Here is a 60,948-nt window from a genome sequence, read left to right on the forward strand (position 1 = left end):
AGCCCCACTTCCCTGCTGCCAGAGCAAGGATGAGAGATTTGCAGCCCAACACACTTCTCTGCCCAGGAATTAGAAGAAGAAACACAAAATCCAGGCTTCAGGGGAGCGATGGCTCCTGGGGTACAGCCAAGCTGTAATTACCAGTGTTAGGGAAAACATTACCCACTGCTGGTTTTCTCTGACCTCTTGTTCTGGTCCAGGGCGAGCACATGTGGTGCCTCAAGCCCAGTGTGGGAGATCTGCCACGAGTAGGATGTTCAGAGCTGCAGCCCTGGGCAAGTCATGTCATACCTGCTGCTCAGCACATTACTGCTTCTCCGGGAATGGATAAGTCCTGCTTATGAGGACACTAGTTCTCTTTTATTTAATTTCCTGGGAATGCTTCTCGAGCATGCAAGTCTTATCAGGAGATGAGAACCTTAAGAACCTGGTAAAGGAGTTTTATTGTCAGTATCCACCTCTTTATTCCCCTCTTCCCTTTAACACTGGATGGTGGTGTGCTTTCTTTTTCTTTTGTCTGTTTAAGCTGCAAAGATTTCTGTACTATGCTTTTCTGATGGTAATTCAGCAGCATGAGAGGCTGCTGTTCCTGGGTGGTTATCAGAGGGTTGTCGCTTGGCCATAGACTCATGGAGAGGTGCAGGGGTGAGACCCACTCCCAAATTGCATACAAAAGGACAGATCTGGGGGTCACAACAGCATTAACTGCACAACTGTAGTCCAGGACTTGTCATCCATTTGGCTGTGACTTGGTGAGCAAACCCCTGCCTCAGTTTCCCTGGAGCAATTGTGCTGAGCTCAATCACATCTCTGAAGCATCCCAGGGCTTTGGGCCATGTAGTTCGTCCTCACGTTCATGTGCTGCAGGGGCTTGTTGGATAGAGGGACTGGACTTGCTGTGGGCAGCAAGGAGGGCGGGCAAAAAGTGGGGAAGGTCTCCCCTGGGAAGCCAGCAGCTCAGTGGCTCTGCTGTCTCTTGGCAGCCAGCTCCATCTCTGCAAACAGTAGGCGTTCTCCCCAGGCACACCAGGCATGTAGAGACACAGCGCTACATTCAGTCCCCTTTTCAGCCACAGGCAATGGCTGTGGATAATGTTCATTTGAGAAAATTGGGTTGAATTGTGTGATTTTTTTTTTTTTGTTGCTGTTGTTCTTTTAAATGCTCATGGGAGTAGCAGAGCAGCTAATGAGGTGGCGTGTAGCCAGTCGCAGGGGAGACGGTCTCGCCTGCGCTTCCCTGCAGCTGCGCTCTCCTGGCGATGGAGCCAGCCCTGCACCCCGTGGGTGCTGCACCCCACCAGGACTGCTGACATGTGTGGGACCCCCGTGTCCACCAGGGGATGCCTTCTCAGCAGTTCCCTTCCCTGGGTCTTGTTGTTTTGCTTCTCCAGCCATGTGCTGCTAAATGAGGGAGGGGAAAGCCATGGGTGGCCATGGGGATAGGGCAGGGTGGACCTGGCAGTGGTGGCATCCCATCCTAACAGAGCGCAGGTCACCCACAGCCAGCCCTGCGTCCCTGGTGCTGGACGGAGGCATCCAGTGCTCAGAGCCCTCCTGATTCCTGTAGGAGACAAGGCAGCGAGGACAGGGCCAGACCCTGCGCCCTTGGAGGATGTCAGGTCACCTGGGGATCAGGCTGGCTTTCCTGGTAGCAATGTGTTCAAGCCCAAAGTTGCACATGTGCTGGTGAGGAGCTGCAAGAAGCTCCCATCCTCTTTCAGCCCCGTGTGCCGTCCCTCTTCACTCTGCAGCGGTGCCAACGTGCGGCACGGGCAGCGAGCAGGGGGTGTCAGAAATGCAGACAGAGCGCATTAGGTGGATGATGCGTCAAATCCTTAACTGATAAGAGATGGGGCAATTGATGTGTTGCCAAAAGGTTGGGAAGGATCTTTTTTAAGCAGGCTAAATAGTCTGGACAGGAACAGGCAATGAGCAGCACAGAAACAACAGCATGTTCATTTCTTTGGGTTTTTTTCTGGTTGTGGCCATGCACGTTGCCATCTGTCCGTGCTGCACTCTGACACCATCCCAATGGTGCTGGGCCTGCTCCCCAGCTGGCAGCCCTGCCGAGCAGCACACAGCCACAGCTGGTGTCGCTCTGGGGTGCCCAGGGCAGGTTTGACATGACCTTGCCCTGGGGTGGGACTTCCCACTTTTGGCTGTCACTGCTTTGAAGAGTCCCATGGCCAGCAGGGGAGACTCAGCTGTAGTGCCAGCAGCCATGGCCGAGCCTGCCTTAATCTCAGGTTTTAGACCGGCTGAACTTGTTTCTACTTATCTCTGATATTGTGCAATGTGTTACATGGCATGAAAAAGCCAGCCCTTGAGTTTCCTTTTGAACCTCTGCAGAGAGATGGCTCTCCAGCCATGCCAGGGCTGCCATCTCCTCTGAACCTTGTGGCAGTGGCATCCCTCGGGTAATGGCCAGAGACACACTACCTGGACTTTATCTCGCCCAGGTCTCCCATCTAACTGAGGTGCTGGGACAGTGAGATGCTGGGAGATAATGGCATGATTTACCTATGGGGGGTATCTCCATGAATGTCCCCCTGCCTGAGCTTCTGGAGCTCTGGCAAGGATGGGCGCTGAGCAGCACCACTCTGCAAGGGAGGATGGTTTGGGGCTGTGGATGTCTCAGCAGCGATGCAGGTGGAGTGGGGCTGCCCTCCAGTTCACAGAATTACAGAATAGTTGGGGTTGGAAGGGACTTCTAGAGATCATCCAGTCCAACCCACCTACAGGCTCACCCAGAGCAGATCACACAGGAAGGTGTCCAGCTGGGTTTTGGATATCTCCAGAGAAGGAGACTCCACCACCTCCCTGAGCAGCCTATTCCAGTGCTCTGGCAGCCTCAAAGTGAAGACATTTCTCATATTCAGATGGAACCTCCTGTGTTTCAGTCTGTGCCCATTGCCCCTCATCCTATCATTGGGCACCACTGAAAAGAGTCTGGTCCATCCTCTTGGCACCCACCCTTGAGATATTTATAAGCACAACTAAAATCCCTGCGGAAGGCATGAGGTGACACAGGGCTTGGGGCGAGCGGGGAGGGCTGCCATGGTGGGTGCATCACAGCCTGCCCCTCCGCTCCGCAGCGCAGCCATGTGATGCCGGAGGAGCGCAGTGGCGATGATATGGAATGTGGGCAGCTGCCTTCGGACACGCTCCGACAGGTGACGGTCCAGCGCCACCCCTGCTACGGATTCGGCTTCGTGGCCGGCAGTGAGAGGCCAGTGGTGGTGCGCTCGGTGGCAGCAGGTAGGGCGGGTGGTGGGGGGTCCCTGGACACGACCGCAGGGTGCCAGGAAGCATAGCGGCACCTTCCCCTGGTGGGACCCATCCCTGGGCTCCTGTCCTCTCCTGTCCCCTCCGGTGGGTCTGCAGGGTGCCCTCCACAGCCACATACACAGGCAAGCACTTTGGGGGTGCTCGGGACCCTCCTGCTTCCCCTCCATTCCACAGACCTGAGGTGCCTGAGCTGGCCCTGACCCTCTGTCCTGGCAGGTGGCCCCTCTGAGGATAAACTCCTGCCAGGAGACCAGATCTTGGCCATCAATGATGAGGATGTGAGTGAAGCCCCCAGAGAGAGATTCATCGAGCTCATCAGGTGAGGACAACACTCATCCCTCATCACCTCTGCGAGGTGGGGGTCATGCCAGGCCCCCCTATGCCCCAATGATAGCCTTTCAGTGTTGATGAATATCCCCCAGGCTCCACTGTCACCAGTGGTCACTGGTGGCATGGTGAAGCCTCAGCCTGAGCAGGAGTGCCTTGGAGCAAGTGCCATACCCATTCCTGGCTGGCCAAGGGTTGGGCAGCACTTGGAGAGCACCCACAGCTATATTATCAACCACCCCAAGGAGGCCACCAAGGTCCCAGCCACCATCGGGCTGGGGAAGGTGGGGTGTGCTCTCTCAATAGCCAAACGCACGTGTTGAGGTGCACCACCATGCAGTCCTGTCCATCTGAATTTCTCCTTTCTGTCACAGGAAGGCCAAGGACTTCATCATCCTCACGGTCCTACACACCCACCAGGTAAGACCAGTGGGGCCACAACCACCTCTGCGGGAGCCAGGATGGGGTTAAGAGCACTTTGAGAGACTGAGGTGTGGCCTTTGGGGACCCCTCAGGCAGCTCAACTGAGGTGGTGTACTGGTGTCCCACCACCCCAAGGCTCTTCCAAGCTGTTGAGTCTGAGAGCTGCCACAGCCCTGCAGGGTCAGTGTGGGCACACAGCCATCTCCATGTCCTTGTCACAACCTCCTCACAGGAGGGAGGGAAGAAAAATATCCCCAAACCCTGCAGTTTGCTGAGGGTGTGTCTGATTAAAGGCCCCATCATGCCAGAGAGGGATGTGCCATTGCTGTCCTGGGACACTTGGCTAGGGAGTCCTTGGGTGGATGGAGTGCCAGGCTGCGGACCCCAAGTGCACTGGGGCTTGGTGACGGTGCACTAAGTCTCGGCACCTGTGGCACTGGAGCAGACTGAACTGTCAATGCCAGACACAGCATCATTTCTCCTTTACTGAACCTTTTGATGTTGGTGAAGGAGATAAGTGTGAGAGCTCCCCTGTGCTCCCCTCTTCTCTGGGAAGGAGGTGCCACCACGTAGTACTGCTCTATCACACTTAGGGTGTTGCTGTGACTTCAGGAGCTGCTGCTCATTGTTCTGGCCCTGCCTTCAACACTGTATAACCACAACAAAGTGGACTCACTTTCCACCGCCACATTTCATGGTTTGCTGCCCACTCCCCATCATCCTGCTGGCTTTGGAGAAGCTTTCTCTGGGCCCTGTGTCTGGCTTTCCCCACACCATGGCTCCGGGGTCAGGCAGGTGATTTACCCAGTGCTCTCTTTCCAGTCTCCCAAATCTGCTTTCATCAGCGCAGCCAAGAAGGCGAAGCTCAGGTCCAACCCAGTGAAGGTCCGATTTTCAGAGCAGGTGACAGTCGGCGAGACGGACCCAGTAAGTCCTGCCCTGCCTTCCTCTGTGATTCACCCCCTTCAGGCATCCCCAGCGCTGTGGGGTGGGAGGTGGCTGGGGGTTGAAGGGCTCCTCTGCCCTGATTTGGGGTCCACAGTGGTGAGCAGCCCCCGGCCCAAGGAGCCCCATAAGGCAGATGCCCCTGGGTCAGTGCTGGGGGGACATGCCATGGTCCTCCCATGTCCCTCTGTCTGGATGGGGCCCCAGAAACTGTCCTTGGAGACTGATCCTACCCGAGTCCCATGGGTACCCAAGGTTGACACCCAGGCGGTGCCAGTGCCTGCCCTAAGGAAGGGCTGTGGGTTCCAAGCCGGTGCCAGAGACTTTGCCGGAGCACCTGTGCATGGGGCAAGTGACCAGGGCACTGCTGCGTGGCAGTGGAAGCTGTTTTGCCACAGTAACTTTCCAGTACTGTTATCTCTTAATTCCAGAAAGGTTTTATTAAGCCTTCAAAAAAAAAAAAAAAAGTAAAATAAGGCCTATAAAGTGCTTTTAGCAAATTCTATTTTTAAGCAAAATCAATTAAGTAATTATCTGGTCAAAATGTGTCTTGCTAAATAAAATCAGCCTTCACCCAACTTTTTGCATGGGGCATGTGAAGGTTGAGGTGAGCTTGGGTTCCGGGTTAGGAAAGGGGCATCGGCTCTGAGCCACCCTGGCCATCGCGTCCCCTCTGGAACACCCGCTGGGCAGCGGGACAGGCTGCCAGACACGGGTACAGCTCTGGGACGTGCTGGATGGAGTGGGATGTTCCGCTCCAGCTGCTGGGAGCCGGGGAGGTGAATCTGTCAGGACCTCCGAACCGCTCCATCTCTGCGCTTCTCGATGGCTCAGCAGAAACGCTGGATTTTCAGGGGAGATATTCCTCTTAGCGCGTAAGCCCTGAGAAGGGGACGATACCGTAACTGCTCCATCACTGACACTGATTCTCTCTCTCCACCCTCCCTCTGTCTCTCTGTGCCCCTCATCCTCCTCACTTCCCCTGTTGCTGGCCCCATGTGCCAGGACATGTTGAAGAAAGAAGCTCTCCTCCTCATTCCCAATGTGTTGAAGGTTTTCCTGGAGAACGGGCAGATCAAATCCTTCACGTTCGACGGCCGAACCACTGTGAAGGTGGGCCCCTCCGCAACCCCCCACGGCACCATCGCACTTCTCGCCTCCCATCTACCCGCTCCATTTTTCCTTGTCTCCTGCTTCCTTGCACAAACGCCGCAGCAGCGCTGGCTGGCTGCGAACTGCCACCGCATGATGGATGTCCCCTTCGCCTCCCCAGCAACACGCTTTGCAGCTGGCAGGGGTGGGTTTTTGCTGTCTTTCTCCCACTCCGAACTTTTCTCCTTGCCGTGAGCCTGCCCTCCAGGCAGAGTGGATGCTTCTGCTGGTCACCTCCTGCTGGGAGGTCACTTCACCCAGCAATGGCTGGGTACAAACCTGGCCTCATCCTGTGCTGATGCCAGAGGAGTGGGGTCTCAGGGGGTGCCAGCTCCCACCCCAGCAGGGAGCCAGTGCCTCTCACCCAAGCCTGTCCGTGGCATTTGCAGGACGTGATGGTGACGTTGCAGGACCGCCTGTCTCTGAGGCACATTGAGCACTTTGCCCTCGTCCTGGAGTATTCCAGCCCGGAGCAGAGCCACCGGTTCCTGCTGCTCCAGGACAAGCAGCCGCTGGCCCATGTAAGCTGCTGGGTGCGGGAGGGCGCTGGGATGGCCATCGCCAGTGGCTGGGGCACAGGGATGCTCTTCTGCCACCCGTGTGGGGCTTGGCTGGGGTTGTGCCGTGGTGTGGCATGGCCTCTCCTTGCTTCTGGCATGGTCTCCATGCTCAGGGGTGCAAAGGGCGGCCAAAGAGGGAGATGAGCAGGGTTGTACCCATCCCTCCCTGACAGCACTGTGAAGGTGCTCTGTGCTGCAGGCAGTGTTTCCGAACATCCTTGGCCTGTCCTGGAGAGCCAGGGAGCTGGCACTGTGTGGCAACAGGGACAAAACAGGGATCGTATAGGAAGCATTAGCCTTGGTGGCATAAACCCCTGCAGCACCAGGCAAAGCTGTCACGCTGAGTAGGGCTGGACTGTTCCCAGGATGAAAGGATTGGGTGGTGCATGGAGGAGAGAAATCAAATCCCAGCCCAGGGAGAACAGAGGGGGTCCCCTGCCCTGCAGGCAATCATACACAGCTCCTGGGCTCACTGCTCCCCTCTGGTCCTACCACAGGTTGTGCAGAGGACACACTACCATGGCATGAGATGCCTCTTTCGTGTGAGCTTCTTCCCCAAGGACCCAGTGGAGCTGCTGCGCCGGGATCCCGCGGCGTTCGAGTACCTGTACATCCAGGTAGGGGACTCACCCCTAGGAACTGGGAGCTGATGGTGTTCATGGCCCACAATGGGCCCCCCATGCTGGGCCCTGTGGACGCACACCTCGGCGGGGGCCCTGGCCCTGTGGCTGCCTGAGGGCACCTCTCCTCCCTTCTGCAGAGCCGCAACGATGTGATCAGAGAGCGCTTTGGCACGGACCCCAAGCCAGAGATGCTGCTGGGACTGGCCGCCCTCCACATCTACATCACTGTCTCAGCCACCCGCCCCAGCCAGAAGGTCTCTCTCAAGAATGTGGAGTGAGTCATCCCTCTCCCTGTGCTGCTGCGCTGTCCTCCTCTGTGTCCCCTCCCTGTGCTCCTGCTCGCAGCCCCTGCATAACTGGGCTGCTCCCAGTAGCGTTTTGGGATGCTGAGCATGAGATGCCCTGGGACCTCCCTTGGAGCTGTCTGGTGGCTCATGGGTTTGGCAGCAGTGACACGCAGCCCCTGGTCCTGCTACAGGGCTGTGCAAGACCCCTGCACGCAACATCCAGACACTTGTGGGAGCCTTGCCAGGGCTGGCGAGGATATTTGCTACAAGCCCAGGATCATTTCCATGGGAACCCAGGCTGATTTTCCTCCTGGCATCCAAGGCGAGAAGGCGGCACTGTGGCTGCGTAATCTCAGCCCGTCCCCAAGCCGCGTGGCTCTGGGTCAGCCCTTCCGTGGCTCTTAAATCCATACGGAGTCCACCTGTGCAGGCTGGCCTTGCCAGAAGTGGGGAGATGGCACCCCAGGAGGACCCCAAAAGAAGTCTGGGGATTTGCCCAGCATCCTTTAACCTTACACAAAGGCAAGCGGCAGCTGGGCTCAGCTGCAGAGCCAGGCACTGCTTCATTCTCCAGCCTGGTGCTGGTGGCTGTGACACCAACCGGGGATCCCATCCCCTTGGGGACCCAGGCTGGGGGCTGCCACTGCTCTAGCTGTGCCACCAAGGCGGTGCTGGTGCGGCTCTGGCTCCCTCTGATGGCAAGAGGACGCTCCCGGGCAGCATCCCTGCTTTCTGGTCCTCTCCTCCCATCGGCGGGGTCTCTGGCCTGGGGCTCAGACAGGCTTCCCCCCTCCCCATAGGAAGGAATGGGGCCTGGAGCCCTTCCTGCCCCCATCGCTCCTGCAGCTCGTCAAAGAGAAGAGCCTTCGGAAATCCCTCTCGCTGCAGCTCAAAGCCCACCAGAACCAGCCCGGCGGCACCAAGGTGAGCCCAATCTGCACAGCCACAACTCAGGGCTGGTGAGGTGGCAGCGTGCTCCCCGCCCCGGCCATCCTGTTGTCCCCAGCTGCTCAGGGAATCCTGTTACTGATGCTTAAGTTCCCTTGAATGGGAGACAAATCCCAGAGTGACAGCCAGGCAGCTGCTCTCTCTCCTGAATCCACCTCTGAGAGCTGATCTGGATTTTGGGGACTGCAGTGATGATCAGTGGGGTGAGATCAGCCGAGAGCCGGCTCTCGGCTTGGCTGAAGCGGCACACATCAGTTAAGCCTGTGTTTATCATTATCTCTGCTTCTGGGTTTGGAAAGCTCTGGAGGAGGCTGCTGAGCAATCAGAGCTCCCCAAGGCCAGGGGGAGGTTTATATCCCCCGGAGGGTTAAACATCTCTGGGGGGGATTATGCATCCTCTGGTAGGGTTATACATCAAGCAGATGGGTTTCTCCATCTGTACATCTGCTTTGAGTCACCTCCCAGCATCTGCCCAGGACAGCAGAGGAGCAGAGACCCCCTCCATACCATGTCAAGCTCCCGGGCTCACTGCCAGCACAGCCCATGCTCCAGGCTGCTCGCCAACACACTGCATACCCCTGCTTGGGAGCTCCCGAGTTTGTGCCGGCCTCCGGTGTTTATCCCCCGTTGTGCTGGTGGTGATCACCCATATGATGTATTTTGTCAGGTCTCCACGGCCCAGGCAAAGCTGCAATACCTGAGGATCCTGAACGAGCTGCCCACCTTTGCTGGGGTCCTCTTCAACACAGTGGGACTGGTACAGTAATTCAGGGTGGGCTGGGAGGTGCTTGGTGGTGGTCCTGAGCGTGCGCTGGAGCAGGAGAGCCAAGGGAGATGTGGCTTCCACAGAAAGTACTTCCCTCAGTCTCTTGTTCTGCCCTGCTGGGGTCCAAGCCCACCCAAAAAAGCCTTTAGAGCCTCTGCTGACGGTGGGTCAGATCTGCTCTGCGGTGCCAGGGTTGGCTTGGTTCTTGCCAGCCTTTTGGGCAAGGAGGTGATTTGTTCAATGAAGTAGGAGTAGTTTCAGACACATGCTTATAGCTGAGTCCTGCCCTGGCAGCATCCTGCCATCCTTCTCAGAGGAATGTCACCATTGGCAAAGGCCACCGCTTTCCCTGTTTGCCCACACGGAATAGCCCGGCTGGCCTTACCATCTCCATCAGCAGTGTTCCAGCTCAACCACTGCTTGGCAGCTCTCAGGAAGCTGCCACTGCCACAGTCTGCTCCTCCCTCATCTGCATCAGAAGAGGCATCTCTACCCCTCACCCAAGCTACCTCACTTTCTCCATGGCAGGAGGAAAACCACCAAGCCAAACAGGAGAACAGTGAAGCCACTAAGGCTCCCCACTCCCTGGCTCACCTCCCTGTCCCTCTTGCTCTACTCTCCCATCCAGGGGTCTCCATGCAAGTGTCACTTCTCTGCCACCCTTCCCTTTACCCCCGCCCAAGGTCTCAGTGCTCCCCTGGATTCCCTAACTCATTCTGATGTGGGTGCTTTGCCTTTTTTTTCATCTCCAACCCCAAAGCAATGACTCTGAGCCAGCCTAGGAGGTGAGCCATGTGTAAGTGGTGAAAAGTATTCCCTTATTCTCTTCTGCACTGGTCTGCCCAGCTCCTCTTCCCCTCCAAATCTGGCTGGAAGCACTGCTGATGGGCAGACCAGAGCAAGAAAGATCTCGATTTTCAGTCAAGGCTTTAGTGTGTCTTCTTTTCTAAAATGCATTCACTCCCTCTTCTGCTACCTCCTCTCAGAGGCAATGTCAGATCAGACAGATTTGTAACATGCTCTTACTTTTCTGTACTGACACTAACAGGCCTGAATATTTCATGTGGACAGTCAGTTCAGGGCTTTATTTTTAAATAGACTTGGCAGCCTGCACACCGTTCCCAGCTCTGCGGGGAGGCCCAGGGAGGGGGATTCATGGCACCAGCTTCACCTGCTGCTCTGCAAAACTCATCTGGGACCTGGTGGAGACTTGGCTCCATGGAGAGAGCCGGGTACAGCCCCAGGGTGCTTTTATTCACCCCTCTCCATCTGCCTCTCTCCATGTGCTCGTGCTACCAGGATGAGAAGCAGCCGGCCACCACGCTGCTGGTGGGACCCCGGCATGGCATCAGCCACGTCATCGACCTGAAGACCAACCTCACCACGGTGCTGTCAGAGTTCAGCAAGGTCAGCAAGATCCAGCTGTTCAGGGAGAACCAGGGGGTGGCCCGGGTGGAGACGAGCATCCTGGATGCCAAGGTAGGCACTGGGGACAGGGGCTGGTGTGGAAGCTGTGGATGAGGGTTCAGTGCTTGCCTTTAAGGGGTTCAGGACACAAGTTTGCATGTTGGAGCGTCTGCTTGGAGATTTCCAGGAATTCAAAAGCCACTTTCACATTGCGGTCACAGGGCACCTGGTCTGTGGTGTCTCCCCTGCCTGTCTGGGTCCTCATACCATGGAGGCAGGGACTGACACCAAGGGTGCGTGGTGCAGGCGTGGTGGCATTCTGGCCGTGGCCCAAACACCCACCCAACGGTTGGAGCAGGGTCCTTGGGGCAGATGGGGGTGACACAGGAGGCAGGACATTGCCTCTGCTCGGGGCTGGAGAGGAGCAGGCCATGGCCACACCTGGGATGGATGCAGGTACCGGTGGGGTTTTGTGCATTAGCAGCGCTTGTGGAACTTGTCAAGGCATGCAGGATGGTGGAATGAACTCAAAATGACGGGATGAGGAGCGTCAGGCTCAGAGTGAGAGAAGAGATCGCTGGGTGTCTCTGGGCATGAGTGTCACTGGCTCCAGTAACACACCCCCTGGGTGTCTTGCCAGCTGCCTCTGTTATCCTCCCCTTCAGCCCACGGAGCAGTGTTACCACTCCTTGGCGTACGTGCCCTTCTGGGCCCTGTGCTTTTACCATCCTGCCATCCCCTGCTAGTTGTTGCGTGGTACAGTGCTAGTTCTGGCAGTGGATCCCCATGGTCTGGCCCCACCACCCCACCTCACCCTCACAGTCTCCTGTCTCTCTTGTGTCCCAAACCCTTCAGAAGGACTGTCAGCAATACAGTAAGAGGTTTAGCGACTTCTTTAATGTCTGGTCCAGCAGCCACGCGATCCTAAGGAGATCTTCCACTGGGCTTTGCTCAGGTTTTCAATAAGCTAGGACATGTCTCTGTCAGAGTCACTGGCAGAGAGCTGTGTGCCTGCCCCAGGGCATCCTCCGTTTCCCTGCCTCCCCATGCCCAGCTCTTCCCTGCCCCATGGGGAAGGACAGAGCTGAGAGGCCGCAAATCTGACCGATAAATGCCAAGCCTCAACCTCTCCTCCCACCTTGAATTCAACAGGCCAGAGTTAGGATTGAGTTTGGGCTAAATTAGACAGGAGCTGTGCTTGGCACAGGCTGCCTCATGCCATGAGGCACAGTGGATCTGTGACCACTGTGGGCCACAGAAGTGCTGCAGAAGAGACAGGGTGTATCTGCACAAGCCCTCTGAGCCTTTGGCCATAGGTTAGTTTTGCTGACCCTGCATTCATCCTCTTTCCCTTGAGGCTGATGAAGTTGAGCAGCTTTGCAAGCTGCCTCCACATTTCCTCATCTCCTGCGAGGTATCTAAGCCTCAGCCCTCTCTGCAACCCTTTCCTTGTGCTCTCTATTTCAGCTGTAGCTTCGCAGATGTAATCATGGTGGATTTGTTCAGGATTCTCCTGCTGCCTCCTCTCCTGGTGGATTTTAGCACTTCCTCCCACCAGGCTCATTAATCCCCCCACGTCTGTTTTCCTGCTGCCTCTGTGCCTGGTCCAGTAGCTCTGCTGAACTGCAGTTACACCCCAGCAGCCTCTGCCAGAGCCACACTCATCCTCATCCTCTCTGCTTCAGCTGTTGCCTCCAACAGCCTCAGCAGTGAAGCCCTTTTCTTGCATTTGTAATTCAGTGGGTATTAGGTCACCTGTAATATCCGTAATATCCCCTCTTCTTCTCACTGAGGTCAGTTGTTGCCCAGGTGAAGTTCTGCTATCCTGCTGTGCCTGTCCTTACCCTTCCAAACCCTCAAACCTCCCCTCCTGCAGCTGGTGCAGGTGGAAGCCCTCCCTGCCCAGCCTCTCTGGCTGCCTAGAGACCCACCGGGTCTCTTCCTTGCTGCTTACGGCGCCGGTATAACCAAGGGCTGTCGTCTGCACCATGAGCGCATGGTTCTCTTGGTGCCTACGCCCCTTGGGTATGTGTATAAATCACAATATTAATACATTAATAATAGGCTGGTTAGAAGCCCATGACTGACTGCTCATCGCTCACTGCGGGCGCTCAGAGCATGTTCTTGCTGCCACGTTGCTCCGTGGCCATCTCGCTGGCTGCAAGCACCACACAGGGGGATATGCAGCATCAGGTCTGCTCCCCGCGGCCCCACTTGGCCCCGGCAGCACATTGAGCTCACAGTGGGGTGCACGGGCCCCTCTGGTGCTGCGTCCCCCTCCCTGGCACTGGGAGAGCAGCCATCCCCCCCCGGTGCGTGGCTGAGACTGGCCACAGGAGTGGCAGATTGGCTGGAGGCTGAGGGGATCCTGACGTCCAGCTGCTATAAATTAGGTGGCAATTCCCACAAGGCTTCTCCACAGCTCCTGCAGTGCAGCTCCCCTACAGCCCTGCTCTGCAGCAGCAATTAGCTCCCTGACACCACCAGCCCTTTCCTGCTGGAGGAGCAGACTTTCTGCTGCGCTCCCTCTGTCCAGCCTCCCCATTGCTGGAGAAAAGGCAGCTCACATACAATGTTCTGCAAGCACATACGCATGCACGGCAGCTTTATCTCCCTGAGACGTTCCAAGCAGCTGCCTACAGCCACCGAAAGCCCCTCTGCCTGCCTGGAGCGGAGTGAGCATCCCATTTGTGAATCTCAGCAGGCCCAGCAGCACCCTGCCAGCGCAGAGGCTGCTGTTATCTGTCTTCATTTAACCGTTATCTAAAGGGCTGGGCTTTAAAGCCAGAATGTCTGCTCCAAAATGAGGCATATGCTAATCTTTCTCAGGACAGCGATGGATGAGGCAGGCTAAGAAAAGCAGGCAAAAAGATCATTACCTCGCAGTGCTAATCTGCTCCCTGCAATTATTCTATTGCACTGAACGTGTCGCTGGCTACAGCCCTGGGTTGCAAATAAATCTGCTTCCGCTGTTGAGTCATAAACCATTAGAGGGTTGTGCTTGAAGTAGTGTCCTGACTGCTCTGGAGACCTGCGTTCAATCCGTATCTCCCCCAAAGCCTGTTGGAGACCTGCGGATTGCAGAGCAGATGGGGGTGTCCCCCTGCAGCGTGATGCCTGGTGTGGGATGCTGGTGCTGGGGCAGCTCCGGTGCATTCCCCAGGTAACAGCGGGGATGCGGATGAGCCACCCTGAACGGGTGAGGTGTTGCCAGCCCATCGCAGCTGCTCGCTGGGTTACTGTGGAAACGTCAGATGTTCGGTGACGGTTCAGGGATTTGTGCAGAAAAGCCATTTTGAATTTCTAAGCGCCAGGTTTATTGATGTCGTGTAGTTGATCCTAAGGGTTAAAACGAGGGGGTCAGGTCATGGAGCAGCCATCAGCTGGGAGGTCTGCACACCCCAACCACACCAGCCAGTGCCGCCCAAACGTCCTTATCTGCTGTTTGCCTGCAACTGCAGCCCAGAGGTACCTGCCAGGAAGGAGCTGGGGAAGATTTTCAGGTAACAAGCAGACTTGAGGAGATTGTAAACAATTTGCATTTAGTTCAGGAGGAAGAGAAGCAGTGTTTGTCTTATAAATTGTTCACTGGGTATTTAGTTGGTTTGTTTTGGAGCTTTTCCATCCTGGGCTTCAGTTTCTGTGCAAAACGTTTTTGATACAGACCCAGGGCTGGTGCTTCTGCTTTGCTTTCTTTAGCTCTTTGCCACTGTGAGGGTGGCAAGTAGGGGGCGAATTCTGGCAGGACCCCTTGTAGAGGAGATGAGCAACCTCAGCGCAGAGGAGCAAAAACCTCCAGGCCACTGCTCCTGGGTCAAAGGAGGATTTTTATTCCCTGCAGCGTCCAAGTGAGCTGCTGGGAAGAGAGGAGCAGGTTTTGCCTTGACAGCGATGGAGGGAGCGGGGCAGGTTTGCTTGGAAATACTGAGAAAGTTCACAGCACGGAGCTGGGGGCGGGATGGTGCTTCCTCAGCCATGCTGCACCGGTGCAGACATTTTGCAGGACTGTGTGGTCATTCCCACCTGGAAAAGTCCTTTCTTTGCTGAGGCTGTCACTTCTTCACTCTTCCTCCTGCGCTCCAGGCTTCCTGGTGTTTGAGCATTGATTCTGGAGCTCATAGATTTGCTGGGGATGGGGTGGTGGTGCATGGTGTCTCCTGTGATCTTTATGCATTAAATGCAGATTGTCTCGGTGGTCTGGGGGCTGCAGCCTTGCACCTCCTGGGGGCTTCGCCCTCCAGCTGCCCAGTGGTGCTGGGACCAGCATTTGAGTGTGGCCAATGCCCCTGAGCCAGCTCAGATTTGGGCTTCCAGGCATGCATCTCACCTCCTCTCCAGCGCAGGACTGCAGAGTCCTCTTCTACCTCCCAGCATCCTGGGAAAGGCCGTGTCAGCATCTCCTGCCCCACATCCGGGGCTGCTCCCCAGACCAGAGCAGCTGCTGACGTCCAGCTCCGCCAGGTTGCACCCCTGGCTATGCAGCCCCACAGCTACTCCAGAAGGAAAGGGGTTTTTTTTCTTAACCAAAATGCCTTTTCAAATGGAGCATTTCGCCTTTCTGATTTACACAACTACATGCCACTGGACTTTTTATTATTAACAGTGTTGACACTGGCAAAAAAATCTTCCAAAGCCTTCTGAATGGGAATGAAAGAGGAATGCTCGAGGGGCAGCAGGACTGCGTGAGCCTGGGCAAGTGTCTGCAATGTAACAGGATCGGTCCCAGGCTGCGGCTCGTCCCCACGCTGGGCTGCAGGGCAGGAGCCCACGGCAGCTGGCCCCTCACCAAGTACAATTCAATCAAAGGCATCGGAGTAATTGACTTCATGTCTCCCAGCGGGGCCTGCAGCCAGCTGGCACTTTAGCCGAGATCAAGACTCAACAGAGGAAAACAAAGAAGGAAAAATTAATTCAGAAAGGTCCCGGCTGCTGCTGTGCCTGGAATCTGGCTATCGATGGCAGCGTCCCTGGGGCGCCGATGTGCTTCCAGCTTGCCATGGAAATAAAAAGCTGCCATGCACGGCTGGGGTGCAGCCTGCTCCTCTGCCCTGGAAGGAGCCAGGTCCTGCCCGACGGCCGCCTCTCCATCTCGCTGGCTTCCCGAGCCCCATGGGACAGGGACGCGCGGTGGGTGCCGAGGTTGGTGCCGTACGCGTGTTTGCCAAATTTTAAGCTGAAAATGGTGGACAGCCCCGTCAAACTGCGAGGCTGGCATTGCTGCCACTCATGCAAGCAATGACTGAAGCCCGTTGGATTTCTCCTACACAAGGAGCAAGGCTTTGGAGTGATGAGGGACCTGAAGGCTCTAGCTCCCTAAGCTGAAGTCATCTTTATTTGCATTAAGCCATTCTGAAACAGTCATCTCACAGTAGAGAGGGAGGGATCAAGATTTCCCTTGGCTCAGCACCTGGGACACAGTTTCCCCCTTGCAGAGCCTTTGTAGTGGGATGTAAAGCAAAGCGGGTACCAGCATGTGGTGCTAGCTCTGGTGTCACCCATAGCGCTGCCCACGGGCACCCAGGACAGGAGCCAGCCAGAAACATGAGACAGACAACATATGGAGCGGATGAGTTTCCAAGCCTGCAGAGCCAAATTTGTTTTGCTCATTTAAAAAAAAAGAAAGCAAGCAGAACTTAGGCATCCCGCGCTGTGGACCTGAGCGCAGCCGGATGGTGCTGCAACCTTGGGATTCCTAAGAACTTGCTCCAACAAATAGGAAACGTGGAGGATGCCAAAAGCACCAGCAGGCTCTGGTTATTAGAAATCCCCCAGGGAAGAGCACAAGCCATTTGAATAGCTGCGAGGGGGGAGACGGATGTCGGCCAGGGTGGCAGCTGCAGTGTGATGGGAAGGTGTTGGCTGGACCTGTCTGTGCCTTTCCTAGGACACAGCAGCACCACGGTGGTGGAGATGAGGAGACACCTCCATGTCTGCAGCCACCAGAGATGGTTCCTCAGATCCTCAGGACGGAGGTGCCGCTGCAGAAACCTGAAGGGCTGCTGCTAACAAAGGCAGGAGGTTTATCGATCAACAAATGGGAAATAATGATCCTAATCACAAGCAGCCTGGTATTGATAGAGCTGAGTTAATAATGCTTAAAGGGAGGGAAAGAAAGGTCAGTGTACGCGTGAAAAATTGACTGCTGTCTCGTTAGGCCTGGAAGCCTGTATTATTAAATACAAGCTTAGCAGTGCACCTCAAGTAAACCAGGGAACATAAATTATGTAAATTCATTTCCCACCTTTCTACTGTACTACATTAAAGGAAGCAGGGTGAGACTCAAAGTACATGATAAAGGAGGGAGATTAAAAGGAAATGCATATAAGCTTAAGGGTTATAGCATGCATAGATCAGATCATAATTTAAATATAAGGACTCTTAAGATCCTGCAGCATAACCATGGCCATAAAATTCCTTCCAGACTTTCTTCTATGAAGCCTTCACCTTTGTCTGAACAAGAGAATATTCTCCAGAAGGACATCAAGGTTTGATTTAAAGGCAGAGCATAATAGAAAAGGCACTATATCCTTAATAAGCTAATGGAAATCTCTTCTCTTATATTCAGTATAAATGTATTTTGGTTTACTTTCCAGAGAGATTGATTGCCAAGCAGGAAACTCTTAAGTGAAAAAATGTCGTTTTTCTCATTAGGACTAGAAAAATCTAGAAAACCGGTATGAGTGAAAGATCAAAACATCAATAATTTCAGGCTGCTATTATGCATTAGATGTAGAATGAGCATTCTCTTTAAAATTTGCTGCTTTTCATGTTGGCATATTACAGGTCAGAGATGAACCTTTACCTGTGCATCCCTCTGGGAATCTGATGTTTGGCATTTTTAGAGCAGTGGGATTATCCCAGTAAGTTTGTTTCTGTGTAAAACTAGCGAGGTATGAGTCCCTGCAGCTACTGCAGCGAGAACGCGCGGGTGAGGTGGAGGAAGAGGATGGGCTGGTCGGCATGAGTTGTGGTGAGGGGATCACCTGGAAGGTCACTCAATGACTTGTTTTCCATCGGTGATTAACACCACGTCCTGATTAACAGCTGGGAAAGAGGGACCGATGGGGTGGGCAGTAGGTCTTAGAGGAATGACACCAGTTTTGCTCCTGCTGCATCCTTCCGTGCCTTCCAGCTGCTCGCAGAAGTCTCTCTGCTCTATTGCACTGCCAGGTTTAGAAGAATGAAGATTCACACTCTTTCAGGTTGCTGCCTTTTTGTCAACTCTGGCTGAGGTTGAGCAGCGAGTTATAAAAATGGCAGAGAGAGGTAGGGATGTTGCATGAACCCCAGCCCCTTGGGGCCCAGGCCAGTGCTGACCACGGGCACGAGCACTCGCTGCTCCTTGCAGGGGGTTCCCAAAGCAAAGGAGGTCAGTCCTGCTCACTGCAAGACACGGGTATCACAAGGAAGCCCAAAGCACAGATTACGGTCCTGTGTTGTTGTTACTTAGAGCAGCTCCCTGCAATGCTGCCCTGAATTTACTGCCTAAACCCCTTAGCAACATTATTTGACTTTCTTAACCGCTGCATGAAAAACTTCCAATGTTTGCTCAGCTCGCCTGTACCCGGTGGCCTCCATGAAATCTCATTTGCTTTGCCTGCGTGGAACAGGGTGACCAGCACTGCTGATGTCTAAAAATAACATCTCCCTTAGCTGCCATCCCTGACACCTCCTCTTTGTAGCCTGGTTTCCCAAGGAAACAAGGCTGCTGTCATCGTGTTGCCTCATTGCCTCTTGACCCCACAAATCACTTTCAGGTCTGTTGGCCACGTTCAGGGAGATGGGGCAGCAGGGTGGAAGCCTCGAAGCTGCCCCTGAAGTGATTTAATCCCTAGTAACAATATTTGAATGCTCAACAATTAGAGAAGAACTCTCACACCACTTGCTTGCCACAATGTGAGAGTAATTGTTAAGACTCCTCACTAAGCCATGATGCTCTTTTTCAGAGTAAAGTGTTATGGTTAACCCTAGAATGCCACACACTGGCTGCTGGAAGCTATTCTGGATGCTGGGCTTGCTTGGAGACCTGGCAAGGAGCTTGTGGCATCTTGGCATGTTCCATGTGTTTTATTTGTAGGCAAGAAACACCATTTGGGGTGGTTGTGTCTCAGTCCTGTCTGCCTTCAGGAGGATTGATCCAGAGGCTGCTTCTTGCCAGCAAGAACCTACAGTCCCATCTCTGGGAGCATCCTGAAGCAGAGGTATCTGAGCAAAGACAGAAAGAGGGCCAGTGCTGGTACCCAGCTGGGGGCACTGGGGCTGCACCGCAGGCTAAATGACAAGTGCTAACAGGGAGGCAGAGACAGTCCATGACTCTGTGTCACCCAGCCACGGTGTCCCCAGGAGTTAAGTGGTTACACAGTGGAAACTATTCCCCTAGTTTTCTTTTTGAAAGGGGATTCTCAGCCTGCCTTGGCCTCTTCATTTAATCTCCTGCTAATGGACACTCGTCAGCCATTGCCTCCCTCCCCTTGGCGTTTTCTCCCTTTCTTGTTGCTAGCACGCAAACCCTCGCTGCTGCATAGCAGAGCAGGGAAAATGTGCAAATGTCTCTTTATTCAACAGATGGCTTGAAAAACCCAAGAAGGCTTAGCCCTATGTAGAAGGCACTTGTTTTAAGGATGCTTCATATGGCAGAACTGGAACACACTATTTCCTTTCATCACCTTTTCATCATCCTTTCCATCACTTATATCAAGACTGGAGCTGGTCTCACGCCCCTCACCTGAAATGACACGTTCCTGCCTCCTTCGGGCTACGTGGAGAGTCTCTTCTCTCCTTTCTTTCTACATTGATACTTTCCCTTTGATCTCTGTCATCTCGGGTTTATTCTCTATGATGCAAAAAGAGCCTTGTCAAGCAGGCAGGGGCAGGGCCTCTCAGCAAAGCACGTTTGCTTGTCAGGTTATTTCTTTTCCTGCACAGCATCCAAGGAAGGAACTTCTTTACCCTGGCCCTGGGAGGAATCAGCCCCTGCCAGGGGCTGGTGTGTTTTGGGCAGAGCCACACGTGATGCCAAGGGCTGATGGCTTCACACCCAGATCTATTGCGTTGTATGCTCCAGAGTGGGATGTGCTGTAAGGCTGGGTCTTCCTTTGCCAGAGCTGGCTTAAAAAAGCAAGTGCTGAGCAGAGCACAGAACTGGCCAGTGGGTACCAGGAACCTCCTGTGGTTATAAAACAAGAAAACCAAAATAGCTGTAATGCTTTTCACACTGCGTAGGCTTAAAGTGATTTTTAAAACAGGCTTCATTTGCCCTGGATATGGTAAACAAGTTCTTCTGAGTCCTGCAGCGCTGTGAGCGTGCAAGATCCTGAGCATGGCAGCCTGAGCAACAGCAGTGGTTAAACATCCCTCTGTTGCCTCAGATAAGCCCTGTACCTGGGTGCAAAGGTCCTTGAGGTGAGTGTGCTTTGTGCAAGGGGTGGATGAGGGCTAGAGCTGCCATGCAATGACTTTATTGAAGGCACTGTCAATTTTTTCTCCATCTCACGCGTCTCGCCTTGAGTGGTGCTGACACAGGCTCAGAGTGGTGGCTGGGGGAGCCCATGATGGGTTTTTGCCCCTTCTGCATCTTGCTGGAAGCAGATGTCTTAGTTATGGGAGCGCAATGTGATGCCTACAATGAAACAGGGGTTGTGGCAGCAGGAGCTGGTTGCATGGGGGGGCCCCGCCACGCACAGCCTGTGCCCTGCAGGGCTCCCCCTCCTTCACCATCCTTGGAGGACTGGCGAGCAGGAACTGCAGCAAGGCGCTTTCTTGTGCAGAACGAGTTTGTTGGGTGACCTGGAGCAAGGACATGCACCTGGCTGGTTCTTCCTGTGTGGGTGCTAAAAATGCCAGCCAGCTCACCAGTTACACCAGTGCAAGGGCCCAGCACAACCCCTTTGGAGCCCTGGTCCACGTCGGCTGAGCCACGTGGCCCTCATGCGCTTTGCCCCTCTTGCCTTCCAGCCGCTGGTGCTGCTGATGGAGTGGCCTGAAGCCACCAACTTCGCCTGCCTGATTGCAGGCTACTGCCGGCTCCTGGTGGACTCCAAGAAGATGATATTCTCCAGAGCCCCCAGCCAGCCGCCTCCGCCTCAGATTATCAAGGCAGGTACGTTTCAGCCTCTGCTTTCTGTGTGAGACCCTCCTTCTCCTCCCTCCTCCTTCTCCTCCCTCCACCCAGAGCTCTGCAGCATTAGAAAGGAGAAGGGTTTCTCTGGCATCTCCCCTCTGCAGAACCGGCAGCCCTCTTTATAACCAGAAAAGAGGGAGCAGGGAGACAAGTCCTCATTTTGGATAAGCGCTGTCTTGCAGTGTCAGCTTGGGCCCTAAACACTCACTGCAAGCGTTGTCCTGGCAGCTCCTCGAGCAGATCCAGGAGGTGCCATCTGCAAAGACCTGTAATGCTGCCAGCTAAACGCTGGGTCCTCACAGAACAGCCTGTGCATTGCCGCAGGGATGCAGCACATGCCCCTTGGCCGGCATCCTGGCTCCAGAGAGCAACATGAGCGTACGGACTCAGCCAGGGACTGCGCTCCTGCTGCCTACAGACACTGCTGCCTTCATCCACGGGGTGTGGGCTGCATGGGCAGCTCTGCAAGCACAGCTGCCCCGCTGATTTCCTAAATCAGGAGGGAAACTTTGGTGTCCCAGCTGTTCAGGTGCCCAGCCAGATGCAGGGAGCAGATCTGGGCATTCGGGAGACCAGAACAGCTAAACGCGGGTTCTGTCCCACCAGGCACCGGTGCTCTGTGCTTTGAGGATGGATTGCAGGTGTCAGCCACCCTCAAAATGATGGATGATTCTCAAGAGTGATTTCAAACAAGAGCCAGCCATGAGCTACATTGGGTTGTTCCATGTGGGTGTTCACATCGAGTACATTTTGTATGCGGAAATATAGGATCAGTGGCTGGAGATGGGCAAGATACCAACCCAGCTGACTCTGGGAGGTGGCCCCTAGACCTCCCGTGTGACACTGCAGCTCCAGAGAGCTGTGACAAGTTTTCAGTTTAGCTGGCAGTGTCAAAACAGCCTCCTCAAGATGGGACTACCTGGGGGAGGTGGGAGGAGTGCCGAGAACTCATAGGGCCATTGGGAGAGGACTCGGTGCCTCTGAGGTCTAAGGACACGGACTTAGCACATGTGGGAGGACAGATTCACAAGAGGCATCAGGAAAGCATCTGCGGCGACCTCAGTGAATCCAGGGAAAGACCTGGAAGGTGATGTTGGCGTAAGTATAAGTGCATGGTTTCCTTTCGTTTCTTCACCTTACTGACAACTGTCACTGTGCTCTCTGCTCTGGGTGCCCTACAGAAACACGTTTAGTCACATTTGGCTATAAGTGAAGGGTGTTTCTAGCTTAACTGGCTGTCATCAGAGTGGTCCTTCCCTGAGATGGGCTACAGGGACACATGGGGCACAGGGCTGTGGGGAGTGAGAAGAATGAGGTAGGAGGCGGAGAGCATCCCAGAACATCCCCAAGGGCTCAAAGGGATGCTGGCAGTGCCCACAGTTGCTGGTCTTTCAGGGGGTGTCTCAGCATGTGCGAGCGGTGCAACAGTGATAATAGTGAGGATTTTTCCTTGGAGAGATTTTGCTTTGTGGCCACAGTCCAAACCAACGCCAAAAGGGGCAGAAGATCTCACCCTTTTCTTGACAGTCTCTTGAAACCAATGTCACTCTGCAGGGGGCTGGAGGGAGTGTGAGGAGAAGTCATGGTGTGGGCAGGACAGTGATGGAGCAACGGATCCATGGTCTTTGTGCGAAAGAGCGAGCCCCTGTCTCAATGGCCTGGTCTGTCCTTAGTGGTGCAATGAAAATCTGACCAATGTAGCAGAACGGTTTCCCTGCAGACCCAGCACACTCAGCCCAGCTGCTCAGGAGTCCTTCAGAAGCAGTGAATTTAGTGTGCATTGAGAAAACAAAGTCTGCTCACAGTTCTGGTCTTGCTAGGTCTGCAGGCTGAGCTGTCAGGAGCCGAGTGGATCACAGGGAGCAGGGACTGCTGATCGTTAGCACATCTCTGCAGGAACGATAAGAAAGCCTCACTGGGATGAATCAAGTTAGCCCAGGCTTTGACCTTCCGGGCTGCAGGCAGGCTGTGCCAGGATCTTGTAGAATGCAGAATCAAGCCCTGGCCCATGCTTTTTGCCTCGATGAGAAGCACATCCATCTTCCCCAAGGCCCATTAAGACCTCCTGCTGAACAGCAGACAATTTTAGAACTGCACGCTCTGCCCGGGTGCTGTCAGTTAAATCCATCTTTCCACATGTCCCCACAGAGCCATACGCCAGATCCTTGCCCCGCTCCCACCAGCAACCATCACCAGCCAAGGAGCTCCATGCTCTTGGTTGTGCTCTTGGCTCTTTGTCAGGACCTTCTCCCTCAGAGCATCCATCAGCTGGGTTATGGATTTTAGAGTTTTGGCCACATTCAGCAACAGACCCGGCTCAGCACGGGCAGCCAGCGAGGCTGTCTAAGGAGGGCATGACCCATCGGAGCTGCCTGGCTTTGGGAAGCTTCTGCTTTGGTCCATGCTGCCCCACCGCAGCCCAGCACTGAACACACATCCCCAGCCATGGGAGCCTTGTGTTCCCTCACACAGCTGTCATTTCTGAGTACCGCCGTGTCCATAAATGAGAGAGATTGTTTTGATTGGGATTTTAGCATTGCAGGTGATGAACAGTATAACACAAATGTGTGTTTGGGGAGACAAATTGTCCAATTTGTTGAGCTAATGAATTTAATTAGGAATTATTTGATTTAATTTATACTCAGTAAGATGGAGCCTGGATCCCCCTGGCAGCCATTCTCAGCACAGCTGCACAATTCAACCTGTAATGCAGACAGATGCCCCTCCTGAGGGCTGGACCACTGGCCAGAACTTCAAGCAATATTCCAGCCGCTTGCCTGGCACAAGGGAGCAATGGGAGGTTGTTGCAGCGAAGTGCTTAACAGTGCAGGGCTCTTTCAGGGCTGTCAGCCAGGCAGAAAGAAGACATTTTCCCAGGTAACTGAGGTGTATCCAGCCCGGATTGGGGCTGGGGGTTGGACTAGATAACCTTTAAAGATAACTTCCAACCTAAACTATTCTATGAGCTGCATGTGCAGGACATTTCTTCCCACACTCATTACTGGCACACAGGCCAAGCGGGTTGCAGAGGGTGGTTTTTCAAAAGACCATCCACACGGCCTGGCTGTTCCACAGGGAACACGTGTGTCCCGCTGCAGTCTGAGGGCTCGAGGACACAGAGCACACGGATGCTTCTCCAGGGTGAGCAGGAGCCTCCCCGTGCTGTCTTTCCGTCTCCCACGTGCTGCTGCTCATGTGCCTGTTGTGGTTTTGGTTTAGATTACATCAATGCACACAACCTGCACCGGCCTGCCACGGGAAAGAAAGAGAGCGGGTTGGTGGGTGGCTCTGCCGCCGGCGCCAGAGCAGACGGGTCTCCAGCTGCCAGGGCTTCGGACTCGGAGCTCATCAGCTTTTGCTATCTGCACATGCGAGAGCAGAAGAAGGAAAGAGAGAGCAAGACGGATATCAATGAAAACCTGATTTTTTTGGAGGAAAGTCGTCCCAGGACCAAATCTGACCCCACTTCCAAAAGCTCTGGCCAAGGCTACAACGGGGCAGGGAACGAGTACGACCCGGATGGCCTTGACCGAGACAGGCACGCGAGCAGGGCCAGGGCGCACACCATAGACACCCACCTGCGGAGCGACACCTGGCACTTCTACTGCGAGTCCTGCCAAGCCAAGATCAAGAGCCGGCTGGCCTCGTGCAAGGGCGGCAAGCCCGGCAGCACCCGGGACAATATGGTGGACTTGATGTCGCTTCCCCCTCCCGGGAGCGATGAGGAAGAAGACGAGACAACATCCCTGCTCCCCGCCATCGCCGCCCCCCCTCCCGGCTTCCGAGACAACAGCTCGGACGAGGACGACCCCAAGCGCCGGGCGAATGCCCAGAGCCAGGAGCAGGGCCGGCACCTCTGTGGCATCCTCTACGATGAGATCCCTGTCACACTGATAGACAACGTGCAACCGCGGACTGTCCGAGACCATGCCCAAGAGCTGGACGATGCCCTGGTGTCTACCCTGCAGGCACTGGAAGCTCTGGCTGCTTCAGAGGATTGTACACATCCCCCACCACAGCAGACCACAGGTATTTCAGTGGCTGTGACTTTCTTTCTTCCCTGTAGCCTTTCTTTCCTATGGTACATCCTTCCCTTTAGTCTCCTTCTCCCATCCTATATGTGTTTGTGGAGCAGCTGCTGGTTAAAACTAAGCATCAGCTCCTCCCTGCTGTGACCCCACTCAGCTGGCGCTTTTGGCTCTCAGACTCTGCAGCTTTCCACCCAGGTTTTGCAGCGTGTGAGCCCTTTCCAGGGCAAACCTGCTGCCAGATGGGTGTCTCTGGGACCAGCCTGCTGGCAGCACAGTCCTTGGTCCCTCTCCCCGCATTGGTTGCCCTACTCACTATGGCAGAGTAGCTGCTCCCTGATTTTCCTTCTTGCTCCAGACAAGTCCCCATAGCTCTGCTATCACTAACACTGGAAGGCTTCCCAGGACCTTTTCCTGGGCCAAGAGCTCTTGCTGAATTGAACTAGCAAGCCAGCTCAGTGCTGAGAAGTGATCTCTCTTAAAACATTAACTCTTAGTTGCAGGAAGACACTAAAGCTTCTCTGATGGGACAACGTGTCCTGCATTCCTGGGACCATCTTGCCGCGTGGTTTCCCCTCTCCTCCATGTAGCAGTGTGGTGTGAGTGTTGTCGTGGGGTTTTCTTTGTGTCCCTCCTCAGGTCTTATTGTCCTGGCTGCCATCACCCCTGAGTCATCCTTGGATTCTGGCCATGAAACCAACTCTTCAGAGCTAACTGATGTCTCGGAGATGGTCTCTGCTATGAAGCAGCATCAGAACGCAGCCTACTTCCTCGCTCAACATATCAACAAAGAAAATCTCCTGGCCAGAAAGGACTTGCCTTTCCGAATCCAGAGCTGTGCTGCCCAGGCTGTGCTCACCTCCCCCTGCCCCCTTGGCCGCCAGGAGCCGAGCCCTTCACTGAAGCCGGCTTTCCCTCACCAAAGCCGCAACCTTACCAACTGCAAGAGCAAACAGGAGCAGCAGCAGCACGCTGAGCGGAGCTACACCTTGGCTGTCCAGCCAGTGCTGACCCCCCAGCTTCCTGAGCAGAACAGGGGGGCTCCCACGCCAGGCTCTGAATGCAAAGGCCACACAAAAGCTGCCTTTGAGGTGTCTTTGCACGCCACTGCAGCCCTGAGCAGGGAGCACGCACAGGATCTACAAGAGAAGATCCCCAAAGAGGTCCAACCAAGCTCCAAGCTTGTCCTGGATCAAAAAAGTGGTGAAACTCCAGCTATCATTTCAGCTGCTCTGCAGCAAGTGGCAAATGCAAAATGCTCAGCTCCCCAAGTGGTCACGGCCTCAAAAGAAGACAAGAACACGAATGGTACCAGCAGCTGTACAACAGCCAGCAGCAAGCCTTTGAAACTTAAAGGAGGTCCACAGACTGGAGAGACATTATGCAACTGTCAGCAGCAGCAACTCTCCCCGCAGCAACACTGTGAAGTTTCTCCAAGTCCTAAGGAAGCTCATGGCAGTAAGGCTGAAGCTTTCCACCTCACCTCAGCAGGTGAGGAAATGACACCTGGTAAGACTTTTGCCTCTAAAAGCTACCAGCAGAAAGTGAGTAAAGATGCTCCAGGAAAAGCCGCAAGCGGAGAGCCAAGTCAGAAGGCAGGTGGGGAAGGCACAACCCTTTTTCAGAAACACGCAGCTCCTTCAAACCAAGGACAGAAAATGCAACAGGAATGTTCATCCAAAAATTTAAAAGCTGAGAGCAGCAATCCGCACTCTCCATCACCTGCTAGCACTTTCAGGACCACCAGTGAGGAACCCAAAGGGCCAATCCAGCTGGTGCCCAGATCTGAGAGCTTGCAGATCAGCACTGTGCCTTCCAAAAAAGCAGAAAAAGTCCTGGAGGTGACTCAACAAGATGCTGATGTCCCAGCTAAACCCAAAGCTCCGAAAGCTCCCTTCAGGTTGAGGAACCTGTTCTCCGCAACTTTTCCGACCCGGCTGAAGAAGGAGACAGACGAGCGGCAGGCCCAGCTGCAGAAGGTGAAGCAGTATGAGCTGGAATTCCTTGAAGAGCTGCTCAAGCCAAAAAGCAAAGGTGACCTCCCACCACAGGAGTATCTGCACCCCCCTGCCCCTGGGCGCTGCAGCTGCCAGCTCAGGAGCAGTCCTGTGCAAAAGGTCCCGGGGATGTCCAGGGAGCAACGCCGCAGCTGCGACTGCAAGAGGATTTGCAGGGGGGTGAGGCCACCCCCCAACCAGTTGGCCGTGCCAGAACTGGAGAGGCGAGGGAGGGATAAAGCTACCGATGAGCAGAAGCTGGCAGAAGCCATGAGGTTGACGAGCATGAGCAGCCCTTCCAAAGGGAAGCGGATACGATCCACAAGTTTAGAGTCCAGAGACTACCGGTCAGATCCAGAGAACGGTGTGTCCTGTTTGACAACGTGCACTTCCCAGGGGGAGTGCATGGGTGCTCCGCACTACAGGAAGCTCTTGCGTCGCTACAGTGTCAGTGAAATAGATAAGACTGATAGGACATCCCTGTCCTCTGATTTCTACCAGAACATCTATACAGCCAAGCAGAAAGGCCCCCAGAAAGAGCCTGAGCCCAGCATCCTTTGCCCTGTTCTGAAGAGCAAAATCCAGGAAGCCTCTGGAATGGCTGATCCCTCCTACGTCCAGATAGCACAGGAGAAAAAGAACCAGAAGGGTTCGGCAGTGTTCTCTGTCCAGGAGGAGATGTATCCAAGTCCTGCTGAGCTGCAGGATGAAGACATGGAGGATGAGAAGTGCTGCTCCATCCGGTACTGCTTCTACTACAGGAAATGCGACGTTGCAGATGATGGGAGCGAGAAGGATGAGCTGTCCTACTCCATCCCCATGCAGATACTCCCAGGAATGAAGCTGGACAATCAGATGGTCCCAGTCATGAGCAGGACCCTTCAGGTCCTAGATGCAACAGCCTGCAGCAGTCCCAGTGACAGTCAGACCCAGGAAATAGATTTAAGGACCTCCACTTTTGAGGGGAGCTTGGCAAAGATCAACACCCTTCGAGGCCATGCCTACAGCTTTCCCAATGGGTTCCTGCAAGTGCAGCTGGACACCAATGAGCTCCTGACCATCCTGAGGCAGTGCGTGGTGAGCCCCGACGTCCAGGACGGCAAACCCTACATCTCCCAGCTGGCCGAGTACAAGAAAGAGCTCGCCCTCAAGTTCAAGGAGTTTCGGGCATCCTGCCGCCGCGTGGCAGCTGTCGACAAGAGTCCTACCCACATGCTCTCTGCCATCACAAGCAGCTTCCAGGTGCTAAGCAGTCTCATCGAGACATTTGTGAGGCTGGTGTACGTCGTGCGCTCGGAGTCCCAGCGCCAAGAGCTGCTCACAAAGGTGGAGGAAGTGGTGAGAAACTACACCTTCCTCCTGAAGGCTGCGGAGGAGTCCACAGCCAGAACGCTGAGCCACCAGCAGACGGTGGAGCAGCTCGCCCGCCAGTCAGCCACGGTTGCCACTGTCATGAGCACGCTCACACGCTCCCTCAAGACGCTGATCAATAAGTAAGCCAGCGACGAAAACCAACAAGCCAGTGTGTTCTGGGCCATGTGCTAGTGATAGGTCTGGTGAGGATGCATCTCCACAGGTCCACATCTACGGGGGTCTGCGGTAGCCAAGATGCTCTTTTATCTCTGCAGAATGGATGGTTGTGTTGGTGTGTTTTTGAAGAGTAAATTCATGCCCTGTCGCAAGCTGTGCCACCAGCTTGGCAGGGGTCTCGAGCAGTTGCTCTGCTTGCTCTCCCATGCTGGCTGGTCGGTGATGGCACTTGAGGGGGCACAGTCACCCCGTCCCCACACTTGTTTGGTTTCATGTGGTTCTGAGCCTCACTTGTGCAAAGATCTGTGTCACGGTGTGTGGTGGGCCAGTGAGTTAGCAGGAACAGAGCTGAGATCTCCCAGCTTCACTTGGGAGCTAAACCAGTGTCGTGCCACATAAACAGCAGTTCTGCCTCCAGGGTCTTCCTGGCCCGCAAATGCAATGTGATCAGCAGCACAAGGGATCTCTGGGGTGCAGGTCCCTGCTGCTATGCTGGGGCTTGGGAAATAGTCCTAGTGCGGGCAGGATGCTACAAGCCTGGGGCAGGGCTAGGTTACCCCAGCAAGCTCTACTCTCACAGCTTAGGCAACAGTGCCCTAGTCCTGAGCACAGGTACTGCCCATGCAAAAGGCGAGGGCTTAATGCATATGAGCAGGAAGGATGCAGGGAACGACAGGCCTGTCTGGCCTCAGTGCCAGGGAAGGTTATGGAGCACATCATTTTGAGTGCTATCACACAGCATGTGCAGGACAACCAGGTGATCTGGCCCAGTGAGCATGGGTTTATGAAAGGCAGGTCCTGCTTGACCAACCTGATCTCGTTCTATGACCAAGTGACCCACTTAGTGGATGAGGGAAAGGCTGTGGATATTGTCTACCTGGACTTTAGTAAAGCCTTTGACACCATGTCCCACAGCATTCTCCTGGAGAAGTTGGCAGCTCATGGGTGTACTCTTGGATGGGTGCACTCTTGGATGGGTGTACTCTTCACTGGGTAAAGAACTGGCTGGAGGGCCGGGCCCAAAGAGTTGTGGTGAACAGAGCTAAATTCAGTTGGTGATCAGTCATGGGTGGTGTTCCCCAGGTCTCAGTATTGGGGCCAGTTCTGTTTAATCTCTTTATCAATGATCTGGACAAGGGGATTGAATGCACCCTCAGTAAGTTTGCAGATGACACCAAGTTGGGCAGGAGTGTTGATCTGCTGGCGGGTGGGAAGGCCACACAGAGGGATCTGGACTGGCTGGATCAATGGGCTGAGGTTCCACAAGGCCAAGTGCTGGGTCCTGCCCTTGGGTCACAATAACCCCAGGCAGTGCTACAGGCTTGGGGAAGAGCAGCTGGAAAGCTGCCTAGTGGAAAAAGACCTGGGGGTGCTGTTTGACAGCAGCTGAACATGAGCCAGCATGTACCTAGGTGGCCAAAAAGGTCAATGTCTTCCTGGCTTGTATCAAGAGCAGTGTGGCCAGCAGGACCAGGGCAGTGATTATGTCCCTGTACTGGACACTGGTGAGGCTGCACCTCGAACCCTGCGTTCAGTTTTGGGTCCCTCATGACAAGAAAGACATTGAGGTGCTGGAGAGAATTCAGAGAAGGGCAATGAAGCTGGTGAGGGGCCTGGAGCACAAGTCTGATGAGGAGCAGCTGAGGAGCCTGGGGCTGTTTAGCCTGGAGAACAGGAGATAAGGAGAACCTTATTGCTGTCACAGCTGCCTGAAAGGAGGTTGGAGCTCTTCTGTGTTGGGCTCTCCTCCCAAGTAGCAAGTGATAGGACAAGAGGAAATGGCCTCAAGTTGCGCCAGGGGAGGTTTAGATTGGATATTAGGAAAAAATTCCTCATGGAAAGGGTTGTCAAGCATTGGAACAGGCTGCCCAGGGCAGTGGTGGAGTCACCATCCTGGGAGGGGCTTAAAAGATGTGTACATGTGGTGCTTTGGGACATGGTTTAGAGGTGGAATTGACAGTGCCAAGTTAAGGGTTGGACTTGATGATCTTAAGGGTCTTTTCCAACCTAAATGATTCTTTGATTCTATTATATGATTCTGTGTTCCACTTCCTTTGCTGGATGGCTGTGTCCACGCTAGAGAGCCTGCAAGAATGCAGATTGATCTTTGACCACTGCAAGACAGAAGCAGGGCTAGCAGCTGAGAGGTGGCCTCTTTCACACCATTCTTCAGAGGTCAGGTGCGTGCCTCCAAGGCTCAGCCCAAACCCTCTCCTCTTTCCTTTCACCATGCCCATTAGAGCTGAACCCCAGATCAGCTTTGTCGGTGAGCCATGGCTTGCCCCCGAGCCAGGCAGCCCTCCTCGCCAGGGCATTGGGCTTCTCTTCCTCTCTCCACCACACTGACTGCCATAGAAGCATTATTTAGTACTGTGTGATGGTTATTTATTTGGAGTTGGGGTTTTTGGATTGTGGTTTTTATTCACTTCCAGGAGAAAGGTAAAATGATTCCTAATTGCTTCCCTTTGCACCATGAGGTTCCCCTCCTCCTTCCAGTCTAGCTTCTAGACCTGAGCAATCAGATCACCTTAATTGTTGCTTCACTGCACTCGCCCACCCTCCAAAACAGAGCGCGGAGCTGAATGCAAGGTTGCACATTGCATCGCCCTCACCCTGCCACCCACTGCCCTTCCCACACGCGTGGGGAGCGCGGATCTGGCGGGGGTCCCTGCGCCTGTCCCCATCGCACCCTCCGCCGGCTGGAAAGGGAGATCGTGGCATCGGCCTCACGGTGCCAGGAGTGACACCATTTGGCAAACCCAGCCAGCTTGCCCCAGCGCTTGGGGACGATCAGGGATCTCCATATGATTAATCGCTTCCCACCTCTTCTTATTTTTTTATAAACGCACACATCCAACATCTCTTGTTCTTCCACAGGAGCTATGGAAATGCACAATGTGCTTTTAACACGCGCGTCCTCTGCCGAGTGCAATAACCTCCCCTGGCCCGTGGCTTTGGGCCCCTTTGGCCATTGCTGTCGGCACGGCAGAGGGGATCCCGCTGTGGGGACAGCCTCCTGCTTTCAAGAACCATGTAGCAAATAGACAGTTGATGAGCCAATTTGGATTTCAGTCCAGGGTGGGCAAAGCCTGTTAGAATGCTGAAGGCTGACAGGGAGCCGTGGTTTTCTTTTCCCCGTGAATTATCTATTACAAAACTCTGAGTTTCTTCGAGCTCCCTGTTAAGCCTGGATCATTTCTCCCTAAATCTCTCAGCCTAATACAGAGGAAATTTTTTTTATTGCTTGTATATAGTATATATAAAGAAAAATATATATATAAATTATATATGTACACAAATTTATGTCTTGTTTTACAAACAAGAAAGATTAAATATATTAATCTTACTATCCAATCTAGCATTTGTGTATTTTTTTAAGAACTTTGTGGAAATGTGACTGTTTGTAGCTATACAAAACACTGCTCGTAAGCAAAACCCCCTGTTTTTGTTGCTATAGAAATGCACGCGTCTCCATACTGGAAGGGCACAGCTTAAGGACCCCACAACGTCTCCAGACTCCACAGCAGTTAAGTGCCAGGCTATGAAGGAAGCCATGAAGCAGCAAAAATGCAGGTTTGAAATGAACTGTTTGACTTGGCACGGTTTTGCGGTGTTAATGGGTGTTTCGGCTTAATTCCCCTCTGGGAGGGGGACACAGCACTGACCCCATCACCGCTGGCGCTGGGCACTGCAGCCGTGCTGGGAAGGCTGGTCCTCCTGGTGCCCCAAAGCAGGGGAGAGTCAGGACGTGCTTTAACCCCGCTCTGTTCACCACCTCCTGCCCGATGCCTTTCGGCTGAGCACCCACCGACCTGCTCCAGCGTGTTTTCGGACACATCGCAGCCTCTGCCTGGCGCTGCAAAGAGGTGACAGTGCAGGACCTGCCAGAGGGGGCCTGATGCTTCTGCTGTCCTGCGGGACTGCTCTGGTGTGTCTGCAGGACGACAGCCCAGCAGAACTCTAATGCCAGACCCAGGGAGAAATCTGAGTAAGGCGAACAGTTTCCTAGCTACAGGTGATGTTTCCTGTATCCGTTTCCTCTGGGGACACGTTTTGCCTGGCACGATGAACTGCTCTCTGCTTATCAGGGAGGAAGGCAGCAATCTGTGCCCATTATGTGCCCCAAAGCCTCCAGGAACTATAAAAGCCAAGTCTGATAAAGATCCAACACAAAAAACTTAGCAACTGGGTCATTCTCTGTACGGGGGCTGAATGTGTTGTCTAAAGCAAAGGCGGCAGCAGTGGAGACTCACACACGTTCTCTGTGCCTCCAGGCTCGTTATTTTAATCTGCATCACACCATTTCCCATGCTGAACTAACTAACGGTGCTTGACATCGAACGAGACAAAACACACCTATTTATAAAGCTGGGCATGGATCAAAAAAATAGAAAAGCCAAGAGGAGGAGAGTGTCGCTGCCGCAGCCGCCAACAAGCCCATGCTCCAACTGCTCTGCACTCTTAGGTTTCTTCTTTCCTTCCTTAGGAGGCAAACTATCCAGAAGAAAGAAAATGTTAAATATGGAGTTCACTTAATGCACTATGAACACGCTGCTTCTTACTGACACCACATCTATTGAAATGCTGTAGCTGCTGACTTCAGACCTGGAGTTTTACTGAGCTCCTCCTGCTTGAGTCAGGCTTGCTGGCTCTGGTCCCAACATGGGGAGGCTGGCGGGGGGAAGCTCATCTCTGCAACACTCCAGCTCCACCAGCAACCCTGTGCATTGGGGCTCACCAGTAGCAGTGACTCAGTTTTGCCCATCTGTGAAGAGCGGGACTGATACGGCCACTATTATTTCTGAGGGGGTGGAGGGGAGAGAGTTTGTCTGTGGGTGGGGTTAGAAGATCCAACTTAGGGTGCATGCCCACCCTAAATTGTTTGGGAGGTAGAGCTCCCCAGGCCATGCTGATCTGGATCTACAGCAGTCTGTGGGCACAAGGAGTCTCTAAAGGCCTCCGTCGACTTCCTCACCTTCATCTGGTGGCCTGTAATAGACACCCACAACAGTGTCACCCCTGCCAACCCGCCCCTTAATTCTCACCCATAGACTCTCAACTCACTCCTCGTCCATGCATGAACAGTACTCAATACATTGTAGTTGCTCTCTCACATGAAGAGCAACTCCACCACCTCATCTGGCTGGCCTGTCTTTCCTGAGAAGGACATCGCCATCCATGACCACATTCCAGTCGTGTGCTGTCCCACCATGTCTCCGTAATTACCACTAGGTCATAACCTCCTGCCCTAACACAGGTTTCTAACTCCTCCTGCTTATTCCCCATGCTGCACACATTGGTGTGCAGGCATTTCAGAGAGCGAGCTGAGCACACCCATTTCACCCCAGGGGTATGGGAGGCCTCCCAGTCTTCACCAATACTAGAGTGCTGCCCCACTGGTGCAAGCCCAGGTTCAACCCCATCCCCCTGCAAATCTAGTTTAAAGCTCTCCAAATGAGCCCTGCTAACTCCTGTTGCAGCATCCTTTTGCCCCCGTGAGATAAACCTTTCCCATGTATTACTGTATGCACTGGTGTCTTAGAAAACCAGCCATTATCAAAGAACCCAAAGCCCTGCCTGTAGCCATGTCCCTTTAGAACAAGAGATGCCAGCTGCTGCTTGTATGGCTTTTTATTTCTTAAAACCAAAAGTTGCTCAGTTTGTTGTAAAGTTCAGTAGAAGACTCTGCTTGTTCCAGTGCAGCTCTCCACAGCTCCTCCTGCTTGAGTCAGGCTTGCTGGCTCTGGTCCCAACACGGGGAGGCTGGAAGCTCATCTCTGTAACACTCCAGCTCCACCAGCAACCCTGTGCATTGGGGCTCACCAGTAGCAGTGACTCAGTTTTGCCCATCTGTGAAGAGCGGGACTGATATGGCCACTATTATTTCTGAGGGGGTGGAGGGGAGAGAGTTTGTCTGTGGGTGGGGTTAGAAGATCCAACTTAGGGTGCATGCCCACCCTGAATTGTTTGGGAAGTAGAGCTCCCTAGGCCATGTTGATCTGGATCTACAGCAGACTGTGGGCACAAGGAGTTTATAAAGAGCCACGCGGCTGGCTCTGAAGTTTTTTCTTTCCTTCCTCAGGAGGCAAACTATCCAGAAGAAAGAAAATGTTAAATATGGAGTTCACTTAATGCACTATGAACACGCTGCTTCTTACTGACACCACATCTATTGAAACGCTGTAGCTGCTGGGTTCAGACCTGGAGTTTTACTGAGGTTTAATTTTCCCTCCTGTTCACTGACTCCCGCAGGTGGAGCCGGTGCGGTGCCAGGGAGCTGAGCTGCAGCACAGCAGCTTCATCTTTCTTAGCCTGCTGGCACGGATACTAAAGCCTCACGACTTCAGGGAAATGATCTAATATCGATTTAGACTCCCGCAACCTCTTTGCAACCTGCAAAAAGTGAACAGGACTGTCCTAAGGTAAACAGACTGAGCTTAAGGTGTCTCAGGAAAGAAAAGTGATGCGGCGGCGCAAGCACAGCGCCATGCTCACGTAAACCCCCTCGCCGCCGCAGCCCAGGGCGACGTGGGACAGTCCCGTCGGTCAGCTCTGGGCGCGGACGCCCTGACCAATCGCAGACTAGATGGCCAGAAGACGACCAATCGCAAAACTCCACCAGGGGCCGTTGCTTAGGCGGCCGACGGGACAGGGGGTAGAGCTTCAAGCCACGCCCAGCAGCGACGCGGGGTCAGGCCCCGCCCCCGGGCGGCCAGAGCCAATGGGAAGCGCACAGGGTCTAATACCCCCCAGAACCTGAAAGTATTATTGACAGCTGTCAGTTTGATCAGCAATTTCAGAGTCGATGCTTAGTACCACCTAGTGGTCAATCAGGATCCAGTCAGAAAGGAATTATTTCTTCACAGCACACTGTTATTATTTGTACAGTGGTGGCAACAGGTGCCCCAGGATGGCGAAGGTGTGAAGGGAGGAGCTGTGCTGGTACATACCCAAGAAGGACGATGAAGCCCTGCCTTTATTATTGCTGTGCTGTCTTTTAGGTGCTGACCCTGTGGCCTCGCTGTTGGGCACTTGCAGATACTCTTACAGGAAATGATCCAGGTCAAATTTTTCAGTTCATATTTTTGAATCACAGATTTTTTTTCAAAAATCTGCACCTCGATTGCACAGCACAGAGAATTAAAAGTATTTTTTTTCCCCAAATCTATCTTTTTGCAGGTGTGTATGCATAAAGATAAATCAGTTTTTCTCCTTCCCCTCCCACCGGAGCAAACTGCCTGAGCGTGGCAGGTTGTGTTCACCTGCCCTTTCACAGCCTCTCAAAGCAGCGCCAGCAGTATCTGCCCTTCTCATATTGCCCCCAGGTTTTTGCTGTGGTGTTAGAGCTGGTGCAGGTTTCCTCCAGGGCCTTCACAGCTCCCATAAGCATTACTCAGCCCCAACGTGTATTCATGCATGACATTGCACTCCCGTAGTCTGCTCCCTCCCTTCATCTTCTCCAAACGATGTCCACTCCCAAGGAGTCCTCAGCAGGGTTCCATGGGTGATAAGCAATAGAAAAGGGATAAAAATTTGGCTACTGCTCGTCCCTCTAATACACATGAGAAAAAAGGAGAAGACCTGGCTTTCAGGAGTTAAAGGATCAAAAAGCAGGAGCTGGAAAACTAGCAGACCTCAAGCAGCAGTCCCAAGATAGGTTTGGATCAAACTGCTTATGTCTCTGTGGACTTTGCTGGTCATTGTCAGCTGGAGACAACAACCGGGCACTCTGGTTTCAAGCACTTTGAACTCTAATCCCTGCGGCGTAGCGGCCACATTCTCCTGTCAGGATTTCCATCCTCTCCAAGGTCCTGGCAACACTACACAGGAATCGCAGCAGCCCCAGATACAACAGCGGGGTGAGCTGAATAGCTGGGACCCACTGCTGCTTTCATCACACCCAAGGGAGCTGACAGTCAAAACGAAATGAGTAATGTCTCAATTTTATCCTCATTTAAAGCACGGTGTCTGGATTCCTGTGTAAAACATCCTAACAAATTCCTCGCGTAGGCAGGCATGGTGGAGCTGGCTGGGACACCCATGGCTTTAATTGCACGCGAAAGAAGTCTGCCAGGGAAGACAGCTTATTTACATCACCCAAAATTATTTAGTGTACATTAAAACACTCCGTACACAACAGGAAACTTTTCCAAAGGTTTTTGTGTCAGGCTATGTAATTCAGTGTGGAGCATGAGCAGACAAGGAACATGCCCATGTCTCATCCCACTGCACCAGCCGAGCTGCTGCCCCTTGCTGTCACCTGCCCCCCAGCTAGAGGGTGAACAGGGAGGGGGTTTTCTGCAGCGGGGCTATAACATTAAAAAGCAAACGTGCTGTGTTCAAAGTGGCAGAAATCCCAGGGCTGCGTCTCTGAGGTTTGTTGCACGTGCCAAGGACAGGGGACAGGGATGAAAGGGCTGGGGATGCGCAACAGGTCGACACACACTTTATAACGCTCCACTCAATCCCACTTTTGAAAAGCACCTGGGAAACAGTCCTGAATCTAAGGAATACCCACCTCTTGCTAGAGGAACAGGACTCCATCCTCATACTTTTAACTGGGCTCCTTAGAAAGGCACATTAGAAATGCGAGTAGAAAGATCAGGAACACAAAGGGACTGGTGAGGATCCTTTAAAGAGTTTTTCATTCCTAAATCCATATTGTTTCTAGTGGAACCTTGAAAATACTATCTATTTCCCAAAGTTTTTTTCCATTTCCTGACAAATGGTGTGCTTTTTCCTAGTGGATGTTGTCTCGCAGCTACATCCTGCGTAACTCTGGCAGTGTTTACAGTGCTACAGGTGAGATTCACTCCAAAATACAACCAACCCATCGGGCCCCGGGGATACCTGTGATACAGTAACCTCCTTTGTGAAGGAAACAAGAGGGGGTTCTTGTAGACCCAGTAAAAATTCAAACCGAGGGGGTTCTTTCTGCATCTGAGTGGCTTTGAATAGCAAAGAAGGGGATTTATATAAAAATAATCCCTGCAAAATGATGATAGAGGCAGAGAAGTGGGCAGCAAGTGAGCAACCAGAACTGCTCCCGAAGTGGGGGTTGTTTTTCCTGCTCCCAGACAGAAAAGCCTCCAGTCTCTGAAGCGTTCAGTGAGAGCCAGGGGAGGGGAGTGACATCCAGAGGGTCCTAATGATGGAGATGCCTCCCACCCCTCTTAGGCCTTAAATTTTCCACAGCCTCTACTCTCCTTTTAGCCTCCCAACCCCTTTTTGAGTCCACTGTTTTTTCCCAGCTTCTGCTCTTCTTTCAGCTACCAAGACAAAGGGCAGGGCCTTCTGTTGTTGCTATCAAGTGCCATTCATTAACAGAACCGGCTGCAGTCACCAGGGGACGGAAAGAATAAAAAACCAACCCTCAGCCACAGGCTTTCTGCTTGAAAATGTGTCCTTGATTAAGTGGCTGGTGGTAATTGAGTGGCAATTGTATGCAGGAATGTGCCAAGAGAGGGACAAGGGCTACTTGTCTTGATTGACATCACTATAAAATTTGACAGTGTTAATTCGCTGCTTAAAACTTCCTGGAATATATATTCTCAAGTTATTTCTGATTAAATGCATCTCCATAGAATCAGGTAAATAAAAATAGGGTTTTGCCATTCATGTGCTTTCAGGTTCTCATTAATTGGACAATTTCCAAAACATTAGGGAACACTGCAGCTCAGGCTATGAGCCGGTTCATTCTGCTACCAAAGCCAGCTCGTGCTTGCCAGCATTGTAAACCACAGGAAAATTAAATAAAGTTCTTTAGATTGGATGTAGATAATTCAATGTATTATATTTTGCTTTCAGAGTGAAGCAAGCCAACTGGAATTAGGCGCTTTAATTCTGAATAAGGGTTTCCACACAAGAGTGGAGATACTCCAATGCAGTTCCACATCCAAACTTCACTTAGGCCATGATCATTTTCCTGAGCACCCTTTGACAGCCCGACTCACAGGCCGGCGGTCTTCAGCTACACAATCTCTCCCTTCACCCCATTTAGGCCAAGAACCAGATAAACATCTCCCTCTTCAAAGCTTGTTCTCCTTGTCCCTTCTTCTTCAAGTAATGGCAACACAAACTGCTAATAGACGAGGTATGGCTGAGGAACCGCATGCACAAGCTTTGTGGCCTTGTTTACCTAAGACTTCAGTGCATTAAGAGCTTCTCCTCAATGAAATCTGTGAGATTACCTGGTTCTAAGAGCTTTGCTAGCAATGGTGATAATCATTATGGCAGGTGGACTTTTGTCCTCATAACCCAAGTGCTGTGTGACCTCCAAAACCACTGTGGTATTCGAAGGGCTGAAGAGCAGCAGGGACTTTTCTTAGAGGGCACTTGTGGCCATTTAATGCTGCTGGCAGCAGCACCAGGCAGTAAATGACGCGGAGCTGGAGAGACTTGGGTGCCCCTGGCTCTGTTTGCCTTGGAGGAAAACAAGGCGTCATCACGTGAAAGGTTGCTAGTCCCCAGTTTACAGGATTAAGGTTTTAATTTCATCTTTTGTCAGGTTTTTCACTCCTGCAAATCCCACCTCTGTGATCCCAGGGGGAAACTAGATGTGCTACTAGATAGATGTGCTACTTCAGAAGTCCCATGTAGGGGAAACTCAGAGCTTGGCAATGAGAGGCATATTTTGCATGTTTTAATACACCTACTGCTGCTTTTAGCCTCAGGTTCCCAGTGCCTGGTTCACAAATAAACTGGGAAGGAGACAAGGACATTGGGGCACAGGAGACATTCATTCTGCAATCAAGAGCAGGGGAAAAAAATGGAATTTATATGGAATTTATGCCAACAAAGAAGCAAACGGTTCAAAACCAGAAACTACTATTTTGAGGACTGAAAAGAAGTTATTTATCATCCAAATTCTTCAAACCGCAATAGCAGCAACAAACCTTCTGTAGTCTGTATTTTGCAGGGAAGAGAGGCCTTGAAGTTATTTTTAGGCTACATAGCTTTATCACTGAAAAATATGTACAGTCAAGTAAAATGAGTAGCAATGGCATGACTGCATGCAAATTTTGAAGAAGCTGTTTGTGTCTTATTTTGTATATTTTAAAACATTTGAACAATGTTTACTTTTGCAGAAGCTGAATTAATCTACATAATGCAATCACATACAGGCTTAAAGTTCACAGGACACGAATTACAGAACTAGGTACAAAACCCCAATTATAAAAGTAAAAAATCCCCTCAGAAATTAAACAGCCTGTTAAAATAGTACCCACACGGGTTTTAAAAATTATCCAGAAGACAGAAAAAACACCTCTGCATTTGCAATTCAGAGTATCCGCCACAATTACAATTTCTTTACTCTTACAACAGGGCCAAAGGCCATTTCCGACAGAAAAATAAATAGCAGAAAGTATTGTTGTAAATTCTGAGGAGAAGTGCAGAAAATGCTCATTACCATCATGTTTTTTTCTCATTGAGTTTGCAGTGAGACCAGTCGCACCAGCTGTATATATGAGAAGTGGATGGCTCTTCACACATAAAGCATGCAACTATCATTTTTTAAATAGGATCCATTCATGATTCAGCCAAAGGAAAAGAGACCGAGCACAGCACCCTTGGAGAAAAGGGCAAAGAAAACAAATTATTAGTATTTTTGTAGACCAGAAGTTTGCAAGACAAAAAGCAAAAGGTTTATCTTCTAGTGAAGAAGGTAAGCACTATCCTTCAAAAGTTAAAAACTTGTTGCAACTTGATAATGTGGACACAATTCCAGCCAGCCTGTGAGGCTCGGAGCTGGGGAAGGGTCCCAACTGCGGCGCTGGTCAGGCAGCAGAGCTCATATGTCCCCAATGTCCTTGACGCTGCCCAGCCTCCCCCATGAGGTGCCCGGGCTTCTGTTTGTGCTGAGAAAGCTACAACTTCTCTTAATGAATCATAGAATCACAGAATCATCTTGGTTGGAAAAGACCCTTAAGATGGAATCCAACCATAACCCAACTCTGGCACCAACCCATATCCCCAAGAGCCCCATCTGTGCCTCTTTAAACCCCTCCAGGGATGGCGACTCCACCACCTCCCTGGGCAGACTGTTCCAATGCCCAACAGCCCTTTCTGGGAAGAAATATTTCCAAATATCCAATCTAAACCTCCCTGGTGCAACTCGAGGCCATTTTCTCCTGTGGCCAACACCCTGTATGCTACAACCTCGGGTCAGGTAGATGCAGACAGCAAATGGGACCCTGTTTGCTGCGCAAATCACAGGTTGGTGGGTGCTCAGCCCACCGTGGCTCTGGCTCCGCAGCCCGTCACGCCACACCCGGGGCTTTGCGTGGGGGCAGCTCAAGCGGGCAGGGAGCCGGGGGCGCCGCACGGGCTGTGGGTGCGATGTGGGGCAGCCCGAGCCACCCGCGGCGGTGTCAGCGGCAGCGTCCCGCGGGGAGGCGGCGGCACAGCCCGGCCCGGGGGCCCAGCGCCGGGGGAGGCGACGCCCGCACAGCGCGACACGGCGGAGCGGCAGCCGGGCAGGGGACACCGGCACAGCACGGCAGGGGGGACCCCGCGTGACGCCGTGGGGGACACCGCATGACGCCGCGGTCCCGCGGCCCGGCGAGGTGACGCGCGCTCGGCGCACGCCCCGGCACTCGGCGGCGGCACTCGGCGGCGGCGGAGGCACAGCGGCATGCTGAGGTAACCCCCCCCGCCGCCGCGGGGATCCTCACCCGCCGGGACGGGGGACGCGGGCGCGGCACCTACGGCGAGAGCGGGGCCCTTTTCTCCCCCCGCTGACCGAGCTCTCCCTGGGCCCCCCCCTGAGGAAGAGGGGCCATCATGGCCGCCGGGGAGGTGTGTGTGGGGGGGTCGTCTGCCAATCACGCACAACGAACCCCGTCATCCCCCCCGCAGCCCAGGGCGACGTGGGACAGTCCCGTCGGTCAGGTCTGGGCGCGGACGCTCCGACCAATCGGAGACTAGATGGGCAGAAGACGACCAATGGCAAACGTCCACCGGGGGCCGTTGTTTAGGCGGCCGGCGGGACAGGGGGTAGAGCTCCGAGCCACGCCCAGCAGCGACGCGGGGTCAAGCGGGGCCCCGCCCCTGTCCGGCCAGAGCCAATGGGAAGCGCGCAGGGGTGTGTCTGTGGGCGCAAGGAGTCTATAAAGAGCCGCACGGCTGGCGGGAAGGGTAAGATGGCGGGGTAGGCGTGAGTTGCTGCGGTGTGTGCTCCACTGTGCCGCGTCCCCGCGCAGGAGGCGGTTTCGTCCCCCTGCGGCAGCCGGCTTCGGTACGAGGTGGAGCGCGGAGGACAGCGTCGCTGCTACGCCCGCCAACATGCCAAATATTAAGATCTTCAGTGGGAGCTCGCACCCGGACCTGTCGCAGAAGATCGCCGATCGCCTCGGCCTGGAGCTGGGAAAGGTGGTCACGAAAAAATTCAGCAACCAGGAGACGTGGTGAGGCGGGGGCGGGTCCGCACTACAGCTCCCGGCGGGCCGCGGAGCGCCGCGGCGCTGCGCTCCCAACAGCCGCCGCGCGGGGGCTGCTGGGATTTGTAGTGCGGCGCGGTGGGGTCGGGCCTGGCGCGGGGGCTCGGGCGGCCCAGGCCCTGCGGCCGGGCCCGGCCCCGGCGGAGCGGCGGATCGACGGGGCCCGCACTCGGAGGCCTCAGCGGAGCGTTTCTGCCTCGGCCCTGCTGGGCCGGGGGCCTGCAGCGCATCCCGCCCTTCCCCTGCAGGCAGCCCCTGGGCAGGGCCGGGTCTCCCGTGAGCGCCCTTCAGTCAAGGGGCCGCCGCGCAGCGCCGCTGGCTCGGGCTGAGCAGCTCCCTCCCCGGAGCTCCGGTGCGCGGAGCAGCGTGGTGGTCACGTCGGTGGGCGCCGAGCCGGGGTTTTCCGAGCTCTGAAACAACTGGCTCGGCGAAGCGCGGCACCCCGGGGAGGGGGAGCTCCGGCGGGGTGGGCTGTCCCGGGCAGCGGCTGTGGAGCTCCGGAGGGCTCCCGGTGAGCCATGTGCTGGGCTGTGCGGCCCCGGCGGTGCCTCTAGCGGCCTCCGCCGAGAAGCGCCCGTCGCCCATGCGGGCTGTGCCACGGGCCTTGTCAAGGTTTTCACTGTATTTTGCCGTCCTACACGTGGAGGGAAGGATTTGTGTCACCCGACCGCGGTGACAAGAGGCTGGAGCAGCAGAATTCACCAGACAGACCTTGCCTCTGCCACCCCAAAAGCTTGGAGCTGATGGGAATAATGCACCTCCTGGGGTTTGACCCTTGTTAATCAGCCTTTTTCATGCTTAGACCGTGATGACTTGAGGCTTGACAGTTTTGTGCTTAGGGTGTAGCTGGTGCCTTCAAACTACCCTGAAGAGCATCAGAGTCTTAAAGGTCTAGATAAAATGATTCAGGAAGGATCCGAGGCTGACATGCAGCCCGTGATGTGGTTGCAGTCATGCAGTCTGTGTTCCCCCAGCCTCTGAAACTGAAGATTTGTCTTGTTTACTGTCTCTATGCTTTATAAGTCTTGCTGGCATCCTGCTTGAAGAAGCTAAAGGAGAGGCTAGAAATGATTCCGAGTTCTTATAACTTGGTTTAGAGACGAACACTAAGCATGTGTCCACCACACAGCATAATATCAAAAGCCTTGAATGATTGCTCCAACCCCTCCTTGCTTCTGTGACAGTAATTTTTTCCAGGATAATCCAGGATGTGCGTGTGATGTAGAATATTATGTTTCTATTGCACAGGTGTTGCTTGTAACTGTAACTAGTGCAAAGAGTTGTAGAGGAGAGTTGTAAAAAGAGTGTTTGATTTACAGCCGTTTCCATTGTGCTGTTCTCACTGATCTTTATGAAGAACTGCTATTATCTGTCCAGTTGGCTTGCTAGCAGGTTCTTAGGTCAGCAGGTAATGTGACTTTACACCCAACAGGTGTTTACCCTTATAAATTGATAGCACATGCTTCCCAGAAAGATATTGTCTTAATAAAATATTTCATTGATAATTTAGTTCAATAAATGTCTTGAATCACCTTAATTTTAGAGTGCTAATAAGCACAGTTGGAGATGACGCTTGTATGTTAACTACTGTGAATTCAGACACCTGGCAGAAGGTTCTCATGCTGGGTGAGATTCTTTGTGAGAGATCGGTGTATGCTGTCAGTGTGCAATAAAGATGACAGCAGTTTGCTGATGGATATTGAGCAGTAAGACTGTAAGTATGAGCAGTCATCAAAACCATGTTAAAGAAGAGGGGAGGAAGACCAGAGAATGAACAATTAAAATGGGAAATCTACCCTCAGGTGCTCTGTAAATGAAGTCATGAGGAGTGGGTTGGATGATGGTCTCCTTGCTCCTAGAGCTTCATGTAGCAGCAGTCTGCAGAGCGAGTGAGCATCTCCAGTGCAAGAAGAAAGAAATCGTGGAACAACTGTGTCCTTGGTAGACTGACTTCTGATGACTTCCAAATCTGGCAGGCTTCTCTAAATTGAAATGTTGGAAGTCCTTAGTAGTTAATCCATTCCTACAAAAGTCCTTGTGCAGCATTGCTCTGTGTGAAACCTGAAAGCCAAGGCTGCTGCTTTCTTTCCAACTCTGGTGCAGGTGTCTCGATACAAGCGCTGAAGCTGGCGGTTTGCTGCTGGCAAACAGGACCTTTGGCTTCCATTCAGTCCGTTCATCAGCAGGGATTAGCGTGCATTACATCCAGGAGGAAATTAACCCCAAAAGCTTTTCTGAACTGAAATGCTGGAGGGCTTCTCTATTAAAGCCAGTGAAGAGCTGTTCTGACTCTAAATCTAATAATCAGCTGCAGCATAGCTTCTGATAGGAGTTGGGTTTGGCTTTCTCTGCTGGCTGGCGATCATCCTCGCTTGCTTTGTACCCTGGTTTCAGCTGAGGTGGTTGTACTTCTGATCAGGGGAACAAGGCCAGTTCTGGGGTGTTTACATGCTCAGCTTGTGCTGAGATGGAGAGCGCAGGCTGGGTGCTTTTAGCCTTGCTGACGGACCATTAGATTTGATCCAGTGAGCAATGTAAAATAGTTACTGAGCAAATAAGCAACAGTGTTCCTGCCCAGCACCCTTGATTATATGACACTGTCACCCACAGCCTCTTGGGAATGTGATCCCTTGGTTGCTCTGCAGGCACGTGTAATAGCCATGTTTCGATTTGGATACAAGTCTCCTTTCCCCATCTGTTCCCAGTGTGGAAATAGGTGAGAGTGTACGCGGAGAGGATGTCTACATCGTGCAGAGTGGCTGTGGGGAGATCAATGACAATCTGATGGAGCTGCTCATCATGATAAACGCCTGTAAGATTGCCTCAGCCAGCAGAGTCACTGCTGTCATACCCTGCTTCCCTTATGCTCGGCAGGACAAAAAGGACAAGGTAAGAGATGTGGGAAAGGTTTCTGCTGGGAAGATGAATGCACACCTTGAAAGTCATGGCTGCTGAACAGGGATTAGATGAATGCATAGAAGAGGAGATAAATTTTAATTTCTTTAAACCTCAGGGCATGGGACTGCAAATTCATATTCCATAAAGATCTAGCTCTTCTTGAAAATACACCAAGCTGTAATCACCAGCTGATGAAATTATGCAATGCTAACGAGTACTCCTTTTAGTAACTGCTTGTAAATCATTGCCTAGAAGTGGAAGACTGACATCTGGATGAAGGAGTTGACCTTGTTTTAAATACTGTTTTTTCCTGTACTAGAGTCGAGCTCCAATCTCTGCCAAACTGGTCGCAAACATGCTGTCTGTGGCAGGTGCAGATCATATAATCACCATGGACCTGCATGCATCTCAGATTCAGGTAGGAGCTAAAATCGGGGTGGTACTTACCTGCTCCAGTCTGAGCCTCTTTACTGCCTTGCAGGCTTTCCAGCAATCTGCTTTTCTTTAGACAGAGCAGTGATCAGGACTTGGAAACCAGGGACTGGTAGGGACTTGTGGAATCAGTCAGAAGAGGATAGGGAGATGAGTAACTGGTTCGGCTGTAAATTATAGCTGCTCTTGATCAGACTAAGCATAATGAGTACTGTGCAAATTAATGTTGGGCTAGTAAATGATCCATGCAACTTTATTGCCACACGGTGATGCTGTATTCTTAACTGGTACTTTGAGAGATTTGCAATGGACGGTGGCTTTATCTACAGTGTTCCTTAGTGCTGAGTAGAGCTTTCTGATGTTTACAGAGTTGTCAGGGAGAAGTGAGCGGTGCTCTGTTGGACACAGTAGCTGGTGACGCTGCTGCCCTGAGGTTCTGTGCCTCCAGGTGTGAGGGCACAGCTGCTTTTGGAGGTTCAGCGGAGCAGGGCAGGGGTTTGAGAGCTTGCTGCTGACAAGATGGGCAATCCCACTTGTACCCATCCAGTGCTGCTCTTCTGCATAAGCTGGATTTGGTTCTCTTCCAAGCTGCTGGTGAACTGAAAATTATTCATGGGTTTTGCTGGCTTAGTGAACAGCATAGTCTCACAGAGCATTTGAAATCTTGACTGGAGCTGTGTGAGAGAAGTGCCAAGAGCATATACCAGGGAGAAGAGGGACCACAAGCTGTTAAATTGTCAGTTGTGTCTTTCCACCTTGAGCAAGTGCTCTAAGACCAAGCAACCAACTTGGTGCAACTGAGAGGTGTGTGGCAGAAGAGAGAACATCTATTGTATTGCTGCAAACACTTAAACCCAGAGGGGTGAGATACCTCCTTCCTGGTGAAGTAGGTGGGCTGGCTGTCATTTTAACAGTTGAACATGCAGCCATTCACGCTTCACTATAGTTTCTTCCAGTATAACTTGCCCAGAAATACTTTCTCAGATGGAAGATATCAATGCAGGCACAGCTGAGACTTCGGGAAAGATCACAAAATAAGAGCAGAGCCCAAGGAGATATCCCTCTTCCTTAAGAGGCTTGGAGTTGTGATGTGTGCCATAGGGTTGATGCTTCACCAGCAGCAATGGTGAGGTTCAATGGAATAATTTGGCTTGTGTCTATAAGCTTCCAACATCTGGCCTTTTTCAGCCTGGTTCTTGTAGTTGCTGGGTTGCTGAGCACAGAAGGAATGATGGTGAGAAAATCTGTTGCCCCTGTACCTTGAAACACTCTTGTAGAGTTGCTGGGCCCACTCTCCTGCCTGTCACTCCGTGTGAAGGATTAACTTCTGGCTTCTAGTGACCTTTGAGGTTTACCCGGAGGAGTCTGCTGGGTCTGTGTAAAATAGTGGAACCGGCTGCATTAGTCTGAAAGCAAATATTACTCAAGCCTTTTTTCAGTGATTTCCTGTAGATGGAAACAGTGCAGGTAATGAGCTTTGAAGATTGGTTTTTGTAAACAGGCAGCTTGCTGCTCTGAAAATGAGCATGTTTGATGCTAGTTTTCTACACTCCCTTAGGATAGAACTAGTTACATATTGTAAAGGTGTCAGATGTAAAGTGTTATTTATGCTCCTAAACTATTTCTGGCTCTGAAGACTTCTTACGTTACTGTTCTGTGTATCCCAAAGGCTGCTGCCTTGCATTAGTGGAAGTAGAAAGGAAAGCTGAAAGCTGTGGAAAGGCAGTGGCTGCATGCCCAATCATGTAGAGAGCTTCTTCCAACTGTTTTTGGAATGTGACCTTCAGCTACATATGTTCCTGTTGTCTTCCTTGCAGGGTTTTTTTGATATCCCTGTTGATAACCTGTATGCTGAGCCTGCAGTTCTTAAATGGATCAAAGAGAACATTGTGGAGTGGAAAAACTGCACCATTGTTTCACCAGATGCTGGTGGAGCCAAGAGGTAAGCTGCCAGACAGCTGCGTCCAGGTGCTGCTTCTGTATCTGCTTGAGTTTCTAAGAGTGCTTGTGACTTTGTTATGAAGATACATGTTCCCTCTGCCAACCTTCCTTCTGTAAGACAGTCTGTGGCAGCTACTGAAGAGTGGTCAGATGTTCTTCCTAGAGAATGTTGGACGGTTTCTTGGGCTACATGAAAGGTTAAATAGCTTCAAGAATCACAGCTCCGTAGGTAGCAATTCTGCAATTACTACATCCCTTGGACTAAAGCAGTTTTTTGTAGAATAGTAATTATGCAGGTTGAAGAAGAGAATTGTGTGGCTCATACCCCTATGCCAAGACAGAGTTATGGCTGCTGCTTAATTATGCATTTTTACCCAGGCTGGGTTTTTTGCAGTATTAAGCTTAGTCTATTGATGAGTTTTCTTGTTATCCTTGATTTGAATATCTAGCCTGGAACTTAAACCTGCTGCTATTCTTCCTCCTCCCTGAGAGCAAGGAAGATAGATGGTTCCTTTCCAAAAAGCAGCAGCATCTGTTACATTTCTACTTGGATAGTCTGACAATCTCCCATCTTTCTGCAAATAAACATGCCAGTTTGGGCAATTAAGGTTATTCTCTGATGTTTGAGGAGAACCTGTTCCTTGATGTTTCTGTGTAAGGGCTACGTGTGAACAGCAGAGGCACACAGATGTGTTCTTTAATCCAGGACTGTCACACCAAAATGTCGGTGTTTGCTGACCTACTTCATATATTTTAGCATGTTTTAAGCTATCTGTTGCAAACAGCCAAGCGATAATACCACTGTAGGGTGCTGATTGGCTTCCTGTAGCTTTGTTGTGACCCTTGTTTTGGACAAGACCTTTTGTATATTAATCTATTTCTGTAGCTTGTTGCGTAATACACTGTATGAATGCCAAGTCAGACAGCTATAATCTGACTACTGAAAAAAAACCTCTTCAAAAGCCACTTTAACTGAAATGTGTGGATCTTAGCTGGTGCAATATTTTATGGAAATACTGCAGAACTAAATACTTTAGTCAACAGTTTGGTTTAACAGTTTTGTTGGACTCCCAGGGTGATGAGTTGGATGTACTGGGTCTAGGAGTCTACTCATCTTTTGTTCCTGCTCACTCTGAATGCTTTTAAACTTTACGTATTGATACTGATTAATAGTAAAGTTTAGGTCCCTCTAGTAAGGTTGTTCTGTGGTCTCTTTAACCAAAGTAAATGTGAGGTGGTGGACTCGCATTTCTTGGATATGCACTCCTGGCACTGTCCTCGTGCTGGTACTTGCATACGTGACAACTGAATGCCTGTATGAGTGCGAGGAGGTCCCTGTTGTAGCATAGCTTAAGTCTTTCCAGTGTAGTGTTATAAAGATGACAACTTCCCAGGCATTCTGATCACTTCAGGTTTGCCAGACTTGCTGGTTAAGGTTTGTTTTGAGTTTCAAATGCAAATTAATTTACAGTGGTCAGGATGAAAGATTGTTTTATCTTAATCTAGTTGCTGTCATTGCAAGATTAGATCAGATTGCAGTTTAACTGCTTGAAGGGAAACTAAGGTGGCAGAGCATCTTCTATTAATTGCTTGGAAGCAATAACAGATGTGGTGACAGCTTCTCTTACTCCAGTGGCAGTTTGTGCTTAATGGTTTTAACAGAGATTTAACTGAAGCTGTTGTGTGGAGTTAAGCATTGTTTGGAATCTGTTCTCTCCTCAGAGTGACCTCCATTGCCGATCGATTGAATGTAGACTTCGCCCTCATTCACAAGGAGCGCAAGAAAGCCAACGAGGTGGATCGCATGGTGCTGGTGGGTGATGTGAAAGACAGAGTGGCCATTCTGGTGGATGATATGGCAGACACATGCGGTACCATCTGTCACGCTGCGGACAAGTGAGTAGGGTTGATTGATTCTTTCCTAAATCAGAAACCTGGTGTTAGCAAGTATTGAATTAATCAGATTATTTGCATGTCAGGTTTCACAAAGTAACATGTCTTGATTATTTATCTTGTGTCATACAAAGTAAGTAAAAAGCCCAGCTAAAGTTCTCACAGTGGTGGGAATAGCTAGAAGACTGTAGTGTCTGTCTTTATTTGAAAAATGCTTGTGTTGAAAGTATGGCTTCCACTGTACTGTCACTGACTATGCGAGGTAGAACTCAGTGCTGTCTGGTCCATCACCTTAATGTCATACATCTGAATTTCTATTAGAAGTGAGCTTTCCAAGCTTTGACATATTTCAAGCTTTCTACATTAGAAAAAACAGCATATGCAACATTCAGTATTAAGTATCTGCTACCTTGTGTTGGCAAAAATCACAGAAGGTGGTTTGCATGATCCAATCTAAAAGTCCCAGAGCTAAGAACAATTTTATTTTTCAATGTATACTTTGTCTGTGGTGGATTTTGTAGTACTTGTTAAATTGTTTTCATCGCCCAAATCAGTAGTGGGCTAGAAGGGGGAATCAAAGGTAGCCTGTCCCCTAAGCATATGGTGTTGTCGTCTTCCATGCTTACCATGTGCCCTGCACTAATGTCAGTTTAATACTTGCGAAGAATTTTTCATCCTTTTCCTTTTCCCCACCTTGTAGGCTTGTGTCAGCTGGAGCCACCAAAGTTTATGCCATCTTAACTCACGGGATCTTTTCTGGGCCAGCAATCTCTCGGATCAACAACGCCTGTTTTGAGGCAGTTGTTGTCACAAACACAATACCGCAGGAGGACAAGATGAAGCAGTGCCCTAAAATCCAGGTGAGCGTCTCCTTTCTGTTCTGTCACTCCTGGGGGTGGTAGCACTTGTCTGTCCTCCTTTTGGTGGCAAAACCCCATAATACTGTCTAGTGGCTGTGTTGACTGGTTCTCTTGTTCCTGTTGCTGGAGGATAACAGACCTGTTACAATGATAAAATGCAGCTTCTAATCCAGCTCATCTTAAATGGTTCATTTAGGTAAATGTGTTTCACAGCTTGTTTTACCAATATCAATCACTGATCTAACGGGGCCACGGTCTAAGCAAGTGGTTGTGTCTGCAGTTTGGAGGAGGGATAAACTGATACGTGTAATACTGTAATACATGATACTGTAATACTGGAGCAGAAGCAGATAGGAACTTCTGAAGCTGGTAATGCCACCTTTAGTTGTGCATCTGTCACCTAACGCACCGCACTTCAAGCAGCGTGTCCCTTTTGTGAAGCAGAATAGGGCTGGCCTAGGGAAGGTGAATTGTTTCTGGTCAGCACAGCAGTGCAGGTGAGCTGGAGAGGAGTCACAGTCTTGTCCCACAGATGTCTTGCTGGCTTGACTACAAGCCATTGACACAGCTCCACAGTCAGATACTTGCCAAAGATAAACAAAAATACTTTGCCATCTAGATGAAAGCTAAAAGCTGGTCTTTTGGTGTTCACTCTGTCTTGGTTTTTCATTTAGGTAAGTACTGTGGTATTTTGTTTCCCAAGCTGAGTCTAACTATCCTGAAACTAAAATATTGGCTGTACTACTTGAGGTAGGCAGAAGTTGAGGACTTCCTGTGTTAATGGACAGCTGGAAGTTACAAATTTACCTGAGTATTTGGGCATGATAGGTCCATCAGAAGCTTCAGGTACTCCTATAGCATGTGCATGGCCAAGGACATCCTAAAGGCTGGCCTCACAGTGCAGATGTATGGAGTACAGGCATTTGGAGAAGCTCTGGAAAGTGAATGACACTATAGAGACTCAGCTTGCACTATGTTTTAAGTGTAACAGATTCCCCAGTACTGGGGTTCTGGTGAAAAGGAAGCTCAGCTGGTTGAAGCTGCAGTGAATTTTAAGCTGCTTTTAGAAATAAGTTGTGAGCTGATTGCAAACTGCTATTGGATTGTTTGGGTTTTTTTAATAGTAGCTTCTGGGTTATATTCCTGCAACTGAACATACCTAAAAGATGTCAGATGCTTCAACTTTTTACAAGCCCCACACTACAGTTTCATGCAAAATGTTAAGCTGGTAATCACTATGTAAATAGCTGTAGCCAGAAATTGCAGGGGAGTCGTTTTTCAGGCTATCACTTATCACCTCACTCTTCTCTGCTACTAATATTCAGTGTTGAGAAATACAGAACTAAAGGGTTTGTCACGAGTGAAATAATTCTTGTAGTACTCCATGTAGAATATCTCGAGAGTTATATGTAATTAGATCGCGGTCCTGTGTAGAAGTCATTTGTCTCCATCTGGAATATTATATATTTGGGTGATGAGTTTGCTCCTTAAGTTCTGAACTTGCCAGCTGCTCTTCCAGGCTTGATGTCTTCTTAGTGACACTGATGCATCTTCCTTTCCTTCCAGGTGATTGACATCTCCATGATCCTTGCAGAGGCCATCAGGAGGACTCATAATGGGGAATCTGTCTCCTACTTATTCAGCCATGTCCCTTTATAACAGCAAATGCCAGCTGCTGCTTGTATGGCTTTTTTTTCTTAAAACCAAAAGTTGTTCAGTTTGTTGTAAAGTTCAGTAGAAGACTCTGCTTGTTCCAGTGCAGCTCTCCACAGCTCCTCCTGCTTGAGTCAGGCTTGCTGGCTCTGGTCCCAACACGGGGAGGCTGGCGGGGGGAAGCTCATCTCTGTAACACTCCAGCTCCACCAGCAACCCTGTGCATTGGGGCTCACCAGTAGCAGTGACTCAGTTTTGCCCATCTGTGAAGAGCGGGACTGATACGGCCACTATTATTTCTGAGGGGATGGAGGGGAGAGAGTTTGTCTGTGGGCAGGGTTAGAAGATCTAACTTAGGGTGCATGCGTACCCTAAATTGTTTGGGAAGTAGAGCTCCCTAGGCCATGTTGATCTGGATCTACAGCAAGAGCCTGAGAGCCTGCTGGCTGTCCTACCACTCCAAGCCTGACAAGCCTGTGAAGAGCAATGGGGGAGCCTTGACTCTAGTGAAGCCCTGGCAGGCACCTGGGAGGTAGTTCTGCTACAGCTTCCTCCCATGAAAATAGCTTCCTGTAGCTTTCAAACTTGAACTCTGCTTAATGATTGATGAAATCAAATGCCCATTAGTGTGTTAGACAGCAAAGCAAAGGTGAGAGCATAGTCTGTGCAGTACTGCCTTGCTGTGGGAACTTAGTGGTGAAGGTGCATCCTGGACAAGCGTTGTTTTCCCTCTTACATAGAGGACCCACAGTGGTTGTGTGCTTTAGTTTTTAGTGTAGGCTAAAACCAGTTTCTCAATTTCACAGCTTACTGCTACCCTTGTTAGCAATTAGAGGACTACTGTCATGTACTATAGCTGCACCTTGACTTGCTGTGCAAATCCTTGATCCTTTTTTTACCAATACACTAGTAAACTGAGCCTCTTTTATCCTGTAGTAGCTTGGTTGTTGCATCTAGCACATGCCTGCTCAGATGCTGGGGTGACCTAATACACAACTGCTTTGTGTCCAGCTGTCTTAGCCTCTCCTTGCCTGCAATCCTGTTGGCCTGTAAGTTACTGACACATTCTGGTTGCTTGTCCTGCCTGCCTTGCTTTGAAAGTGTGGCTCCTTGCAAAAGAACTTAAACCAAGGAGCACAGGAGGCTGCGGGACTACAAAACCTGTCTGCTGCTGCTAATGAGTGCTTATGGCAATGGGTTGAAGAGGCTGGTGATACGTAGTACTGGGAAAACTATAGATCTAACACCAACCTGACAGGCAGCAAAGTGCCTGAAAGAAAAATACCAAAACTAGAGCTGGCTGAGGCTCCTGGATGTAATAAGTATCATCTGAAACTTGAATACTTGGTATCTGTACCAGACAATCGTAAACTGTTAAGTCTCTCCTGGACTATTACTGCGTGTTAGACCAAGCTGTTTTATGCTCTGGTGTTTATAAGCACTCCTCTTTTGGTTTTAAGCTGGAGAAAGGGGAAAAGGGAAAAGGAGGAACTTGAAATGACTTGCTAGAGTAACTAGCATGCCTTTGAGATGCTGGAGTGTAAGTGGAACTAACTGAAAAACTTGGTTAAGATCTAGGGAAGTACTTTTTCAGTTGTGCCTTTCACTGAAGACTTCTCTCCCTTCCTACAACTCCTGTCCTGTGGCAACATTAACAGTTCTATTACAGTTTAGGGGTTTTTTTTGTATAAGAATTGGTGTTCGTCTGGAAAGTGTGCGTTTCTTGCTGCTTTGCTTCGCATCCTGCACTGAGCTCTACCCAGAGTCCAATTCCTGCCTCCTGCACTGGAGCCCCCAGTGCCCCAAGAGCCCAGAGCTGGGACATGGGAGCAGCGCTGGGAGGATTTTCAGCAGCGTTTGTGTTTAAACTTAAGACCTGATGAAGGAATTAAACTTTTATTTAAAAACATGGTCTCTGCTTATAAATGCTTCTAAAAAAGACCTTACAAAGGTGGTGGGCATCTTCTGAGTTGGGTCACTTGCAAGATAAATCATGGAGTAATGTTATTTGGGAGGTCATCTGGTTTACCCCGCTTGTAGTGGGGCTGACTGGGAGGTTTGGCACGGAAGCAGCAGCTTGGGACCAAGCTGCTTTTCTTAGTTGGAAGTGGTTTTTATCTGTATCTAATCTCCTAGACTTAATTGTTAAACTGTACTACCACCTCTATCTTGTGCTGTTCAATTATGTATCTGAGCAGATCTGTTCACCTAATGTCCAGGTAGGGGAAAACCGGAATAGTTTAGCATGTACAGATGGAGAATGAGTAAGTTCTTGCACAAAGCTAATGATCAGAGGCAGCAGGATTATGTCCTGAGAAGCACTTTTCTAACTAAACCTGATCCTTTCTCATTGCATACTGTAGACTGGGGAAGTAGAAATTAAGTGAGAAGGATGAGATGGCAGGTCCAGAGAAAGATCTTTGGCCTTGCAGTAGACTTCCAGACCTAGATTGAACATTACCTGAGGCCATGGTTGTGTTTCCTGAAGCAGACTTCTGCTGAGGATCACTGCTGTCATTCATCTGTCATTGCAGCACTGGTCAATGAATAAGTGAACTGGTTTGGGTTGGGGTGTTTCTTGCCCCCTGATAGCTGGGGGTGAAGTAGGAGACTTCACCTTCCTTAGAGAAGAAACAGAATGAGCTTTGTACGAAGGTGACCATTGCTCTTGATGTGTATATACTGTTTTCTTAGTTATTTAATAAAACCTGGGGGTTGGAGTGGGAGAAGGGCACAGACTGAAACTGCTGTGTGACACCACTGTGGCTCTTAAAAGGATGGGCAATACACAGGGTATGAGAGCTGTCCAGAATCACACAGAATCGACTGGGCTGGAAAAGACCTCAGAGATCATAGAGTCCAACCCTTGGTCCAACTCTAGTCCGTTTATTAGATCATGGCACTAAGTGCCATGTCCAATCTGAGGAGGAAATCCAGAGGAGGAAAAGCTCTTCTCCTTGGAAACCTTCAGATCAGAAGGGCTGGACACTTTACCTGAAGTTCCTTCCCTAAATTAAGAAAAAAAAATATATAAAAACTTTATAATTACTAAACCGATTTGTAGGCAGGTTGTGAGTGACTGTGCAGTAGTGACCATGTGCTATTAGAGCAAGTATGGTGCCCTTTAACACATGCATGTAGTAGAATTCAAGTGCTCTTTGTATCCAGGACAGTCCTGGAGGCAGCACCAGGCAGCCATGGGAAGGGTGTCCCTTCCCTGCAGTGTGGGCTGGAGGTGGGAATGGCAGAGTCCCAGGTTCCTCCAGCATGCTTCAAGTTTGGGAGCAACGCAGGGGTGTGCGTCCTCAGCCCCGGCACGTTTGGCTCCAGCAGTACCAGCTGTGCTGCGAAGTGCTTGTGCTGTTTGGAGCTACCTGCTGCAGTGGAGGTGATGGGTTCTCCAGCCTGTCCTGGGGAGCACGCAGGGTGCTCTGGAGGTGAACTGTGTGCTGTCTTCTCAGGCTTCCTTCACAGTTGCTGAAGAAATACCATAGAAAGCAGGAAAAATCCCAGGTGGGTAATTTGCTATGCTGTTCCTGGAGAGTGGCTGCAGGGGTGCTAGTAGCTGCTTTCTGTCTATCTGCTGCCTGCTATGAAAGCGTCAGCAGAAGAGAACACATCGATCAACAGACCTGCATCTTAGCCCAGCTCACCTGCCCTGTTAGCTGAAGCTAACATGCAGGAATGCCTTAAGCCACTGTGAAAGCTGGGCTTAACCATTTGTGCCTTGCAGGCATCAGGACTTGCCTGCTGTTTGGAGCAAGATGAGACACATCTCAAGCTGCTGTCAGCAGCAGCTCCCTCCTGCTGCTTCTCTCCTTACTAGTGTACAGATGATTTCTCAGCTCCTGGAGTCAGTCTTTCTGTGATCTAGAGAAAGCAGGAGCTTGCCTTGCTGCTCTTGGGCAATGGGAAAGTCCTGAGGGTTAACAGCCCTTCTCTGGACTGCAGGGAGCAGCAAAATCCACAGGAGGAATGAGCCTTGGTCTATGACACAACAGTCCTGAGTGTCCTGGCTGCCTTCCTGGGGCTCCCTGCTCCTGCCTGGGTGGAAAGGAAGGCTTGTGGCAGGAGGCTGTGCTTAAAAACGAGCAGGAGGAATTAAGCTGTGGCCGTGTGGAGTGCGGGGACTGGCGCACAGCCCAGCGGTGGCGGCTGGAGGGGGCTCAGGTCCTGGGTGGCCGTGCTGGTGCCCTGCCTGTCCCTGCAGGCAAGAGGCTGAAAAATCCCCTCCGATCAGATAGAGAAAACCTGCTTCATCCTTCCTGTGGCACAGAATAAAGCGTTCCTGGAAACGGCCATGGGAAGGCTGTGTCTGGGCCCCGACTGCCTCGGTCTGTGGAAGATTTAAAACTCGTCTAAAATGGCTGGTGGTGGTTCTTCTCTATTTACGGTCAGGTTTTGCTTCCACCCTATCTGTTGAAGCCTCGGGGTTGTTGTTTTCTCTTTCTTTGGTATAAATTACTGAAAGCAGAAATACCAAAATGCGTGAGAAACAAGCAGGTTGTGCAGTTACGGGAGGCTTTGAAAATTTATCAGGGGGTTCGGGGGGGGAAATCTCTTGCAGGGGTGTAAGCTCCTTTCTTGTTCTCCGTGCAGGATGGGTGTTTCAAGTTCCCCAGCAGCAGCCGCACGCCTTGCCGGCTGGAGCGCAGAGGGTGGCTGTGAAGCTGCTCTGGCCGTGGCTGCTGGGGCAGCTCCCCTTCCCCTGCCTGCGCGGCCACCGCGGCCGCTTCGTGCCCAGACAAAGACCCGGGGTCTGCAACGCGCTGCGGCAACGAGGAGATAAAATGCGGCACGGGGGCTGCGCCTTGGCCGGGGTGGGTGCAGCCGGAGCTGCTGAGGGGCTGTGAACAGGGTCCTCTCACAAACGCCGCAGGGGTGTCAGCAAAGGAGAAGCTGCGGGGAACAGGCAGGGAAAGGGGGGAGATGGGGGGAAGGCAGGCACGGCTGGAGCGCGAACGCACGGCAAAACACTTGTCTGACTGTTTGCAGAAAGGCAAAAAGCATTTCCTGCTTTCATTTTGAAACTGGGTGGGATTTTTGCTTCCTTTTGACTGTGCGAGAGAAACGAGCGCTCTCTCAGGTGGGAGCGGGCTTTGTGCTGCAGGGTGGGCTGCAGCGCTGGTCCTGAAGGCAGCCCTGCCTGGGCTTGCTGCTCTGGGCTGTGCCAACCTCCAAACCTGGCTGTGCCAACCTCCAAACCTGGCTGTGCCGGAGGGCAGCAGCACCAAGGCAAAGCTGCTTGGGGAGCAGCCTGGCCTGGGGCTTTGCCTGCAGCCTCCTCCTCAGGCTGTTTGCTATCCAGGCTTCTCGCACGGTAGCAACTGCATCTTAGGGCCTGGCCTTAGAGATCTTGGCCTTTGCCTTTTCTACATACACCAGCCTTCGGCATTTCTTTAATTTGGAGCACACTTGCGAGCTGGAGGGGAAAGGTTCCCGTGTCCTCAGGGCTTGCTGCAATGGGCCAAGACCTGCTGTCTCTGGAGAGCACCAAGCCCCCCCGTCCATAGACGGTGGTCTTCTAGCTAAAAAACCACAAAGCAAATATTTCCTCCACCTTGCTGGGGATCTCCTCTGCAAAAGCTCTGACAAGGCTGGAGAGGAACCCCGCGGCTGGCAGGCTGGGAGGAGGCGGGTGCGAGAGCTGCTGAAGCGCAGCTGCTCTCCTGGCGCTCTGCTGCACGTTCCTGCTCGCCACAACGCCGGGATCTCTGCAGAAGGGTTTTGGCAAGTCTGCCATGGGGTCAGGATGCTTTTTGGTGTTTTCCCATCTCCTCATTCCCTTCAGCACCTTACAGCGCTCTACTGCGAAGCCTCCCAGGCATCCTGGCACTCCAGCCCCTCTCCATCCTGGTGGCCAGCGTGCAGGTGTCCCCTGGGCCACCGCCACCCTTCCCAGCTGGGAACGGGTAGGCTGCTTGCACTTGCCTTTTGGGGGAAAAAGCTGAGTGTATTTTTTTCCACATGCACACCAGCCCATCTGGTCTGTTCTGGCTGCCCCCCATACTTTCTATACCCGGGCCTTGCTACAGCCAAGCGAGAGCGTGGTCAGCTTCTGGCCCACCCACACTGCTGCTTTAGTGACCGGATCCTCCAGAAAGTGCCATGACTTGATTAGTGTGGCCATGACTTGACCGTGGTGGCAAAGCATCTCCCACAGCTGGGAAAATACGGGGCTATTTTTGTCCCGAGGGCTTCCTTTCTTCAACAAGTTCTGCTTCAGCAAGGCGGGTGTGTGGGGGCTGGCTGGTGGCAGGTGTGTTGCTGGGCACACATGCAGGTCACCTGCTTCTGGGGAGGGTTTGGGGCTGGGACAGTGGCCCTGGGGTCACCCACTCCCACGGAGACCACCTGGCTGCCCCTCATGGCTGGCCATGCTGAGGGGGTGTTGGGGGGTGTATCTGTGTGTGTGTGCTCCTGCACTGCCTGTGTGTGCACACGCGAGGTGTGTGCAATGCACGGAGTATGTATTGGAGAGTACGCAGGGTGGCTGTGGGTGTGCACAGGGCTGCCGGGGGGGTTGCGTGTGCACAGAGTGCGTGTGCAGGGCTGTGTGTGTGCAGGGCTGTGTGTGAATGCGTGTGTGCAGGGGCAGCAGGAGCGGTGCCTGTGCTCCCTGTAACGCGTAACACACTCTCATTCACACACTCATTCACGCTCACGCACCGCCATTCACACACGCTCATTCACACGCGCGCACACACACTCACACGCACCCTCCAGGTCCCGCGGCCCCGCCCACCGCCGCGCCCCGCCCACCGCCGCGGGGCATCTCGGGAGTGGCAGTTCTCCCGAGGGCCGCGCCGCCGCGGCAGCCAGCGGGAGGACTACATTTCCCAGCAGGCTCAGCGGATGGCGGGCAGCCAATAGGCGCTCGGGCTGGGCGGTGCCCGGGTATATAAGGCACCGCCCCACGCTGGGCGCTCCATCCTCACCTGGCAGCGGAGCGGGACGGGACAGCAGCGCCACGTACCGGGTACGGCACCGGCTCTGCCGCCGCGGGGCTGCCGGGTGTGCCGGGGAGGGGGCTGCACGCAGGGTGGTGCGAATGAGGGGCGCCCATGGGTGGGGGCTGCGGGCGCGGGGGGTCCCGGTGCGAGCGGGCTGCGGGGAGCGCGGCTGGCAGGGGCGGGGGAGGCTGCCCTGGTGCATGCGGCCACCGGCGAGGCTCCCCAGGTGGTTGGGGGGCCGCCCGGAGCCGAGGAGCGGTGCGGGGCCCGGGGCGGTGGCGCGCCCCGCCCTGCGCTATTGTCCGCGGCGGGTGCTGGGAGGGGGGTCGGGCGGGGGCTGCTTTTGTCTGCCCATCCCCGGGGACCTCGGGTGACCTCGGGGGTCTGGGGGGCCGGGTCTTGCAGGCAAAATGTGCGACAAGCCAGACCTCTCAGAGGTGGAGAAATTTGACAAGAAGAAGCTGAAGAAAACCAACACGGAGGAGAAGAACACGCTGCCCTCCAAGGAGAGTGAGTACAGCGCTGGGGGTGGAGGAGCCAGGTGGGACCCCGGTGCCTGGCTGCGTGGGGAGCGGGTGTCCAAGGGTGCTGATCTCACTGCCGAGGAATCCGGTGAAGAGGTGGAAAACCGCTGACTGAGAGATGAGGGGTTGGGGTATGGCCCTTGGGGGCAGTGGGCGCGATCACCTGTAGGGCTGTTGCCTCAGGGCTTGACTTACCTGAGGAGAGGTGAAGGGAGGTGCCCACCTTCCCGTCACCTGTGTGTGTCTCATCACCCTCTGACTTGAAGAGTTTGCCCACCCTGCTTGGGGACAAACCGTTGAACTGGATGCCAGGGCCTGAGTGATTGTTCTGCAGCCTTCTCCAGTGGGTGTTTCCACAAAAAAAGCACCCGATACTAATAGACCTCTCTTCTTTTGCAGCTATTGAGCAGGAGAAGGAGTGTGTGAAGTCTTCCTAGAGCGAGATGACCTGGCAGGAAGAGCTACCACTTGATTATTTTTTTTTCTTTGAATTAAGTCATATTTTTTAAAAAATTACATCATGTACATGTATAGAAAACAGCTGCATCACCTAACCCACTGTCCCACCTTGCTGGCAGCTTTGGCGGGTGGGGGGAACAAAATGTGACCCTCTCAGTCCATCAGTAGCCTGACTTAACCCCGTCTCTGCTGCTCAGCCAGCTCCCGTTGACAGCACTGGTCTTGCTTTAACACAGGGGGAGATGAGCAAGGGCGGTGGAGGCTCCTGGGGACAGGACCCTCCTGCCTGAGGGTGTGGGAATGCTGGCTGGCCTGGCCTGTGGCCTGGCTCTGTCTTACATACTCTTCACTCATGGTGTTCTGTAGCCTCACTCACAGTTTTTGTTTTTTCTGGTCTTCCTTGGGGGAAAAATAAGTTTATTATAAAATAAAAAAAGTAATGACCTACCATGGCTTGTGGCGTCTTCCCTGGCAAAGGTTCAGGCTGCAGTGTGGCTCTCCCCGGTGGGTGGGAAGGTGGCTGGTGTTGCTCAAAGCGCTTTATGGGATGGTTCCCTGCGGGGCAAATCTAGCATCTGTGTAGGACTTGGTTCCTGGTGGCCTGGAGGAGACCAGAACTGGAAGCATTGCTGGGGTGGGACTGGGGGCTCAGCTGCCTGATGTGTTCCCCCAGCGATCCTGCCACCATAGTGGTTCTTGTAGAGGCTGACCTGGGCCTCCCTGCCCACTTGAAGGCTTCAAAGAGGTTGATGTCCACTGCCTAGAGCACCACTTGTGTAGCTGGGCTGGCTCCTCACCTGCACGGCTGGAGGTTCCTGTGCTTGCCATGTGAATGCTGGCCTGGGTCCTGCTGGCGCTGTGGCCAGGTTGGCTCTGTTCTCCCAGTTCTCCGAGGAGAGCCTTCCCCTCGCTGCCCGGTACAGTCCTTCTCTTTGCCTTGAGCCAACCCCTGCCCTTGGTTGCCGGAGGTTTTTACAGCCTTGTAAGGATGGATTAATGCCATAGAGCATTTGGATACCCTCTTGGCTGATCCCAGCGCTGCCGTGCAGGGGTGGAGATCCCTGTGTCCCGCAGTCAGCCTCCAGCACAGCGTGGGCAAGGTGAGCTGGCGTCTGACAGTGCACCCAGGTCTATGCTGAGGCTTCCTGGGTGCTGCCAGGATCTCCTCACCTCCACCCAGCCTGCGGGGTCACTGAACAGGCTGCTTGTGGAGGAGGTGGAGGCAGAGTTGCCAACTAACAGTTTTGGCCCGTGTCGCTAGCGAGCCTGGTCAGCTGGAGAGGAACAGACTGTTGTGCCTGTCTGGACACGGTGCCTATCTGCCCAGCACCTCCACCCACGCCGCCTGCCAAGGGCTGCAAATAACATTGCTTGTGTAGTTGCAATTGCCTGCACCTCTTAAAAAGCCGAATCGAAAGAGCTGAAGGTAAGAGGCTTGTGTTTGTATAATGCGCTGTCAGGGCAGCGTGATGGCTTGTCCACAGGGTGAGGAGTG

At 52.4% G+C, this 60,948-nt stretch overlaps 3 protein-coding genes across 4 annotated transcripts; all 3 read left to right on the forward strand.

Annotated features, from left to right (window-relative positions):
* Positions 1-3,107: 3,107 nt before the first annotated feature.
* FRMPD3 (FERM and PDZ domain containing 3) lies at positions 3,108-28,368 on the forward strand (the record flags this gene model as incomplete). Its single annotated transcript, XM_080352556.1, has 14 exons — positions 3,108-3,258; positions 3,505-3,607; positions 3,990-4,035; positions 4,861-4,965; positions 5,989-6,096; positions 6,525-6,656; positions 7,193-7,312; positions 7,456-7,592; positions 8,406-8,529; positions 9,221-9,310; positions 10,619-10,798; positions 20,681-20,825; positions 24,066-24,875; positions 25,514-28,368. The coding sequence occupies 14 exons, from the start codon at positions 3,108-3,110 to the stop codon at positions 28,366-28,368; spliced, it is 5,106 nt and encodes a 1,701-aa protein (XP_080208682.1).
* A 13,182-nt stretch (positions 28,369-41,550) lies between these two features.
* Positions 41,551-53,418, forward strand: PRPS1 (phosphoribosyl pyrophosphate synthetase 1). 2 transcript variants are annotated; one of them, XM_080352643.1, is made up of 7 exons: positions 41,551-41,807; positions 44,546-44,729; positions 45,058-45,156; positions 46,988-47,112; positions 48,834-49,007; positions 49,705-49,864; positions 51,431-53,418. In XM_080352643.1, exons 1-7 carry the CDS (start codon positions 41,686-41,688, stop codon positions 51,521-51,523), a joined length of 957 nt encoding a protein of 318 aa, XP_080208769.1. In that variant the 5' UTR covers positions 41,551-41,685; the 3' UTR covers positions 51,524-53,418. The 2 variants fall into 2 exon arrangements, with proteins under 2 accessions (XP_080208769.1, XP_080208770.1); XM_080352644.1 differs by having other exon boundaries at positions 41,646-41,772.
* Positions 53,419-58,366: 4,948 nt separating this feature from the next.
* Positions 58,367-59,901, forward strand: LOC308045437 (thymosin beta-15A homolog). Its single transcript, XM_080352722.1, has 3 exons — positions 58,367-58,496; positions 58,876-58,980; positions 59,394-59,901. Exons 2-3 carry the CDS (start codon positions 58,881-58,883, stop codon positions 59,429-59,431), a joined length of 138 nt encoding a protein of 45 aa, XP_080208848.1. The 5' UTR covers positions 58,367-58,496; positions 58,876-58,880; the 3' UTR covers positions 59,432-59,901.
* Positions 59,902-60,948: the final 1,047 nt, after the last annotated feature.

This window comes from Nesoenas mayeri (assembly GCF_963082525.1).
Source record: "Nesoenas mayeri genome assembly, chromosome: 13".
Classification (NCBI taxonomy): domain Eukaryota; kingdom Metazoa; phylum Chordata; class Aves; order Columbiformes; family Columbidae; genus Nesoenas; species Nesoenas mayeri.

Coding starts and splice junctions, on each gene's coding strand:
- LOC308045437 (XM_080352722.1), top strand. CDS start 58,881: ATGTGCGACAAGCCAGACCTCTCAGAGGTGGAGAAATTTGACAAGAAG. Junction 58,981..59,393: donor CACGCTGCCCTCCAAGGAGA/GTGAGTACAGCG, acceptor CTTCTTTTGCAG/CTATTGAGCAGGAGAAGGAG.
- PRPS1 (XM_080352643.1), top strand. CDS start 41,686: ATGCCAAATATTAAGATCTTCAGTGGGAGCTCGCACCCGGACCTGTCG. Junction 44,730..45,057: donor GGCAGGACAAAAAGGACAAG/GTAAGAGATGTG, acceptor TTCCTGTACTAG/AGTCGAGCTCCAATCTCTGC. Junction 49,865..51,430: donor AGCAGTGCCCTAAAATCCAG/GTGAGCGTCTCC, acceptor CTTTCCTTCCAG/GTGATTGACATCTCCATGAT.